The sequence below is a fragment of the Arachis hypogaea genome, chromosome 11, assembly GCF_003086295.3.
Source record: "Arachis hypogaea cultivar Tifrunner chromosome 11, arahy.Tifrunner.gnm2.J5K5, whole genome shotgun sequence".
Taxonomy (NCBI): domain Eukaryota; kingdom Viridiplantae; phylum Streptophyta; class Magnoliopsida; order Fabales; family Fabaceae; genus Arachis; species Arachis hypogaea.
The window spans coordinates 42,414,309-42,486,397 of record NC_092046.1 but is presented as its reverse complement, the minus strand read 5'-3'; the positions used below and the strand labels follow the sequence as shown (position 1 = coordinate 42,486,397).

General features: G+C 37.5%; 1 protein-coding gene and 2 non-coding genes across 4 annotated transcripts; 2 read left to right on the top strand and 1 right to left on the bottom strand.

Moving 5' to 3' along the window:
* Positions 1 to 8,913: 8,913 nt before the first annotated feature.
* Positions 8,914 to 9,020, top strand: LOC112725416 (small nucleolar RNA R71). The gene has a single exon (XR_003164527.1). It is a non-coding gene; the product is annotated as a small nucleolar RNA R71 (small nucleolar RNA).
* A 5,822-nt stretch (positions 9,021 to 14,842) lies between these two features.
* LOC112725386 (small nucleolar RNA R71) lies at positions 14,843 to 14,950 on the top strand. Its single transcript, XR_003164497.1, has one exon. It is a non-coding gene; the product is annotated as a small nucleolar RNA R71 (small nucleolar RNA).
* A 21,355-nt stretch (positions 14,951 to 36,305) lies between these two features.
* LOC112720759 (uncharacterized) lies at positions 36,306 to 40,325 on the bottom strand. Of its 2 annotated transcripts, none has more exons than XM_025771822.3 (3): positions 39,924 to 40,325; positions 39,207 to 39,385; positions 36,306 to 37,147 (listed from the first exon to the last, which is right to left on the bottom strand). In XM_025771822.3, the coding sequence occupies exons 2-3, from the start codon at positions 39,307 to 39,309 to the stop codon at positions 36,492 to 36,494; spliced, it is 759 nt and encodes a 252-aa protein (XP_025627607.1). In that variant the 5' UTR covers positions 39,310 to 39,385; positions 39,924 to 40,325; the 3' UTR covers positions 36,306 to 36,491. The 2 variants fall into 2 exon arrangements, with proteins under 2 accessions (XP_025627607.1, XP_025627608.1); XM_025771823.3 differs by having other exon boundaries at positions 39,207 to 39,375.
* Between the last annotated feature and the right edge of the window lie 31,764 nt (positions 40,326 to 72,089).

The following is a 72,089-nucleotide window of genomic DNA, read 5'->3' as shown; positions in this document are numbered from 1 at the left end:
TCTAGAATCATATCTTTTAGTTTCTTGTGTGCCAAGTCATCAACTTTAATTTCAAAAATTAAATCTTTTTAGTTTCCTTTTCAAATCTTTTTCAAATTAAATTTCAAATCATATCTTTTTCAAAATTTTAATTTCAAAAGCTTTTTTTTAACTTCTTATCTTTTCAAAATTTTCAAATCTTTTTCAATTAACTACTTGACTTTTTGTTTGATTTTAAAAAGTTTACTATTTCTTATCTTTTTCAAAACCACCTAACCACTTTTCTCTCTCTAATTTTCGAATACTAACCAATAATTAAAATAAAAACAAAAATATTTTTCTTTTCTTTTAATTAAAATTCGAATATCCTCTCTCTCATCTCTTTCTATTTATTTTATTTAGTTACTAACACTTCTCTTCTACTCATAATTCGAACCCTCTCCCTCTATCTATGTTCGAATTCTTCTTATTCTCTCTCTACCTCATTCTTCTATTCTTCTACTCACATCAAGGAATCTCTATACTGTGACATAGAGGATTTCTCTTCTTTTTTGTTCTCTTCTTTTTCATATGAGCAGGAATAAGGATAAGAACATTCTTGTTGAAGCTGATCCTGAACCTGAAAGGACTCTGAAGAGGAAGCTAAGAGAAGCTAAAGCACAACACTCTGGAGAGGACCTTACAGAAATTTTTGAAAAAGAAGAAGACATGGCAGCCGAACACAATAACAATGGTGGATATGAAAGGAAGATGCTTGGTGACTTTACTACCCCATCTTCTGACTGCCATGGAAGGAAGCCATGCGTGTTTGGAGAAGAAAACAGTAGGAAGACAGAGATTTAGATAATAGAGCATTTCCTGAACCTCAACCTGTTCCTCATTACTGAATCACAAGTATTATTTATTTTATGTTATTTACTTTTCATAAACAAAAATCATCTTTATCATTAATCTCCTGACTAAGATTTACAAGATAACCATAGCTTGCTTCAAGCTGACAATCTCCGTGGGATCGACCCTTACTCACGTAAGGAATTACTTGGACGACCCAGTGCACTTGCTGGTTAGTTGTGCGGAGTTGTGAAAAGTGTTATCACAATTTCGTGCACCAAGTTTTTGGCGCCGTTGCCGGGGATTGTACGAGTTCGAACAACTGACGGTTCATCTTGTTGCTTAGATTGGGTAATTTTATTTTGCAATCACACTTTTGCAACTCCGCACAACTAACCAGCAAGTGCACTGGGTCATCCAAGTAATACCTTACGTGAGTAAAGGTTGATCCCATGGAGATTGTCGGCTTGAAGCAAGCTATGGTCATCCTGTAAATCTTAGTCATGCGGATTCAAATGGTTATGAAGTTTTGATAATTAAAAGATAAATAAAACATAAAATAAAATAAAGATACTTATGTAATTCATTGGTGGGAATTTCAGATAGGTGTTGGAGATGCTTTGTTGCTTCTGAACCTCTGCTTTCCTATTGTCTTCTTCCAATCATGCGTGCCCCCTTCCATGGAAAGCTGTATGATCCTCTCGGATGAAAATTACCAGGTACGATCTCTGCACAGCTAATCAACTGTCGGATTTCTCGTCTCGGATGAAAAATACCAGGTACAGCTACCGCACGGCTAATCATCTGTCGGTTCTCACTAGCGTCGGAATAGGATCTCTCTATCCTTTTGCACACTATCACTGCGCCCAACATTCGCAAGTTTGAAGCTCTTCACAGTCATCCCTTTCCAGATCCTACTCAGAATACCACAGACAAGGTTTAGACTTTTCGGATCTCAGGAATACTGGCAATGGTTTTAGCCTATACCACGAAGATACTAATCTCATAGACTCGGTCCGTGTATTAGATACCCAATAGAATATACTCCGGCTGTCGTCCAATGACTACGTTGAATATCATGTAAACTGCTTGTGGTTGTCAGGCACGCGGATCTTGGCTAAGCGAGTAACGAAGATAGTGGGTGATTGTCACGGGTCACCCCTTCATTCTGACTTAACTGAATTAAGTACGAGAGTATATCTTGGAGAAGAAGTAGGCGTGAATTGAAAGAAAAATAATAGTACTTGCATTAATTCATGAAGAACAGCAGAGCTCCACACCTTAATCTATGAGGTGTAGAAACTCCACCGTAGAAAATACATAAGTGAAAAAGGTCTAGGCATGGCCGTGAGGCCAGCCTCCAAACGTCCAAAGTGTGATTCAAAAAGATGATCAAAAACTCTCTAATACAATAGTAAAAAGTGCTATTTATACTAAACTAGTTACTAGGGTTTACAGAAAATAAGTAACTAAGTGCAGATAGTGCAGAAATCCACTTCCGGGGCCTACTTGGTGTGTGCTTGGGCTGAGCATTGAAGCTTTCACATGCATAGGACATTCTAGGAGTTAAACGCCAGCTTGGGTGCCAGTTTGGGCGTTTAACTCCAGTTCTGGTGCCAGTTCTGGCGTTTTACGCCAAAAAAGGGGTCTCTAGATGGCGTTTAGACGCTAGTTTGGGCCATAAAATCTCGAGTAAAGTATAAACTATTATATATTGCTGGAAAGCCCAAGATGTCTACTTTCCAACGCAATTGAGAGTGCGCTAATTGGGCTTCTGTAGCTCCATAAAATTCACTTCGAGTGCAGGAGGGTCAGAATCCAACAGCATCTGCAGTCCTTTCTCAGCCTCTGAATCAGATTTTTGCTCAGGTCCTTCAATTTCAGCCAGAAAATACCTGAAATTATAGAATAACACACAAACTCATAGTAAAGTCCAGAAATGTGATTTTTGAATAAAAACTAAAATAAATATACTAAAAAGTAACTAAAACATACTAAAAACTATGTAAAAACAATGCCAAAAAGGGTATAAATTATCCGCTCAACACAACACCAAACTTAAATTGTTACTTATACCCAAGCAACCAAAAACAAAATAGGATAAAAAGAAGAGAATATACAATAAGTTTCAAAAATATCAATGAAGATTAGTTTCAATTAGATGAGCGGGACTAGTAGCTTTTTGCATCTAAACGATTTTGGCATCTCACTTTATCCTTTGAAGTTCAGAATGATTGGCATCCATAGGAACTCAGAATTCAGATAGTGTTATTGATTCTCCTAGTTCAGTATGTTAATTCTTGAACACAGCTACTTTTTGAGTCTTGGCTGTGACCCTAAGCATTTTGTTTTCTAGTATTACCACCGGATACATAAATACCACAGACACATAACTGGGTGAACCTTTTTAGATTGTGACTCAGCTTTGCTAGAGTCCCCAGTTAGAGGTGCCCAGAGCTCTTAAGCACACTCTTTTTTTTTGGACCATGACTTTAACCGATTAGTCTCAAGCTTTTCACTTGACACCTTCACGCCACAAGCACATGGTTAGGGACAGCTTGATTTAGCCGCTTAGGCCAGGATTTATTCCTTTGGGCCCTCTGGTGCGGTATTTTATAACCACACTTACTAACCGGCAAGTGCACCGGGTCGTACCAAGTAATACCTTACGTGAGTAAGGGTCGATCCCACGAGGATTGATGGATTAAGCAACAATAGTGTTAGTTAGACAAACAGAAAAGAGTATTTGAATATTCAATCGTGCAGAAATTAAAATAGTAAAGTAAATAAATTGGGAAGAAAATATGGAGAAAATAGTTAAGGTTTCAGAGATATCTATTTTTCCGGATTAACTTTTCTTACTAACTAATTTAATTATGCAGGATTTAATTTATGGCAAACTGTATGTGACTAGACCCTAATTCCTTAGACCTTCCTAGTCTCCTCTAAAATTCATTAACTGCCAATTCCTTGGTCAATTAATTCCAATTAGAGGGTGATAATCAATTTCTAGTTTATATGCCACAAAAACTCTAATTACCCAAAACTAAAAGGATTATATGTCACGTATCCCGTTAAATCCAGATAATTAAAATTTAGGAAAAATTGTTTTCAAGCTGTTGTTCAAATAAAGAGCTTTTCCAAGTTTTACAAGTACTCAAATAGAAATAGGGTCATACTTCTGTTCCACCCAAATTCATAAAATAAAGAGCGAAAACAATTCTTAAATATAAATTCATACATAAATTAAAATAGAAAAAGCAATAAAATCAATTCATACAAATAGACAGAGCTCCTAACCTTAACAATGAAGGATTAGTTGCTCATGGTAGAATGTTATGAAATACGGAATGTAAATTTGGAATAGGATGGGATCCTCCCCAGGACCTCTACAAAGGAAGGAAAGCTTCCTCCTTTTATAACTAATCCTAATAAATTTAAAAATCTAATATCTAAAACTAAAAATTAAAATAATATCTTTTCCTAATTTAAGATTTGAATTTAAATTTGAATTAATTAACAGATCTTCAGTTGATGGGTGGGGACCACTTGTTCTGTCCATTCTGCAGCTTCTAATCTGTGTTTTCTGGGCTGAAAATTGAGTTAAAACAGCCCAGAAATCGCCCCCAGCGTTTTTTTGTCAATTCTGCAAATCGCTCATGTGACGCGTCCGCGTCGTCCACGCATTCGCGTCATTTGTGCAGATTCCAGTCCACGCGATCGCGTTAGGCACGCGATCGCGTCATTGCGATTTTCTCCATTCCGCGCGGTCGCGTGAGCCATGCGTCCGCGTCGGTATTCGCTGGTCATCTCCTTGGCTTCTTCTCTTTCTCTGCAGAAACTTCATCAAATCCATCCGAATGCTACCTAAAATAAATAAAATTGCACAAAACTCAAAATAGCATCCATAGTGGCTAAAATATAATTAATTCTTAATTAAACTCAACAAATTAGATGCAAATTCACTAGGAAAAGATAGACAAGATACTCACGCATCACAACACCAAACTTAAACTGTTGCTTGTCCTCAAGCAACCAAAAACTAATATAAGCTTAGGATGTGAATTTGCATGAGAATTAGAGTTCGATTAAGCTCATGTCTCTTCTTATAGTGGGGTTTACAACTGCAATCATGAACAGTTTTGGCATCTCATTTTATCCTTTGAAGTTCAGAATAATTGGCATCCATAGGAACTCAGAATTCAGATAGTGTTATTGATTCTCCTAGTTTAGTATGTTGATTCTTGAACACAGCTACTTTATGAGTCTTGGCTATGACCCTAAGCATTTTGTTTTCCAGTATTACCACCGGATACATAAATGCCACAGACACATAACTGGGTGAACCTTTTCAGATTGTGACTCAGCTTTGCTGGAGTCCCCAGTTAGAGGTGCCCAGAGTTCTTAAGCACACTCTTTTTGCTTTGGATCACGACTTTAACCGCTCAATCTCAAGCTTTTCACTTGACACCTTCACGCCACAAGCACATGGTTAGGGACAGCTTGATTTAGCCACTTAGGCAAGGATTTTATTCCTTTGGGCCCTCCTATCCATTAATGCTCAAAGTCTTGGATCCTTTTTACCCTTTGCCTTTTAGTTTAAAGGGTTATTGGCTTTTTCTGCTTGCTTTTTTTTTTTTGCAAGCTTTGTGTTTTTCACTGCTTTTTCTTACTTCAAGAATCAAGTTTATGATTTTTCAGATTATCAATAACATTTCTCTTTTTCATCATTCTTTCAAGAGCCAACAATTTTAACATTCATAAACTTCATTATCAAAAATATGCACTGTTCAAGCATTCATTCAGAATCACAGAAAATACCACTACATTTAAGTAAATGAGACTACTCTAAAAATTAAACTCAAATTCTCATGCACTACATTTGTTCTTCTTTCTTTTTGATTTCAAGTTTAGTGGGCAATACATGAGACATCTTTCAGAATTAAAGCATTTAACAGAAAAATTAACTAGAATCTATGAATCTACTAATAAAGGATCATGCAATAAACAAAACAAAGTAGCAGGAAATCGGAACATACATAATGAAAGCGGGAGGGAATAAAAAATGAAAGGAACTCAACCACCTGGGTTATCTTAGCGGTCGTTTTATTCTTCAGGTTGTGCTCCTTTGTGAAGATGATTCGCCTCCCTTTGGTGCCATAAGAATAAACAGAAAACCCTTAAGTGAAGCGTTAACACCAAACATAAAGGTTTACTTGTCCTCAAGCAAAAAAGAACTGAAAATAGAAGAGACAAATATTAAGATGAAAGAAAAATAAAAGGATAAGAGAATAAGAGAGAATTAGGATTGGGAGAGAGAGAAAGAAAACCGGGCGGCGCAAGCGACGCGTTCGCGTACACCACGCAATCGCGTCGTTGCGCAGTCTTCATAATGACGCGTTAGCGTCAGGCACGTGATCGCGTGGATGGCCATATGTGTAACTGACGCGAACGCGTCAATCACGCGTCCGCGTGACCAAATTTGTGCGTTTAGCACACTTCTTGCCCCAAGCTGGCACAACTCTCTGCCCAAAACACTCTTTTACGTCGAATTTGCAGGTCACACGATCGCGTCAGTGACGCGACCACGTGAATGACGAAAATCACAAACGACGCGAACGCGTGGGCTACGCGTTCGCGTGGGATTGTTTGTGCGAAAGGCATGAGTCCAGCGCCACTCCCGCGCAACTCTCTGTCAATTTTCATTGTTCTCGCACACATGATTGACGCGTTCACGTCAATGACGCTGGCGCGTCGTGTGCCTTTTTTTTTTCAAATAGCTTGAGGTGTTCGGTTCCTGTGATAAAATAGCTGCATGATCAGAAAATTAGTGAGAACTTAATAAAAACCAACAAGTAAGAAAACTACTACTACGAAAAATAACTTAAGGATATGTAATTATCGGGTTGCCTCCCGACAAGCACTTCTTTATCGTCACTAGCTTGACGGTCAGCTCCTCTAAGGAGGAGGGTCATAGGGGCTCAGCTTTTCACCCCTTACTTTGAACTTCTTTCCTGTGTCTCCATAACGTAGCTCAATATGCTCTAGAGAGAGGATTTTGATTACTGTATAAACCCATGCTGGATTGCTGGTCAACACCACCTTCATTCCTGGGGAGAAACCTTCAGTGGGGATCTTTTTGTTTCTCCATCCTCTGTGTATTTTTTCTTTTTGGGGACCTTCTCCTTGGTGGATGATGCAGTTCCAACACCAAACTTAGGTTTGATGTCAGGCGGAATTTTATCGGTTGTCACCACAGGAGGTTTGAGTTGCAAATTCTGCTGTGCATCATCAGGGGGTTCTTGAAGGTTTGGATCAATAAGCTCAGCCTGCATGCACCTCTCTTCTTCACCTGTTGAATGTACATCTTTGAAGACATGAAAGACTAGTTGCTCATTATGCACTCTAAGCACTAATTCACCCACTTCTACATCAATCAGAGCTCTTCCAGTGGCTAGGAATGGTCTTCCTAGAATTATAGAGGCATTCTCATCCTCCCCTATATCAAGAATTACAAAATCTGCTGGGAGGAAGAACTTACCCACTTTGACCAAGATATTCTCCACTAATCCGTATGCAGGCTTCATAGATTTGTCCGCCATCTGTAATGCTATCTTTGTGGGTTGTGCCTCTTGGATCTTCAGCTTCTTCATCACAGACAAGGGCATTAAATTGATGCTTGCTCCCAGGTCACATAACGCTTTCTCAAAGGTTGTACTCTCGATGGTGCATGGAATTTGAAAGCTCCCTGGATCTGGCATCTTCTTTGGTAAGTTATTCTGAATGATGGCACTGCATTCTTTAGTCAGGACCACTGTCTCATCCCCCTTTAAAGGCTTCTTCTTTGACAACAGCTCCTTCATGAACTTGGCATAGAGAGGCATTTGTTCCAAAACCTCAGCAAAAGAAATATTGATTTGCAACTTTCTAAAGACTTCCAAGAACTTTGAAAACTGTTTGTCCTTGGTCTCCTTTTGAAGTCTCTGAGGATATGGCATTTTAGGCTTATACTCAGGAGCCTTTGGCAAAATAGGATAAGTGTCAAGAGAGTCTGGGAATGGGTTGTCCGCACGCTTTGGAGGGGCGTGTTCTACTTCTTCCTTCTTCTCCTCTGGAGATTCCTTTTCAACTAGCTCTTCATTGGCCTTGGTCTCAGAGCCAGCTACTTTACCACTTCTCAATTGAATGGCCTTGCAATCTTCTCCTGGGTTCACCACTGTATCCTCTTGAAATGTACTTGCAGACCTGTCAAGTATTTGCTTGCTCAGTTGGCCCACTAGCACCTCTAAGTTTCTAATAGATGCTCTGGTTTCCTGTATAACTTGTGCTTCCGTACTTGCCACTTGTTCACTTATTACGGTGATAGCCTTGCATTCCTCTCTTGGATTTGGAATTGTGTTACCAGGAAGGCTATTAGTGGTCCTCTGATCAATTTCATTAATCTTTGTGGCTAATTGACCCATTTGAATCTCCAGGTTCTTGATGGATGCTCTGGTTTCCTGTCTAAAACCTGTCAATATTGCTTCCAAATCATTGTTCTGCTGGAAACCGCCCTGAGAATTATTGTTGAAGTTCTGAGGTCTCTGAGGTTGATCTCTCCACCCAAAATTTGGGTGATTCCTCCACCCCTGATTGTATGTCTTAGAATATGGATCATTGTTGGGATTTCTGGGACCACTCCCCATATAATTCACCTGTTCAGAAGAGGGTTGAGCATAATCATAATTATCATTTTGCATAAAGTTACCTGTCATGTCATAGGAGGTATCTTAGGGTGGATTTTGAGTGTTTATAGCTGAGACTTGCATGCCACTCATCTGTTGAGTAAGTAGATTTATCTGCTGAGACATAAGCTTGTTCTGAGCAAGAAGAGCATTAATAGCTTCTACTTCCAACACGCCTCTCTTTTGAGAGGTCTCAAAGTTCACAGGATTCCTGTTAGATGAGTATAAATATTGGTTGCTTGCAACCAATTCAATAAGCTCAATAGTCTCCTCTGGTGTCTTCTTCTTGAGCAGTGAACCACCTGTAGAAGTGTCTAGGCTCATCTTGGACATCTCACCCAAGCCTTCATAAAAGATATCCAGTTGGGTCCATTTGGAGAACATGTTTGGAGGGCATTGCCTAGTCAGTAGCTTGTATCTCTCCCAAGCTTCATAAAGAGTTTCACCCTCCTTCTGTCTGAAAGTCTGAACCTCCAACCTAAGCTTAGTCAGCTTCTTTGGTGGGAAAAATTTAGTGAGAAATTCAGTAACGACCTTTTCCCAAGTATTCAGACTCTCCTTTGGTTGGGCATCTAGCCATAGCTTTGCTTTATCTCTTAGAGCAAACGGGAAGAGCATCAGTTTGTACACCTCTGGGTTCACTCCATTTGTCTTCACAGTATCACATATCTACAGAAAATCAGAAATAAACTGATTTGGAACTTCATGAGGAAGTCCGTGATACTGGCAGTTTTGTTGCACCAGGGTGACCAATTGTGGTTTCAACTCAAAGTTGTTTGCAGTTATAGGAGGCACCACAATGCTTTTTCCATAGAGATCCGTAGTAGGGGCAGAATAAGAGCCAAGCACTCTCCTCTGTTGATCATCCCCATTCGAATTTACCACATTGGCATTAGCATTATTATTTGCCATAGTGGATTCTGCAGCCTTGCAAAGCCTTGCTTGTTGTAAACGTCACCTGAAAGTTCTTTCAGGTTCATGATCAAAGTTTAAAAGATGTTCTTTGTCTCTATTTCTGCGCATACACAAGCAGAAAACAAGAAAAAATGGGACTCTCTACGCCAGAGTGCAGAGAAGTCCCTGTGAGGTAACCTGAATAAAGAGATAAAAATATTGAATAAAACAAACAAACACTAAAATTCAAAAATTACTAGAAAATTTATTACTAAAAATTTTCGAAATTATTAAGTAAATTAAATAAGAAAAATTAAAATAAGACTAACTAAGGGACACCAAACTTAATTTCAGAAATTAAGAAAAATTATTAGTATTAATTATTTATTAAAATTTTTTTTAAATAATAAAAATAATAAAAAAAAGAACGAAAAACGAAACAGGGGAGGGGGGATATAAACGAGAAGGAAAAGAAAGTAAATAACGTAAGGAAAAAAAAAGAAAAAATTAACGTAAAAGAAAAGAAAAAATTAACGTAAAAAAATGCAAAATCAAAATTAATAATAAAATAAAAATATAAAAAATTATCTAATATAAGCAATCAAACAACGAATAGTTGTTAATCACAATCAATCCCCGGCAACGGCGCCAAAAACTTGGTGCGGTATTTTATAACCACACTAACTAACCGACAAGTGCACCGGGTCGTACCAAGTAATACCTTACGTGAGTAAGGGTTGATCCCACGAGGATTGATGGATTAAGCAACAATAGTGTTTGATAGGATTAGTTAGACAAACAGAAAAGAGTATTTGAATATTCAATCGTGCAGAAATTAAAATAGTAAAGTAAATAAATTGGGAAGAAAATATGGAGAAAATAGTTAAGGTTTCAGAGATATCTATTTTTCCGGATTAACTTTTCTTACTAACTAATTTAATTATGCAGGATTTAATTTATGGCAAACTGTATGTGACTAGACCCTAATTCCTTAGACCTTCCTAGTCTCCTCTAAAATTCATTAACTGCCAATTCCTTGGTCAATTAATTCCAATTAGAGGTGATAATCAATTTCTAGTTTATATGCAACAAAAACTCTAATTACCCAAAACTAAAAGGATTATACGTCACGTATCCCATTTAAATCCAGATAACTAAAATTTAAAAAAATTATTTTCAAGCTGTTGTTCAAATAAAGAGCTTTTTCAAGTTTTACAAGAACTCAAATAGAAAGAGGGTCATACTTCCGTTCCACCCAAATTCATAAAATAAAGAGCGAAAATAATTCTTAAATATAAATTCATACATAAATTAAAATAGAAAAAGCAATAAAATCAATCCATACAAATAGACAGAGCTCCTAACCTTAACAATGAAGGATTAGTTGCTCATGGTAGAATGTTATGAAATACGGAATGTAAATTTGGAATAGGATGGGATCCTCCCCAGGACCTCTACAAAGGAAGGAAAGCTTCCTCCTTTTATAACTAATCCTAATAAATTTAAAAATCTAATATCTAAAACTAAAAATTAAAATAATATCTTTTCCTAATTTAAGATTTGAATTTAAATTTGAATTAATTAACAGATCTTCAGTTGATGGGTGGGGACCACTTGTTCTGTCCATTCTGCAGCTTCTAATCTGTGTTTTCTGGGCTGAAAATTGAGTTAAAACAGCCTAGAAATCGCCCCTAGCGTTTTTTTGTCAATTCTGCAGATCGCTCATGTGACGCGTCCGCGTCATCCACGCGTTCGCGTCATTTGTGCAGATTCCAGTCCACGTGATCGCGTCAGGCACGCGATCGCGTCATTGCGATTTCCTCTATTCCGCACGGTCGCATGAGCCATGCGTCTGCATCGGTATTCGCTGGTCATCTCCTTGGCTTCTTCTCTTTCTCTGCAGAAACTTCATCAAATCCATCCGAATGCTACCTAAAATAAATAAAATTGCACAAAACTCAAAATAGCATCCATAGTGGCTAAAATATAATTAATTCTTAATTAAACTCAACAAATTAGATGCAAATTCACTAGGAAAAGATAGACAAGATGCTCACGCATCACCCTCCTATCCATTAATGCTCAAAGCCTTGGATCCTTTTTACTCTTGTCTTTTAGTTTAAAGGGTTATTGGCTTTTTCTGCTTGCTTTTTCTTTTTCTTTCTTTTTTTTTTATTTTTCGCCATTTTTTTTCTTTTTTTTTCGCAAGCTTTGTTTTTTTTTTCACTGTTTTTTCTTGCTTTAAGAATCAATTTTATGATATTTCAGATTATCAATAACATGTCTCCTTTTTCATTATTCTTTCAAGAGACAACAATTTTAACATTCATAAACTTCACTATAAAAAATATGCACTGTTCAAGTATTCATTCAGAAAACAAAAAGTATTGCCACCACATCAAAATAATTAAGCTAATTTCCAGATAATTTTTGAAATTATGCACTTCTTGTTCTTTTGCAAATAAAAATATTTTTCATTTAAGAAAGATGAGGGATTCATGGAATCATTCATAGCTTTAAGACATAGACACTAAACGCTAATGATCATGTAATGAAGACACAAACATAGATAAAGCATAAAACCGAAAAATAGAAAAATAAGGACAAGGAAATTAAATAACGGGTCCACCTTAGTGACGGCGGCTAGTTCTTCCTCTTGAAGATCCTATGGAGTGCTTGAACTCCTCTATGTCCCTTCCTTGCCTTTGTTGCTCCTCTCTCATGGCCTTTTAGTCCTCTCTGATTTCATGGAGGATGATGGAGTGCTCTTGGTGCTCTACTCTTAGTTGCTCCATGTTGGAACTCAAATCTCCTAAAGAGGTGTTGAGTTGCTCCCAATAGTTGTGTGGAGGGAAATGCATCCCTTGAGGCATCTCAGGGATTTCTTGATGAGGAATTTTCTCATGCTCTTGTTGAGCTCCATGAGTGGGCTCTCTTGTTTGCTCCATCTTCTTCTTAGTGATGGGCTTTTGAGATGAATCTCTCCATCTCCCATAACTCGGAGGTGGAAGTAATTGCCTTCCCTTTCCTCTTTTTCTAGAGGTTTCTCTGGCCTTAGGTGCCATTAATGGTTATGAAAAAACAATAAGCAGAGCTTTTTCCCACACCAAACTTAAAAGGTTTGCTCGTCCTCGAGCAAAAGAAGAAAGAAAGGAGGAGAAGAAGAAATAGAAGAGATAGAGGGGTGTTTGGTGGAGGTTATTTTGGGAAAGAATGTTATGGAAAGGTGTGAAAAGGAGAGAAAAAGAGTTGGGGTAAGTGGGAATCCTGTGGGGTTCACAGATCCTGAGGTATCAAGGAATTCTGGTCCCTACACCTTTCTGGCGTTTAAACGCCCTCTGTGTGCCATTTTTGGCGTTTAACACCAACTATACTACCTTTTCTGGCGTTAAATGCCAGGCTGATGCCCTTTTCTGGAGTTTAACGCCAACCAGACACCAGACACCCTTTTCTGGCGTTAAACGCCAGTCTGTCTGCCAATTTTGGCGCTTAATGCCCAGAATGCTGCCAGACTGGGCGTTAAACGCCCATTCTGCTATCCTTACTGGCGTTTAAATTCCAGTAAGCCTGTCCTCCAGGGTGTGCTGTTTTTGATGCTGCTTTTCATTCTGCTTTAATTCTGCAGTTATTTTTGTAACTCCACATGATCATCTTCCTAAAGAAAACATGACATGACAATGGAAAACAAATGTCTATAAAAATAAATATAATTAAATAACATTGGATTGCCTCCTTCTAAGTGCTTCTTTAATATCAATAGCTTGACAGTGAGCTCTTAGAGAGCTTCACAGAGACTCAGAGCTTAATGGTGGCCGCCCAACACCAAACTTAGAAGTTGAGTGTGGGGGCTCTGTTTGACTCTGTATTGAGAGAAGCTTTTCATGCTTCCTCTTCATGGTTACAGAAGAAGATCATTGAGCCTTAAACACAAGGTAGTATTCATTCAATTGAAAGACTAACTCTCCTCTGTCCACATCAATCACAGCTCTTGCTGTGGCTAGGAAGGGTCTTCCAAGGATAATAGATTCATCCTCATCCTTCCCAGTGTCTAGGATTATGAAATCAGCAGGGATGTACAGGCCTTCAACCTTCACTAAGACATCCTGTACAAGTCCATAAGCTTGTTTCCTTGATTTGTCTGCCATCTCTAGTGAGATTCTTGTAGCTTGTACCTCAAAGATCCCTAGTTTCTCCATTACAGAGAGTGGCATGAGGTTTATTCTTGACCCCAGGTCACACAGAGCCTTCTCAAAGGTCATGGTGCCTATGATACAAGGTATTAAGAACTTTTCGGAATCCCGTTTCTTCTGAGGTAATTTTAGTTGAACCAAGGCATTCAGTTCATTGATGAGCAATGGAGGTTCATCCTCCCAAGTCTCATTACCAAATAGCTTGACATTTAGCTTCATGATTGCTCTTAGATACTGAGAAACTTGCTCTTTAATAACATCTTCATCCTCTTCAGAGGACGAATAATCTTTAGAGCTCATGAATGGCAACAGTAAGTTCAGTGGAATCTCTATGGTCTCTGTATGAGCCTCAGATTCCTTTGGTTCCTCATTAGGGAACTCTTTAGTAGTCAGTGGACGTCCATTGAGGTCTTCTGTAGTGGAAATCACTGTCTCTTCCTCCTCTATATGTTCGGCCATTTTGGACATATTGATGGCCTTGCACTCTCTCTTTGGATTCTCTTCTGTATTGCTTGGGAGAGTACTAGGAGGAGTTTCAGTAACTCTTTTACTCAGCTGACCCACTTGTGCCTCCAAATTTCTAATAGAGGACCTTGTTTCAGTCATGAAACTAAGAGTGGTCTTAGATAGATCAGAGACTATGGTTGCTAAGTCAGAGAGGCTCTGCTTAGAATTCTCTGTTTGTTTCTAAGAAGATGATGGAAAAGGCTTGCTATTGCCAAACCTATTTCTCCCACCATTATTATTGAAGCCTTGATTAGGCTTCTGCTGATCCTTCTATGAAAAATTAGGATGATTCCTCCATGAAGGGTTATAATTGTTTCCATAGGATTCTCCCATGTAATTCACTTCTTCCATTCTAGGATTCTCAGGGTCATAAGCTTCTCCTTTAGAGGAGGCTTCTTTAGTACTGCCGGATGCAGCTTGCAATCCAGTCAGATTCTAAGAAATCATATTGACTTGCTGAGTCAATATTTTGTTCTGAGCCAATATGGCATTCAGAGTATCAATCTCAAGAACTCCTTTCTTCTGAGTCATCCCATTATTCACAGAATTTCTTTCAGAAGTGTACATAAACTGGTTATTTGCAACCATTTCAATGAGTTCCTGGGCTTCTGCAGGTGTTTTCTTTAGATGAAGAGATCCACCAGCAGAGTGGTCCAATGACATCTTAGACAATTCAGACAGACCATCATAGAATATACATAAGATGCTCCATTCTGAAAGCATGTCAGAAAGACACATTCTGATCAATTACTTGTATCTTTCCCAAGCTTCATAGAGGGATTCACCTTCCTTCTGTCTAAAGGTTTGGACTTCCACTCTAAGCTTACTCAATTTTTGAGGTGGAAAGAATTTGGCCAAGAAAACATTGATCAACTTTTTCCAAGAGTTCAGGCTTTCTTTAGGTTGTGAGTCTAACAATGTCCTAGCTCTGTCTCTTACAGCAAAGGGGAAAAGCATAAGTCTGTAGACCTCAGGATTAACCCCATTGGTCTTAACAGTGTCACAGATTTGCAAGAATTCAGCTAAGAACTGATGAGGATCTTCCAATCGAAGTCCATGAAACTTGCAATTCTGGTGCATTAGAGAAACTAATTGAGGCTTAAGCTCAAATTTGCTCTAATTGTAGGAATTGAGACGCTTCTTCCATGGAAGTCAGAAGATGGGGTAGTAAAGTCACCAAGCATCTTCCTTGCATCTCCACCATTGTTATTGTGTTCGGCTGCCATGTCTTCTTCTTTTTTGAAAATTTCTGTAAGGTCCTCTCCAGAGTGTAGTGCTTTAGCTTCTCTTAGCTTCCTCTTCAGAGTCCTTCTAGGTTCATTATCAGCTTCAACAAGAATGTCCTTATCCTTATTCCTGCTCATATGAAAAAGAAGAGAACAGAAAAGAAGAGGAATCCTCTATGTCACAGTATAGAGATTCCTTTATGTGAGTAGAAGAATAGAAGAATGAGGTAGAGAGAGAATAAGAAGAATTCGAACACAGAGAGAGGGAGAGAGTTCGAATTATGAGTAGAAGAGAAGTGTTAATAAATAAATAAAATAAATAGAAAGAGATGAGAGAGGGAATTCGAATATTAATTAAAAGAAAAGAAAAATATTTTTGTTTTTATTTTAATTATTAGTTAGAATTTGAAATTTAAGAAAAGAAATAAAGGCAAATTGAAAACTAAATAAATTAATTAATTAAAAAATTTTTTTGAAAAACTTGTTAGTTAGTTTTCGAAATTAAGAAGTGAAAAAGTAGTTAGCTGATTTTGAAAAAGATAAGAAATAGTAAACTTTTTTAAAATTAAAACAAAAAGTCAAGTAGTTAATTGAAAAATATTTGAAAATAAATTTTAAAAAGATAAGAAGTTAGAAAAAGATTTTGAAATTAAATTTTTGAAAAAGATATGATTGAAATTTATTTTGAAAAAGATTTGAAAAGAAATAAAAAAGATTTGATTTTTAAAATTAAAGTTGATAACTTGACTAACAAGATACTAAAAGATATGATTCTAGAATTTAAAGATTGAACCTTTCTTAACAAGAAAGTAACAAACTTGAAATTTTTGAATCAAAACATTAAATGTTAGCAATAATTTCGAAAATATGAAATAAGAAATAAGAAAAAGATTTTGAAAAATTTTAAGAAAGAATTCGAAAATATTAAAAGAAAATTGAAAAAGATTTGATTTTGAAAAAGATTTGAAAAGATAGAATTTTTAAATTGAAATTTTGACTTGACTAATAAGAAACAACTAAATTTTAAAAATCTTTGACTAAATCAATCCAAAATTTCGAAATTTTTGAATAAAACAAGGGAAAGATGTTATTTTTGATTTTTTTGAATTAATAAAGAAAGAGAAAAATAACAAAATGACACAAGACATAAAAAATTAAGATCAAAACAAATAATGCATGCAAGAACACACTGAATGTCAAGATGAACACCAAGAACACTTTGAAGATCAAGATGAACATCAAGAACACATTTTTTTGAAGATTTTTAAGAAAAGAAACACATGCAAGACACCAAACTTAGAAATTTTTAATGTTTAAATACTATGACTTCGAAAATGCATATGAAAAACAACAAAAAACACAACAAGAAAATTTAAAGATCAAACAAGGACAATCATAAAGAAGAACTTGAAGATCATGAAGAACACAATGCATATATTTTCGAAAATTGAAGAAAAACTAAAACATGCAATTGACACCAAACTTAAAATTTAACACTAGGCTCAAACAAGAAACACAAAATTTTTTTGGTTTTTATGATTTTATTAATTTTTTTGTATATATTTTTTTTTTCGAAAAAATTTTTTGGAAAATGAAGATAAAGAAATTCAAAATTTTTAATAAGAATTCCAGGATTCATGCAATGTTGGTCTAAAAGAATTAGACATGGCCAAATGGCCAGCCAAGCTTTAGCACAGAATTATAAATGAGAATCCCAAGGCTGATGCAATGTTATTCTAAAGTTTCGGTCCAACAGAATTAGACATGGCCAAATGGCCAGCCAAGCTTTAATATTACAATTACATACAACAATCCAATGAATATGATAAGTTAAAGTTTCGGTCCAAAAGATTAGACATGGCTTAATAGTCAGCCAAGCTTTAACATACCATCATGAAGCTCGAAGGTGGAATTCATTCTTAAAAATTTTGATGAATTTTTAGAAAACTAAATATTTTTTTGAATGATTTTTCGAAAATAAAAATAAAAAGCTTAAACATAAAATAAAATTACCCAATCTAAGCAACAAGATGAACCGTCAGTTGTCCAAACTCGAACAATCCCCGGCAACGGTGTCAAAAACTTAGTGCACGAAATTGCAATCACACTTTTGCAACTCCGCACAACTAACCAGCAAGTGCACTGGGTCGTCCAAGTAATACCTTACGTGAGTAAGGGTCGATCCCACGGAGATTGTCGGCTTGAAGCAAGCTATAGTCATCCTATAAATCTTAGTCAGGCGGATTCAAATGGTTATGAAGTTTTGATAATTAAAACATAAAATAAAATAAAGATACTTATGTAACTCATTGGTGGGAATTTCAGATAAGTGTTTGGAGATGCTTTGTTGCTTCTGAACCTCTGCTTTCCTATTGTCTTCTTCTAATCATGCGTGCTCCCTTCCATGGCAAGCTGTATGATCCTCTCGGATGAAAAATACCAGGTACAGCTACCGCACGGCTAATCATCTGTCGGTTCTCACTAGCGTCGGAATAGGATCTCTCTATCCATTTGCACACTGTCACTGCACCCAACATTCGCAATTTTGAAGCTCTTCACAGTCATCCCTTCCCAGATCCTACTCGGAATACCACAGACAAGGTTTAGACTTTCTGGATCTCAGGAATGCTGCCAATTAGTTCTAGCCTATACCACGAAGATACTAATCTCACAGACTCGGTCTGTGTATTAGATACCCAAGAGAATATACTCTGGCTGTCGTCCAATGACTACGTTGAACATCATGTAGACCACTTGTGGTTGTCAGGCACGTGGATCTTGGCTAATCGAGTAACAAAGATAGTGGGTGATTGTCACGGGTCACCCCTTCATTCTGACTTAACTGAATTAAGTACGAGAGTATATCTTGGAGAAGAAGTAGGCGTGAATTGAAAGAAAAATAATAGTACTTGCATTAATTCATGAAGAACAGCAGAGCTCCACACCTTAATCTATGAGGTGTAGAAACTCCACCGTAGAAAATACATAAGTGAAAAGAGGTCTAGGCATGGCCGTGAGGCTAGCCTCCAAACGTCTAAAGTATGATTCAAAAAGATGATCAAAAGCTCTCTAATACAATAGTAAAAAGTGCTATTTATACTAAACTAGTTACTAGGGTTTACAGAAAATAAGTAACTAAGTGCAGATAGTGCAGAAATCCACTTCCGGAGCCCACTTGGTGTGTGCTTGGGCTGAGCATTGAAGCTTTCACGTGCATAGGCCATTCTTGGAGTTAAACGCCAGCTTGGGTGCCAGATTGGGCGTTTAACTCCAGTTCTGGTGCCAGTTCTGGCGTTTTACATAAGTGTGCACTTGCTGGTTAGTTGTGCGGAGTTGTGAAAAGTGTGATCACAATTTCGTGCACCAAGTTTTTGAAGAGGTGTTGAGTTGATTGGTCAAGGGTATTTGGGGAAGAGTGTTATGGAAAGTGTGAAGAGGAGAGAAAGAGAGGTGGGGTAGCTGGGGATCCTGTGGGGTCCACAGATCTTGAGGTGTCAAGGAATTCGGGTCCCTGCACCTTTCTGGTGTTTAAACGCCCACTGTGTGCCAATTCTGGCATTTAACACCAACTCTGCTACCTTTTCTGGCATTAAACGCCAGGCTGATGCCCTTTTCTGGTGTTAAACGCCAGCCTGATGCCCTTCTCTGGCGTTTAACGCCAACCATGTCCAAGCCACTGCTCAAAACCCCTCTGAGGATAGTGAGAGCCCAGAAAAGGGTGAAGAACTGGCGTTAAACGCCCAAAGGATGGCCAATTCTGGCATTCAAACGCCAGAAAAGGGTGGAAACCTGGCGTTAAACTTCCAAAAAACACCCAATGCTAGCGTTCAAACGCCATTAAGGGGTCAGACACCTGCAAGTGCTGATAACAACCCCCTTAAGCAGGCTTCTCCAACCACTTCTGTAGGAAGTAAACCTGCAGCAACTAAGGTTGAAGAATACAAAGCCAAGATGCATTATCCTCAAAAACTCCGCCAAGCGGAATAGGATAAACAATTTGTCTGCTTTGCAGACTATCTCAGGACTCTTGAAATAAAGATTCCGTTTGCAGAGGCACTTGAGCAAATACCCTCTTATGCTAAGTTCATGAAAGAGATCTTAAGTCATAAGAAGGATTGGAGAGAAATTGAAAAAGTTTTCCTCACTGAAGAATGCAGTGCAGTCATTCTGAAGAGCTTACCAGAAAGCTTAAAGATCCCGAAAGCTTTAGGATACCATGCACATTAGAGGATGCTTGTACCAAGACAGCTCTATGTGATCTTGGGGCAAGTATCAACCTAATACCTGCATCCACTATCAAAAAGCTTGGTTTGACCGATGAATTTAAACCAACCCGGATATGCCTCCAATTTGCTGATGGCTCTATTAAAATTCCATCAGGTATAATTGAGGACATGATTGTCAAGGTTGGGCCATTTACCTTTCCTACTAACTTTGTAGTGCTGGAAATGGAGGAGTACAAGAGTGCAACTCTCATTCTAGGAAGACCTTTTCTAGCAACTGGATGAACCCTCATTGACGTCCAAAAAGGGAAGATAACCCTGAGAGTCAATGAGGATGAGTTTAAGTTAAATGCTATCAAAGCTATGCAGCATCCAGACACATCAAAAGACTGCCTGAGCGTTGATATTATTGACTCCCTGGTGGAAGAGGTCAATATGACTGAGAGTCTTGAATCAGAGCTAGAGGACATTTTTAAAGATGTTCAACCTGATCTGGAGGAACCAGAGAAAACAGAAGAACCTCTGAAAACTCCTCAGGAAGAGGAGAAGCCTCCTAAACCCGAGCTCAAACCACTACCACCATTCCTGAAATATGTATTTCTGGGAGAAGATGACACTCTTCCCGTGATCATAAGCTCTACTCTAGAGCCACAGGAAGAGGAAGCACTAATTCAGGTGCTAAGGACACACAAGACAGCTATTGGGTGGTCCATAAGTGATCTTAAGGGCATTAGCCCAGCCAGATGCATGCACAAGATCCTATTGGAGGATGATGCTAAGCCAGTGGTTTAACCACAGAGGCGGCTGAATCCAGCCATGAAAGAGGTGGTGCAGAAAGAGGTCACTAAGTTACAAGAGGCTAGGATTATTTATCCTATTTCTGATAGCCCCTGGGTGAGCCCTGTCCAAGTTGTCCTCAAGAAGGGAGGAATGACAGTGGTTCATAATGAAAAGAATGAACTAGTTCCTACAAGAACAGTTACATGGTGGCGTATGTGTATTGACTACAGAAGGCTCAATACAGCCACCAGAAAGGATCATTTTCCTTTACCATTCATAGACCAGATGCTAGAGAGACTAACAGGCCATGAATACTACTGCTTTTTGGATGACTATTCAGGTTACAACCAAATTGCAGTAGATCCTCAGGACCAAGAGAAAACAGCATTCACATGTCCATCTGGAGTATTTGCCTACAGAAGGATGCCATTTGGTCTGTGTAATGCACCTGTAACCTTTCAGAAGTGCATGCTCTCTATCTTCTCTGAAATGGTAGAGAAATTTCTGGAAGTCTTCATGGATGACTTCTCAGTATTTGGAGACTCATTCAGCTCCTGTCTTGACCATCTAGCACTTGTTCTAAAAAGGTGCCTAGAGATTAACCTGGTTTTAAACTGGGAGAAATGTCACTTTATGGTGACTGAAGGAATTGTCCTTGGGCACAAAATTTCGAACAAGGGAATAAAGGTGGATCAAGCTAAGGTAGAGGTAATTGAAAAATTACCACCACCTACCAATGTTAAGGCAATCAGAAGTTTTCTGGGCCATGCAGGATTCTATAGGAGGTTTATAAAGGATTTTTCAAAAATTGCAAAACCTCTGAGCCATCTGCTAGCTGCTGACACGCCATTTGTCTTTGACACAGAGTGTCTGCAGGCGTTTGAAACTCTGAAAGCTAAGCTGGTCACAGCACCAGTCATTTCTGCACCAGACTGGACATTACCATTCGAACTAATGTGTGATGCCAGTGACCATGCCATTGCTGAAGTATTGGGACAGAGGCATGACAAGCTTCTACATGTCATTTATTATGCTAGCCATGTTTTAAATGACGCGCAGAAGAATTACACAACTACAGAAAAGGAGTTGCTTGCAGTGGTTTATGTCATTGACAAGTTCATATCTTATTTAGTAGGATCAAAAGTGATTGTGTACACTGACCATGCTGCTCTAAAATATCTCCTCACAAAGCAGGATTCAAAACCCAGACTCATAAGATGGGTGTTACTTCTGCAAGAGTTTGATATAGAAATAAGAGACAAAAAAGGGACAAAAAACCAAGTAGCTGATCACCTGTCCCGGATAGAACCAGTAGCAGGAGCGTTCCTCCCCCTACTGAGATCTCTAAAACCTTCCTGGATGAGCAACTCTTTGCCATTCAGGAAGTATCGTGGTTTGCAGACATTGTAAACTATAAAGCTGTGAGATTCATACCCAAAGAGTACAGTAAGCAGCAAACAAAAAAATTAATTTCTGATGCAAAATACTATTTGTGGGATGAACCATACCTCTTTAAGAGATGTGCAGATGGAATGATCCGTAGATGTGTGCCTAGAGAAGAGGCACAGAAGATCCTATGGCATTGCCATGGATCACAATATGGAGGATATTTCGGAGGTGAGCGAACAGCCACCAAGGTTCCCCAATGTGGCTTCTACTGGCCTACCCTCTATAGAGACTCCCGAGAGTTTGTACGTAACTGTGACAGTTGCCAGCGAGCTGGTAATCTGCCTCACGGTTATGCCATGCCTCAGCAAGGGATCTTAGAAATTGAGTTGTTTGATGTATGGGGTATTGACTTCATGGGGCCTTTCTCACCATCATATTCAAACACTTATATTCTGGTGGCAGTAGACTATGTATCTAAATGGGTAGAAGCAATTGCAACACCCACTAATGATACTAAGACAGTGATGAAGTTCCTTCAGAAGCATATCTTCAACAGGTTTGGTGTCCCTAGGATACTGATCAGTGATAGAGACACTCATTTCTGTAATAAACAGCTTGACTCTGCTCTGGTCCGATATGGAATTAACCATAAAGTGGCAACTCTATATCATCCATAGACAAATGAGCAGGCTGAAGTCTCGAATAGAGAACTAAAACAAATCCTGGAACGGATTGTAAGTACCCGTAAAAGGGATTGGGCAAGAAGTCTGGATGATGCTCTGTGGGCATACAGAACATCATTCAAGACTCCTATAGGGACCTTTCTGTAAGGCCCACATCGGTTGGAGAGGGGAACGAAGCATGCCTTATAAGGGTGTGGATACCTCTCCCTAGCATGACGCGTTTTGACGAGTGAGTGTGGGGGGGCTTCGGCTATCATCCCTATCGTCAAAAGCAAAACCGTGAGGCCTTGTGTGCCAAAGCGGACAATATCGTGCTAGCGGGTGGTCTGGGCTGTTACACTTTCCATACCAGCTTGTGTATGGAAAACCCTGTCATCTACCAGTGGAACTGGAACACAAAGCCTACTGGGCAACCAGGTTCCTAAACCTTGATGCTAAGATAGCTGGAGAGAAAAGATTACTCCAGTTGAATGAGCTAGAGGAGTTCAGACTCAATGCTTTCGAAAATGCTAAAATTTATAAAGAGAAAGCAAAAAGATAGCATGACAAAAGGCTGTCATCTAGAGTCTTTGAGCCAGGACAGAAGGTCCTGCTGTTTAACTCTAGGCTCAGATTGTTTCCTGGGAAATTGAAATCCCGGTGATTACAAGTGTGTCACCATATGGTGGTTATGTAGAGCTTCAAGATATTGATTCTGACAAAAAGTTCATTGTTAATGGATAGAGAATCAAACATTATCTTGAAGGCGATGTTGAGCAAGAGTGCTCAAAACTGAGACTAAATTAAAAAGCTCAGTAAAAAAGTCCAGCTAAAGACAGTAAAGAAACGCTTATTGGGAGGCAACCCATCTATTATAAAAAATTAGATATTTATAACAATTATATAAATTTATTTAATTTTGTTCCTAATGTTAGCTAATGATTTCAGTGAATAAGTCAGGAAAATAGAGGTTCAAGACATAAAGCAGAGAAATCACAGAGAAAAAGAGCTCACTAGCGTCAAAACGCCAGTAAAGGGGTATTTTGGGTGTTAAACGCCAGAATGGGCAGCATTCTGGGCGTTTAACGCCAGAAACAGCATCATACTGGGCGTTCAGAAAAAAGCCCAGTAACAAAGGATTTCTGGCGTTTAACGCCAGCCAGGGTACCTGGCTAGGCGTTAAACGCCCAAAATGGCCACCAGATGGGCGTTTAACGCCAGAACAGCAAGGAGAGAGGTAATTTCGTTTCCAATTCAATTTTTTTCGAATTTTCATGTTTTAATTAAAAATTTTCTGCATCCAAATATTACAAGCATTCATTTTTTAATTTCTATTCCCAAAAATTCATAATCTTATAAATTCTTTTTAATTCTTTTTCAATTTTTTTCAATTCTTTTCCAAAACTCATTCATCTTTCTAATTTCTTTTTAAATCTTTTTAAATCATTCATATTATCTTTTATTTCTTAGATGCATAAACAAAAATTCAGATTTAACTTCCTCATATCTTTTTCATATCTTTTAAATTTTGAAAAAAAAACCTTATCTTTTTCATATCATGTTTACCTTTTATCAATCATATCTTTCAATCATATCTTTTTCTAAAGAAATTCAAACCCATTCCCTCCCTCCCTTTTAAATCTACATTCAGCCATCCCCTTTAACCCATCATTCGAATCCTTCTCTCCGTCTATTCATCTTCTTTTTATTTTTTCTTGAGGACAACCAACTATCTAAGTTTGGTGTGATTTCTGTGATCCCTGAGCTAAAACAAACAAATCTCATGGCTCCCAAAGGAAGACAAACCGCTTCAAGAGGCAAGAAAGAAAGTAATCCAAAACTACCTTGGATGCATGAGAATTTCTGCACCAAAGAACATACAGACCATTACTTCAAAATTATGTGCAGAAGATCAGTGATCCCAGAAGTTAAGTTCAATCTAAAAGAAGATGAATACCCGGAGATCCAAGAGCAGATTCAAAACAGGGGCTGGAAAGTCCTGGTGAATCCTGAGATACATGTTGGAAGAAACATGATCCAGGAGTTCTATGCAAATCTGTGGATGACAGAAAAGCAAAGATTAGAAGGAACTGCTTTCTACTCCTTTCGGACTATGGTCAGAGGGAAGATTATTTACTTCCACTTTGACAAAGTGAGAGAAGTTCTCAAACTTCCTCAACTACAAGATGATCCAGAGTCCTTTAATAGGAGAATGGCCAAGGATAAAAGGCTAGATCAAGTTCTAGAGGACATATGCCTCCCTAGAACCAAGTGGATTACTAATTCAAAAGGTGTCCCAAACCAGCTAAAGAGAGGATATCTCAAACCAGTTGCTAGAGGTTGGCTGAATTTCATTGGGCGTTCTATACTCCCAACCAGCAACTGATCTGAAGTCACTGTCAAAAGGGCAGTGATGATTCACTGTATTATGCTGGTGAAAGAGGTAGAGATTCATCAGCTGATCCTGTTGAAATTTACATGTTTGCAAACAAGGAATCCACTGAGGCCAAATTGGCCTACCCAAGCTTGATTAGTCTGTTATGTAAAGATGCGGGGGTACAGATGGGCGTGGATGAATATATCCCAGTTGAATGCCCAATCACCAAAAAAGTGATGGATGGACCTCAAATTCAAGATAACCTCATTAAGAGGGGGGCGCATGAGCTCCTCCCAGAAATTCCTCAATTTGACTATTGGGCTCGCTTAGAAGCATCTTCACCAAGCTGCAAGAAGCTGTGAATCAACTCAAAGAAGAGCAACAGAATCAAAACAGCATGCTCTGCAAATTGCTCATAGAACAAAAGAAACAAGGGCGCGAGATACAGGAGCTAAAGCGCCAGAAGTTGTCCCTTGAAGAGCCAGACGTCCCACAAATTGAAGGAGCACTTACCTCTCAAAATGAAGGTTGTTGAGTCCTAACTCTGTGATAACTTTTATTATTAGAAACCTATTTTAAGAGTTACATAAGCATTATTATTAGAGTCATTTATTTTTATCTCTTTAATTTCTTTTCTTTTATTATTTGTCTGCTTTTATGTTTATTTTATGTCTTATTTTTATTACATGATCATTAAAGTTTAGAGTCTATGTCTTAAAGCTATGAATGATTCCATGAATCCCTCACTTTTCTTAAATGAAAAATGCTTTTATTTGCAAAAGAACAAGAAGTGCTTAATTTCGAAAGTTATCTTGAAATTAGTTTAATGTGGTGACAACACTTCTTGCCTTCTGAATGTATGCTTGAACAGTGCATATTTTTTATAGTGAAGTTTATGAATGTTAAAATTGTTGGCTCTTGAAAGAATAACGAAAAAAGAGAAATGTTATTGATAATCTGAAAAATCATAAAATTGATTCTTGAAGCAAGAAAAAGTAGTGAAAAACACAAAGCTTGCGAAAAAAATGGCGAAAAATAAAGAAAAAGAAAAAGCAAGCAGAAAAAACCAGTAGCTCTTTAAACCAAAAGGCAAGAGCAAAAAGCCAATAACCCTTTAAACTAAAAGGAAAGGGTAAAAAAGATCCAAGGCTTTGAGCATTAATGGATAGGACGGCCCAAAGGAATAAAATCCTAGCCTAAGCAGCTAAATCAAGCTGTCCCTAACCATGTGCTTGTGGCGTGAAGGTGTCAAGTGAAAAGCTTGAGACTGAGCGGTTAAAGTCGTGGTCCAAAGCAAAAAGAGTGTGCTTAAGAGCTCTGGGCACCTCTAACTGGGGACTCTAGCAAAGCTGAGTCACAATCTGAAAAGGTTCACCCAGTTATGTGTCTGTGGCATTTATGTATCCGGTGGTAATACTGGAAAATAAAATGCTTAGGGTCACGACCAAGACTCATAAAGTAGCTGTGTTCAAAAATCAACATACTGAACTAAGAGAATCAATAACACTATCTGTATTTCTGAGTTCCTATGGATGCCAATCATTCTGAACTTCAAAGGATAAAGTGAGATGCCAAAACTGTTCAGGAGCAAAAAGCTACTAGTCCCGCTCATCTAATTGAAACTAATCTTCATTGATATTTTTGAGATTTATTGCATATTCTCTTCTTTTTATCATATTTTGTTTTTGGTTGCTTGGGGACAAGCAACAATTTAAGTTTGGTGTTGTGATGAGCAGATAATTTATACCCTTTTTGGCATTGTTTTTACATAGTTTTTAGTATGTTTTAGTTACTTTTTATTATATTTTTATTAAGTTTTTATGAAAAAATCACATTTCTGGACTTTACTATGAGTTTGTGTGTTTTTCTATAATTTCGGGTATTTTCTGGCTGAAATTGAGGGACCTGAGCAAAAATCTAATTCAGAGGCTGAGAAAGGACTGCAGATGCTGTTGGATTCTGACCCTTCTGAAGTCGAAGTGAATTTGCTCGAGCTACAAAAGCCCAATTGGCACGTCCTCAATTGCGTTGGAAAGTAGACATCTTGGGCTTTCCAGAAATATATAATAGTCCATACTTTGCCCGATATTTGATGGCCTAAACTGGCGTTAAACGCCATCCAGAGACCTTTTTCTGGCATAAAACGCCAGAACTGGCACACTTCTTGGCGTTAAATGCCCATTTTGGCACCCAGGGTGGTGTTTAACTCCAACTTGAGGCATATGCACGTGAAAGCTTGAAAGCTCAGCCCAAACACTCACCAAGTGGGTCCTGGAAGTGGATTTCTGCACTATCTGCACTTAGTTACTCATTTTCTGTAAACCTAAGTTACTAATCTAGTATAAAAACTACTTTTAGAGATTCATTTGGCAACTCATGACATTTTACATTTAACATTGTATCTTCTACAACATGAGTCTCTAAACCCCATAGGCGGGGGTGAGGAGCTCTGCTGTGTCTCAATGGATTAATGCAATTACTATTTTTTTTTCTATTCAACTACGCTTGATTCTGTTCTAAGATATTCACTCGAACCTCAATCTGGAGAAGATGATGATCCGTGACACTCATCATTATTCTCACATCTATGAACACGTGCCTGACAACCACTCCCGTTCTACTTGTGCTGAACGTAGTCATTGGGTGGCAGCTTGAGTGTGTATCTCTTGGGTCTCTGATTCATGGACCGAGTCCATGAAATCAGAACCTTCGTGGTATAGGCTAGAACCAATTGGCAGCATTCCTGGGATCCGGAAAGTCTAAACCTTGTCTGTGGTATTCCGAGTAGGATCTGGGAAGGGAAGACTGTGACGAGCTTCAAACTCACGAATGTTGGGCGCAGTGACAGTGTGCAAAAGGATAGAGAGATCCTATTCCGACACTAGTGAGAATCGACAGATGATTAGCCATGCGGTAGCTGTGCCTGGTATTTTTCATCCGAGACGAGAAAGCAGACAGTTGATTAGTCGTGTAGAGACTGTACTTGGACCATTTTCACTGAGAGGATCATACAGCCTGCCATGGAAGGAAGCCATGCGTGTTTGGAGAATAAGACAGTAGGAAAGCAGAGATTCAGATGACAGAGCATCTCCTGAACCTCAACCTGTTCCTCATTACTAAATCATAAGTATTATTTATTTTATGTTATTTACTTTTCATAAACAAAAATCATCTTTATCATTAATCTCCTGACTAAGATTTACAAGATAACCATAGCTTGCTTCAAGCCAACAATCTCCGTGGGATCGACCCTTACTCACGTAAGGTATTACTTGGACGACCCAGTGCACTTGCTGGTTAGTTGTGCGGAGTTGTGAAAAGTGTTATCACAATTTCGTGCACCAACTCCCTACTGCATGAGTGTGCAGGGCACTATATCTCTGGTGTGGTAGAAAAGGCTACATCCGGAAGGATGTGTCGGGTTGGCATTTACGGACCGACAAGTGATATCACGAGCCAATAGGACATGCATTCATCATATGCATCTCTTATGTGCTTGTTTGCTTTGATTACTTGAGTTTGCCTAATTGTGTAATATGCCTACTTGCTTCTTGAATTACTTGTTATATATGAATACTACCTGTGTTTTACTTGCTTGCATTAGTTGTGATTGTCTGGTGTTAAGGAGGTTAGGTAGGTGGTGGTGATGGGATCGCACGGAGGGTAGGTTGGTGAAGGCTGTGGGACAGAGGTGATTAGTTTTAGTTAGAAATTCCCTAAGTTTAGATAACCCTGTATATTGTTTATGGTCTTTATTTATTTATTTTTGATAAGCGTGGATATCTGTATCGGCGTGAAGTTCTAGGATTGCCTTTGGCGTCCAGGAACCTTACATCTTACATATTGGGCACTATTACCATACTGAGAACCTCCGGTTCTCATACCATATGCTGTTGTTGATTTTTCAGATGCAGGTCGTAATTCACCTCGGTGAGTTTGCGGACATGGTGACAGAGCAGAGTATGGTTCCTTCCTTGTTTACTTTTGTTGTAGTATTCTCTCACCATTTGTATATTTAACTTTGTTGCCTTAGAGGCTTTGTTTTCTAAAAACTCTGAGAGATAGGCTGTTGCTGTTTTAAAACTCTAAAACTATGTTGTATTAAGTTTGACTAGCCATCCTAAACTCTGCAAGCTGTGATTAGTTCTCTTTTGTATATTATACTTATATATATCTTGTTTACTTTAATTATTACCTTGTGTACCCTGGAGCTATCTACAAGGTTTTATATATATTATGTCTTTTCTATTCGTATCTATACGTTTAGTCTTCGTGTGTGAATGCTTCGCGTTTCGTGAATTCTGCTTTACGCAAATTGAGCTTTTATTCTTTCATCGGGCTTCTAGTTATATAAACTTTTGGACATATATTATATATTATAAGCTTTAGAACTGTCGTGGCTCATTGTTATTCTTTGCCTTACGGCTAGAGGTAAGGCTTAGGGCAACCGGATGTTACATTTAGTGGTATCAGAGTGGTTCGTCCTCGTGAGCCTGAGGGATGGACCGATTGTGCTTTGTTGCACACTCTGGGTCATTTTTCTTTCATGCTATTTATGTTATCTACTTGATATGCATAGCATGCTTATTTGTGAGTGCCTTTGGAGATAATTGAAGCACTGAGCTTGGGATATTGAGACTGATCACCTCGATATCAATTGTTTAGTGTGGAAAGGCAACCCGAATGGCAACTCACAGACGAGGTCAATCATGTTCACGGAGAGATAGTGAGTATGACTAGCCTAGTCAATGTGTTTCGAGCTCAACATGTTCAAGAGGACCAGTTCGTGGAGTTTGCGACATATCAGTTGATGGGTGCGGCTCAGCACTAGTGGCAACGGAAGTAATGACAGATGCTTTTGTGGTTTTTAACTTTGATTTTCAGTTTCTAACTGGTATGGGTTTGAATCATGTTGAAAAATTTTTTGAGATTTAGAATCATTTTCAAATTTGGTTTGGAACTTTGGTTAAATGATTTGGTTTTGAAACTAGGTCGAAACTCTTTGGTTAAATGATATGATTTAAAAGGGAAAGTGAGTTCTATGATTTTGTTAACTTGTGAATTTGGTTTGTAATTTAACTTATCAAAAGGGATTCAAATTGGAAGGTTCTGATTTAAGGATTTTAATAAATTTAGAAAAATCATGCTTGAAGTGATTGATTTACAAATAAATTATTTTTGACTCTTTTGAGAAAGTTTTAACAATGAACTCATTTAGATTGAACTTGTTTTAAAGGAAAAGTATTACAAAATTGGTATTTGGTTTAAAGGAAAAATTCCGAATTCTTAACGACGATAATCAGAGTGACACAACGGAAGGTGAGAGGGAACATTGACACGGTAAGATGAACGAGGATATATCACGCGGTTCGAATTTTTGAGGGCGAAAATTTTATTAGGAGGGGAGAATGTAAGAACCAGCTTAACCAATTTAGTAAAATAATAAATTTTTAAGTGCCCGGAGTAGATTCAAAATTTAGAAGTTTTAATTTGAAAATTTAAAGGTGAAATTTGATTTCAATGAATTTTTCTGAGTTGGAAAATGTATCTTTTTCGAAAAGTTTTTGTAAAAATGCGTACTTGGACTTAAGCCGGTAGTATCGACTCTAGTCTGTCTAGTACCGCGTATTTTGGAAAATAAGATTTTGAAAATTGATTTATTGTTTTGAAAAGATAAAAATAATTTAGAATCGAAAAATAGACGCTAATCTTAAAGGTCTTGGCCTAAAGTGGACCATACGGGCTAAAAGCGCTAACGGGTTGGACCGGGCCCAAACTGAGCCCAAGGTCCAACATACATATATGTGTTTAATGAGCTTTAAGCTCATTTTGAAGGGAAGAGAGAGAGAGAGAGAGAGAGAGAGAGAGAGCTTGGATAGGTGATGGTGGGGGGTGAAACCCCATTGTCACTATTCATCATCACCTTCCGGGAGCCATAACTTGAGCTACGGAACTCCGATTTACAAGCCGTTTATAGCCACGTGAAACTCTCATTGAGCTCTTCAATTCTAGCTAGGCATTGTTGGTAAGATATCTCAACTCACACTATAGTTTCCAGCCCTAGATTTTTGCATGTTTGGGTTATAGTTTTGAGTAGATTTTGTGGTTTTGGTTATTTAGGTGATCTCTAGAAGCGGGTAATTATCGGGCTTTGTCCCAATCACCGTTGGATAAGGTAAGGAACCTCTATATCCTTGTGTTTTGGTGTAGTGTGAGTTTTAGTTGATAATGCATGGTTATGTTGTATGTATGAAGCTTGTTTTTGGAGTTGGTGGTGGCTTTTGGTTTGGCTTTGGTGGTTTAGAGCTTGGTGGAAGCTTGTTGGAATCAAGTTTGGTGTTTGAGCATTTTGGGAATCGGCCAAGGTATGGTTTCAGTTTCTTTTATATAATATGTAATGTTTCTGGACATTTAGGCTAGTGGCCCTAAGATAGGTTGAAAGTGAATGTATTGGCTGGTTAAATGTGTGTATGTGTATTATGTGTGGTGGAATTGCTTTGGAGGTTGGACTATGAGTTGGTAATGATAAATGAGAAAATCAATGAATGTGATGGTTTGGAATGGTGAGAATCTGGTAAAATTGGTGTATGGATTGATAATTATTAAGTTTGTTGTGGATGATATTGGTTGATGTTGATAGGCGTTTATGAGGATTGTGAAAAAGTGAATATTGATAATGATTGCTAATGTTGAGTTTAATTGAAGAGAAGTATGAATATTGATGTTAATGAGGATTTGTATTAGATGTTGATGTTAATAAAGGTTGGGGATGGTGAAGTGTAGGTATTGGATTATTAATTATTGAGATTTGAGTCTTATAAGTGGATTTTGGTGGTTGAAATTGATGAAAGTATATGTTGTAGGTTTTGAAATGAATAGAAAGATAAATGGATGTGATTTAGATACATTAGGACTGATTTGGATATAGAACAATTGGTTATGTATTGGGAGTTTTCATAAAGTTGAGTTTTTAGTGTTTTTGGTAAAAATGGATTTTAGGCCAACTTTGGCGGATCATATCTTGAGCTACCGTTTTTGAAATTTATTGATTTTTGTATCAAATTAAAGACAATTCAAAGAGCTTTTAAAGGGTATAGATTTTGTGGAAATCGGAATTTTGTGGTGAAAGATATGATCGTCAGAAGTTGGTATCAGAAATCTGAAATTCTGTGATATTGCAGAATTTGAGATTTCTGGTTTTTATGTGCGCACGCAAACTCTGGTGTGCACGCTCACCTTGCAAAATTTGCAAGCTATGCGTACGCACAAACTCGTGCGCGCGCACACGCTGGGATTGGTAGTCTGTTCAGGCGGATCACACGTATCTGTGCGCATGTTTAAAATGAAAGCTTTTATCTTCTGTGCGTATGCACACATCTATGCGTATGCACGCTTCTTGAAAATCCTTTTGTGCGTGCGTACGCACAACCCTATTCTTACGCACACTGCCCTGTTTTTAATAAAAATCTTGTTTTTAACCGTTCACCTTTCCGGCAAGCTTGCAAACTTCCATAACACTTGTTTAAAACCTTTTCCAGTTTTCGGATCTTGAATCAAAGAAGTAAATAATAGAGGAATAAAAATGGTATTTTTAGTTATGAGTTTAGAGCCGGTGATATAGGTATGGAAGGTTTGTGTATTTTTCTAGCTTGAATTGGTGAAAGTTGAGTTGTGAAGTTTATGGTTGAAGAGATTATTCAAAAAAGAGAATGCTTGTGATGAATTTGAAAAGTGGAAACCAGTGATGGGATTGTTATGATGAATTGAGAACTTGGAAAGGAATGATGAAATTATTGGATTATATGGGAGTGTGCGGAGCCTATATCTCCGGCGTCGCAGATTTTTCTACTGCATAACTAGTTGTTGTTGAGAGTGTGTGGAGTCTATATCTCCAGCGTGGCAGATTTTTGCTGCATAACTAGTTGTTGTTGAGAGTGTGCGGGGCCTATATCCCTGGCATGGCAGATTTTTCTGCTGCATGAGTAGTTGTGGTTATTTCCTTCTCTGCTGCATGAAGTGTGCGGGGCCTATATCCCTGGCGTAGTAGACTCCCTACTGCATGAGTGTGCAGGGCACTATATCTCTGGCGTAGCAAATCCGCTGCTGCATGAGTGTGTAGGGCACTATATCTCTGGCGTGGCAGAAAAAGCTACATCCGGAAGGATGTGTCGGGTTGGCATTTACGGACCGACAAGTGATATCACGAGCCAATAGGACATGCATTTATCATATGCATCTCTTATGTGCTTGTTTGCTTTGATTACTTGAGTTTGCCTAATTGTGTAATATGCCTACTTGCTTCTTGAATTACTAGTTATATATGAATACTACCTGTGTTTTACTTGCTTGCATTAACTGTGATTGTCTGGTGCTGACGAGGTTAGGTAGGCGGTGGCGATGGGATCGCACGGAGGGTAGGTTGGTGAAGGCTGTGGGACAGCGGTGATTAATTTTAGTTAGAAATCCCCTAAGTTTAGATAACCCTGTATATTGTTTATGGTCTTTATTTATTTATTTTTTATAAGCGTGGATATCTGTATCGGTGTGAAGTTCTAAGATTGCCTTTGGCGTCCAGGAGCCTTACATCTTACATATTGGGCACTATTACAATACTGAGAACATCCGGTTCTCATACCATATGCTATTGTTGATTTTTAGATACAGGTCGTAATTCACCTCGGTGAGTTTGCGGACATGGTAATAGAGTGGAGTATGGTTCCTTCCTTGTTTACTTTTGTTGTAGTATTCTCTCACCTTTTGTATATTTAACTTTGTTGCTTTAGATGCTTTGTTTTCTGAAAACTCTGAGAGATAGGTTGTTGCTGTTTTAAAACTCCAAAACTCTGTTGTATTAAGTTTGACTAGTCGACCTAAATTCCACAGGCTGTGATTAGTCCTCTTTTGTATATTATACTTATATATATCTTGTTTACTTTAATTATTACCTTGTGTACCCTGGAGCTATCTACAAGGTTTTATATATATTATGTATTGTCTGTTCGTATCTATACGTTTAGTCTTCGTGTGTGAATGCTTCGCGTTTCGTGAATTCTGCTTTACGCAAATTGAGCTTTTATTCTTTATCGGGCTTCTAGTTATATAAACTTTTGGACATATATTATATATTATAAGCTTTAGAACTGTCGTGACTTGTTGTTATTCTTTGCCTTACGGCTAGAGGTAAGGCTTAGGGTAACGGGGTGTTACATCATGTGGCTGAGAGCGACGTTTCGTTTTTTTGAGGAGGTAGGGGACAAATCGACCCCTGTCAATTCCTCCAAATCCAACATGGCACTTCACTCTGAAAAAATGTTCATATCAGAGCTGGTAACTGCCACATAGGACATTTTTGTCAACTTTGTTCAAGGGATACGATGGAGGGGCCGCGATGGCTCACTTTAAGGGTAGGTGTCTTTTTTTAGCAGGGGTCGCCTTATCCTAATTTGAAATAGACAAGAACCGAGTTGGGTGTTCACTCTAGATATTCTTGATACCTCTAGAAAATTAAAAGTCCATCCTAATGAACTCATTAGAAACATACACAACTCGAAGAATAGAGAATGAAGCATTTTTTGTAAATATATATAAAAAAGGTAATAGATTTGCTGATTGTCTAGTGCACAAGAATCTAGATTTAAATTTTAGATTCTACTTTTGGAACACACTTCCCAAAAAAGTTGAGTATATTGTATGATGATGAACAAGGGATCTTTACGCCCCTACTAATTTATAATTAGTTTCCCTTTTGTGTTCTTTAGGACTTAGCCCCGTTTCTATACCAAAAAACAAATTCGCAAGAACATAGCATACTGTCAAAAATAATTTAAAATGGTCGAAAATAATTTAAAATGGTTCAATTAAGACTAAAAAAAAATATAAGATATATTTCTAAGATAAGTTTTTTGTGCATCACATTGTCTACTCTAGCTGATCTCAATGTCCAATGTGTAGAAGCATCGAAGAAAAAACTACTCCTTATCATAGTTATCAGAAGTGAACCGGTAATCAATTCGATCATATGACCGGGTCACTAGTTCAACTAGTGAATCACTAATTCACCCAATTAACCCAGTCATAATTAAAAAATATAAAATTATATCAATAAAATTAAAATAATGTCTTAAAATGCAAGTCTTTACAAACATTAATAATCTAATATCAATTTTTAAACATAACTAATGATCTAAAAAAAGATAATGAAGTAGTCTCTAGTACAAAATAATCTTGAGCTTTCCTTTTTGCACTTCTCAACATCTCCTCCCTTTCCATCCAAATGATACTTAAATCGATTAAGCCCACCTCCCCTAATAAGTTTGTCACAATATATGCACATCATAGTGAATTTTCCTGATTTTTTCACAATTTGTTTACAATTTGTTTTCAGCAACCAAAAATTTATCTAAATGAGTTTTTAAGCAACATAGCAACAACCACTAAAGTATTCAATTCAAACGTTATCATCCAGTAACAAAATTCAAGTATTCAACTCAAACATTATCCAGCAAGTTGTCAACTCAAAGTCTCAAACATTATCCAGCAACAAAAAAATTATCCAGCAAGTATTCAACTCTGTTATCCAGCAAGTATTCAAAGTTTTGAAGTTCAACAACTCTAAAAACCAAATAAAACAACAACAATTCTAAGTTTCTAACTCAAATTCTCTCCAGTTCAATAACTCTAAAATCAAATACAACAGCAACAACCACCAGATTCAACAACAATTCTAGTGAAAGAACATAATAGAAAACTTGAAGGGAGCTAACCCGATTGACTGGTTCCAACACTGCGATTGGCGCAACACAAGATGACGACGACCACGACCCGAGGGAGCAGCTGCTGCTTGACTGGTTCTGTCTACTTCTGCCGCCGATGAATCGAACGCAGGGGCACGGGACCGCGACGACGACCGAGATGAGGGAACGAGGTGAGAGACTAAGAGAGCGATGAAGTAAGGCCGTGAGAGATTGAGAGTGACGACTGTCGAGGTGAGAGGAGAGACGAGAGAGTGACGAGGTCAGGCGACGACGACCGAGATGAGGGAACGAGGTGAGAGACTAAGAGAGCGATGAAGTAAGGCCGTGAGAGACTGAGAGTGACGACTGTCGAGGTGAGAGGAGAGACGAGAGAATGACGAGGTCAGGTGAGGCCATGAGCCAGTGAGTAAAATGGAGAGAGCACAAAGACGAGGCTGGCTAGATTGGGGGGTTCCACTTGCACTCAGAGTCTGAGAGACTGCTAGGTTAGGGCTTCATTGAAAGGGAAAAAAGGGAAGTGTCTTAAACAACACCGTTTCAGGTAATAGAAAAGAAAAAAAAACGCCCTGGACCGAGTTAAATAAACTAGCCGGGTCACTAGGTTTCATGAAAACCCGTCGAGTTGAACCGGGTTCGACCAGATCCGATGCACAACCGGTTCAATGAGTGGCTCGGCCAGCCAGGTGACCAAGTCGGGCCGGGTCTGATGACTATGCTCCTTACCACATCTATAACTCCATACAACATAATAATATAAAATTATTTCCAATTAGTAGCAAACATGCCTCCTCATATAACATAAATTGCCACACCAACTGTGCACATTATTTATCAAATCTAAGAGAGTTTATACCATCCGTACAAGAGATCAAATCTCAAGGGAGCATAATTCCAAGGCAGGGCTAAATACTCCTCACTTATCCAAAAGGTAAATTACTATAAAATATGTTTCAAATCACAAGTTTTTGAAAGCTGAGTCGTGATGAGTTTCTTTTCGTGGGGTGAGTCTGGCCAGAAGTGCCTTGTTATGACAGTGCTCTGCATCGACGAAGTAAAAGTTGTCGTTAGCCTTAAATGACACAAAAGGCCTATTGGTCTGAGGTGGACGAATATCAGCAAACTTAATAGTCTTCGGAGTATAAGTTGCGAGCCACGTCATCATATCCACCTCAAAGCTGTCTGAGCCAGGCTGCCACCTCAGTTTGTGAACGTAAGGGCTAACGAACCAGTGAAGGGCAAAAGTGGTTGAAGCACTAAAGAATATTACAGATGATGCCACTGCGCCTTTCAGGATGACATTCATATCAGGGGATGTCATGAAGGTTATCACTGGACCCAATGATACTGAAAGGCAGCAAGTTGAGAGAGACAGAAGCTTCACTTTCTTTATGGTATTTGAGATTGGACCATAATAAACAACTCCAGCTTCCTTGTCATCTTCCTGGGATTGTCCTCCACTTCGGGGTCCAATGCTAATCTTATTGTCTTCCTCTGTAGTTGCAGATTGAGATGCCCATCTTATTTGGGTAGCTGCAAGTTGGGAGGAAGTTTTGCAAGTAGGATTTGCGTTGATGGGCCATCCATGTGTTGAGGACCGAAAATGATGAAGTGCTGAAGAATGGAAGCATGCAAATAAAAACATTAATACAGATATAAATTCATATGAACCCATCAGAAATCAGAAAGCATCTGACAAGGACCGCTCCATACACTACTACTGCAGAACAACCTAACTGATTTAGTTTAGATAAATTAGATGAACACTAAGACAAGCATCAATAAAGTGGAAATCGAACTATACGACTTTTCCGAACATTTGAAGCATAATATAAAAGGCATATTTTAGTTAGAACTTAACAGGTGAGAAGTTATTAAATCCACTACATTAGCAATCACTAATTCATATAATACAATATTTTTCCCTCTGTTATGCATGAATTAGCAGTTCTACTTTCTGCGACATACTACATTGCATTTTAGTCTTTTGATGAATATTATATTTGCTAGTGATTGGAGTTGAGAGGGATAACAAAAAGGACTGCAGAATTTCAGAAGGCTAGTGAAAAACTTGAGGGAATTTATTTTTCAGTAATCACATTAACACACACCCCATCATAACCAAAATCCCTATTTTCTTTCCATTCATTCTCTATTTTCTGATTTTCCATCACCTATTACCAGATCTTGGAAATCTTGGGATTTCTTTTAATTTCTAAAAAAAACTTTTTGAAAGGATATACCCTTTATTGATTTTTGGTGGTCTTAAGTGGGAAAAATAAAGTCACTTTTAAAATGTTTGGGACAACAAATAGGACATTGATATTTATCCAAACATTTGCAACAAAAATAATACTACATTTGTAATAAAGGAAGCAAAAATCAAGTTCTCAGCTGAGCATATTATAAATTGAAATGTCCAGAGATTTTCTTTAATTTCACTTCCATTCCTTCTTCCTTCAATACAGCACACAGATTTACCCCTTTCAATATAAACATTGTGCCAGCAATACTATAATTATTTTGCATAGACCAAGTAGACACACAAATATTATAACATACTCTTCAGCATTTCTAAGTTCTTTATCCTACTTTATTACATCTATCTTGTGACTAGAATACTAGATGTGTTTAGAACCCATTCTAAAAGCAGGATCAGGCATACTTGTAGATCTTTAGGAATTATTAGTTCTCAAAATAGCAAACAAACATGCCTTTAAAAGGTTCTAATGGCATGTGATATAATGATGTAATTTGGGAATCACAATATTAAATCTGTAGCAGAGAGCAAGACAACAATATAGCTCAGCAGCTCACAATTAATAATGATGACTTCTGTAAATTATATAGTTACATCATCATTTTCAAACTTGATAATAAAGTAATACCTAACAAGACATTCACAATTCATGCCCCAAATATGCCAAAAGGAACCAAGTCTAAAACATGTCCAACATAAGCAGATCCAAGGATTTAGGGTTGTGCATGGAAACATTCCTGATTGGAACCAAAATGTAGGCAAACCAAAACCAAATTTAAAAGCCAGTTCCCTTTTTTTAAAAAAAAAATAAAAGCAACTTAATTTAATAAACTGTTTTTTTTCTGCTGCAGATCATAATTTGTTTAGCTTGGTGTAGTTATTTTTGTTACCGGTTTTACTTGATAGAAAGAGTGAGTGCTATTTGCCAGCCAAAATCAGCTCGTAAAGCCACACAGTCAATGCTATGAAAACCACATAAGACTTTAAAGCATCCGGCGGGGAGAGGCCGAGATACACACACAGACACAGAGGTTCGGGGGGCGAAGAGCTTTCTCATTCAGTAAGCATGTCTACAGTTTTAAACTGGTTCAAAAATATTGAGATGTCATAAATCAGTTTTAAATTTGGTTCTGCTTCTACATGAAAACTAAATCATGCCAAACTCTATAAGTACAATTTTTTTTGGGAGAAAGGGGGGGAGGGGGGAATCTATCCCTCAAAAGCATATTTGTTTAGCAACATTTACAGTCACACACTATCAGGATTAAAAACAAAAAGACTTTCACATGGCCAAACAGATTCACAAGCTCAATCAGAGACAAAATTAGAACCAAAACAAGAAAACATCCAAATAATGAGAAATATCAACTACTGATATCAGCAAAAAGAAAATATGGATAAAATCCAAAGTACCAGGAACCCGCCGTGTAGAAAGTCGTCTGAGCAAATGTGTTTGACGAAACTGCTTTATCGAAACAAAATTCAATGACCTACGTGCAACTGAAAGTATATTCATTGGTCTTTTGGCTGCTGCTGCTCCTCTTTTAACAAAATTTCAGCTTCAAAAGGAGGTCTGCTGTTACTTTGCAAACCTTCCCAGTTTACAGAGGGAAAAATGTTACAATACTAATCACATGAATAATGCTACGAAAGATTGAATAAAGACAAAAATTGGAGCTTTTCTTTATTCTTTAACACAAAGTTGCGAGAACTGAAAGATTCAGTGATTCAACCATGTTTGAACAGTGGTAGAATCAGTTTAATTAAATATAAAATAAATTTATTTAAAATATACCAATATAAATATCTAAATATATAAAGAAATTCACTGATTCAATGACAATAAAATTCAAAATTTTACTTCTCACATAATAATTTGCCTACTTTTCAACACATAAATTAAACATCAACTCGGAAATAAAATTTAGGATAAATTGCCAATCAAATTAAACCGCAAAAATCTCCATTTACTAATCAAATTAATGAAATGACGATAAACAAAAAAAATTCTCCAATTAAACAGCAAGTCAGCAACTCAACAAGAAGGCAGAAATTAGGATAAATCACTCATCAAATCCAAGAATCATGAAGCAAATTCAATGCAGAAATTGAGAATGCAAAATGTGATACCAGGGCCGCGAGGGTGGGCAGAGACGGGGCGAAGAGGCGAGCAAAGACGTAATCAGAGAGGAGAGCACAGAGGCGAGTAGAGACGCGAGATGAGAAGTTGAACGCAGTAGCGATGAAGGAGGAGAGGTCGAACGGAATAACGATATCGGCGGCAACTCTGGTGGAGTTCGAAGACAGAGAAGGAGCAGGAAGGATGATAGACTTCCTCTGTAGCGGCAACAATAGCCAAGGGTAGGGGAGTTGGGGTGAGTAATGATCTAGGGTTTTTTTAAAAGCAGTAAACACAAGGCTTTTCGAGCTTTACACTATAGCAAATTCGAGGAAAGAAAATGAATGAATAGAAAGAATGGAAAATTTTATTTTTTTTGGTTAAAAAAATGGAAAGGAAAAAAATTTTAGTGCGAGTCTCACTAAAAAAAAATTTATTATAAGTAAGCAAATAATAAAAAAATATTATTTTTTGTGTATTTATAATATTATCCATAGTTTTATTATTAGATTAAAAGACAAATAGGTCCCTGACCTTTTAAAACGGGAACATTTTCGTCCCTCAAGATTGGAAAATACATTTCGATCCCCTACGTTTTAAAATGGGAGACAATTATACCCTTCCGTCCGTTTTGGGCCAAAAACGGCAACGGACCCAGCTGACATGGAGGGGCACTGAATGACGTGGCCGTTACGCTCGCTGAGGTGGATTGGGACGAAATTTAAGTGGACAAATTAGTCCCTGAAGTGCCAAACGACGCCGTTGCCACCAGTGAGCCCTATTTCATCCAAACGCAAGGTGGAAGTCATGGCCGCTGCTTGTGCGATCGTCCATGATGAGCGAGGGGAGTTCTTCATGCACAAGACCTGGACGGGGATCTTCATCCACTGTTGCTGGAGCTTGTGATCGAGATGGGGTTGCGCCTTTATGCCATTCTTTACAAGTCAAGAACAGCATCCAATCCCAATAGAATATTTTTCGGGTGTCCATTCTTCAAGGTGAGCAATTATTTTTATAGTAGTTGGATGAGAGTGTTCTGTGTCTAATTATGGTGTTATCTGAAAAATTGCTCCAGGTTAAAGAACGGTGTTGCCGGTATTTTGTGTGGCTTGATGAACACTTGAAAAAAATTAGGGTCATGGAGTCTGAAGCATTGGGTGCTGTGGATGATGTTGGAGGTGTAGACATTGAAGATCATGTGGTGCGAAGTCAGGAATTGGAAGAAAAAATTCAACTGGTGCGAAGCCAGGAATTGGAGAAAAAAATGAAAGAGTTGGAGAGGAAACTGTTATGTATGGAGAAGGAGAAAAAAATGAGTATGTGGCACATTGCTTTGATTAGTGTAGTTTTTGTTGTTGCTGTATGTATCTTAAAGTGGTGAGGATGATGAGTTGATGTATAATGTTGATGATGTAATGAAAATTGTCATTGTTGGCTATTCAATGAAAATTGCCATTGTTGAACAAAAAATAAGGTAGTAATTCTGTGAATCAGCTATTATATAAGGTAGTAATTCTGCATATATTATGAGCAAAATATGAACAACAATATATCTGTCTTAATCCAAAACATAAAGAAGTTTGCCACAAAATAACAAAACATCTGGTTGGCATATAAACAAGTTTGCCAAACTACAATAAGTAGACAGTGTTGTTTAATTTATACTGAAGACTATGACAAAAAACAGAAATTCATTCAGTAGTGTTCAGTTCTTCTGATTCTTAGATCCAGGAGTTGGGATGAAATTCATTCCTATGGCCTCACTGCCAGCGACTTTGAAGGTCTCCTCTGATGTAGCGACACTGGCACTGGTGCTTTGAGTCTGGGTTGTATTTGGGGGTGGAGTTGCAGGTGGATTTGAAGGTGGATTTGCACTTGCTCGGGGCCTTCTGATTGTCTGCTTGGGTCTGAATTTGGAGGAAGTAGCTGGGGTTTTGGGTTGCCCCATTCTTGGCTGCTGGGATGGAGGCTTGAATGGAATTTGGACTGGAGCGGATGGTGTTGTTGCTGCAGCATTCTGGCTGATGACATGATTCTGCAAAAGTAACCAACTTATTCAGTTGTTCAAATGCATTGACATGAATAAAGTGATTGTGATTATGAGTGTATTATTTAGGGTGGGGGATGCTTACTGTAGACTTCTCTTGCACAGCATTATTTTCAGCCAAACTTTCAGTCTGTGTCTGGCTTTGATCCTATGCAACATAGATCAAACAAGGAAAGAACATGGACAAATTAGTCCTTAAAAAAAGTTAATAGGACATCGTAACCACTGACAAAATTTAAAATGTACAGATCGATCCTAAACAATAGCAGGGATACCTCTGGTTGAGGGGCTGATTGTGATAGGGGAAGCTGCTCCAAGGGTTCTGTGTTTGCATCAGTCTTCTTAGCTTTTTTCTTTTTTGGTTTCCAGTTTGGGTTGCTTGGTGCTCCCTTACATGTCTTGTAGTTGTGGCCTTTCTTATTGCACTTGCTGCATGTCACTTGAAAGCTTCTCTTAAGCTTGTCACCCTGAATATGAGCCTCAACAGGATCCTTGTTGCGATTGTGTACTTTAGGCCTCCCAATAGGTCGCTTGATGGGTGGTGGAGCAGGCCTCAGCTGGTCAGTGGTTACCCAAAATTCCTCACTTGGAACTGATTTTATGCAATGTGCATATGTTTTGTGAATAGATTCCATACATAACCAGGAATGCACATAATCATCTACCTGGTCATGCCTCTTTCTAATTGCAGCAATACCGTGAATGCATGGCATGCCTGAATCAAAACCACATACCATATTACCTATCATTATATTAGATCAGCTCTAAAATCATTCAGAACATATTGTATAGCAATATATTACATCATCACTAAAAGCATTCAAAACATATATATTACCTAGCACTATATTAGATCAGCCCTGAAATCATTCAAAACATATTACCTAGCATTATAGTAGATCAGCCTTAAAGAAAATCACTCAAAATTAAAGATATACCGGTCAGTTGCCAAACATTGCATGAACAAGTGTGTTTGATCAAATCCACATCTACTTTGGTTTGCTTTATGCTAACTTGAAATCTCTTTCTTTCGTTATCTCCCACCCATTCGGCAATCCACCTGCTGCTGGGTTTTATCAGCCTCTGCAACCTTTTCTCCTGAACAGGTGCAAGCTTTCCACTATGGTGCTCTAACAGCCTAATATGCTTGGTCATTCTCCGCATTAGGTAGCACCTAATTTCCTCACACATAGTCAAAACTGGCTTCATTCTATATTTAACGACTTTTGAATTAAATACCTCGCACATGTTGTTAGTTAGGTTATCCACCTTGGGGCCATGACTGAAGAAAGCCTTAACCCAAGTGGCTGGTTCAAACCTCATTAGATACTCCCATGCTGCCTTATTCACCCCCTTCAGCTTCTCCATGGTCTCTTTGAACTCTGGTTCAGTGGTGCACCTAGCACAGTCCCATACGATGTCTCTAATGTGCATATCTTTGAACCTATTTATGAAGTTTTTCCACATGTGCATCACACAGTTCCGATGATGTGCTCTCGGGCATTACCTCCTTTAAGGCTGGTAGCAGACCCTGCCAACACATAATATTGCATACACATATATGTAGCAGTTTAAATTGCATTCAGTAATTTACAATAACTTCAATTACAAACACATATTTGCAGTATTCAAAATATCATTCACACCTATGCACTAATATCCATTGCAAACACATATATGCACTAAATTCCATTTCTACCACATACATGCATTATATTAATATCCTACACTAATATGCAGTAATTTAACATGATACACTAATATGCAGTGATGTAGAAGTCTGACCTTTTGTTGGTCGGACATAAAGTTCCAACCAAATTGATGTGCATCACCCAGATCTTCCTGAAGCAGTGTGAGGAACCATTTCCAGGATTCCTTCGTCTCCGATCTTGCAACTCCATATGCTACTACGTAGAATTGGTTATTGGCATCCTGTGCCACCGCTGACAGTAGTTGGCCTCCATGATATGTCTTCAAAAATGCTCCATCTAGATGGATGAAAGGCCTACACCCAGACTTAAAGCCTTGCTTACAACCCTCAAAGGAGATATAGATTTTGTCAAAGACAGGTAGGGATTGAGGGATTGGGATCACGTCAACTCTTGCAGTCGATCCCGGATTACTCTTAATGATCTCCATGGCATAGTCCCTAAGCTTCCCATACTGTTCCTTTTCATTTCCCATAATCCTCTCTTTGGCCTCTTTCACTGCCCTGTAGACCATCTTCGGATGCAACACTAGATTAAAGTCTTCTCTAAGAAACTCAATTGCCTCATTAGTAGTCATATGAGGTTGACTAGCCATTCTCTTCTTCACTTTCTTGCTGACCCAGTGTTGATCAGCTGCATTGCTGCCCAGGTCTCTAGCACATGTATGCTCTGCCTTGTAAGTCTTTACCTGATAACATAACAATGTTTTATTGTAGGATAGATGTGCTAGCCATGGACATTCTTCACCTCTGCAGCCAATCCTCACCCTTTCTTTATCATTTTTGATCCACAGCAGTTCCCTCCCTTCAGAAATGAACATGTCTTTTACCACTTCCTTGAACCCATCAATTGTTGCAAACTTTGTTCCTATCTCGAACCTACCCTCCCCGAACCCATACTTTTCATTGAAAACTGGAAACTCATGCTTTTCTCCCTCATCCTCTGAAGACACTGGTGTGTGGAGTTCCTCTGATGCATACTCATAAATCGGATCATCATCATCTGAAACCTCCTCACTCACATAGAGTCCAATTGGAGGCAGATTCCTGGGTTGCACATTAGGAAGAGGTTCTTCAGCATCTACAGCAGGCCTACTTCTTTGTTGATTTGCATTAGGCCCATTCCTTCTAGGCTTTGGAGCAGGCCTGGTCTTTTTGGGCTTTTCTCTTGGCCCAGTTTTCTTGGGCTTGGCTGTTCCTCTGGTCTTCACAGTAGGCCCATCACCTTTGGCAGCACTACCCCTTGCACTCCTTACTCTACCTCTATTTTTAACTCCACTTGACTCTGCCCCTGTCCCTTCTTTCACACTGCTATTTGTCTTTGGCAGAACCTTCTCCTTTCCTTTCACACTTCTTTTTTTCCTCATCCTATCATCGTCTTCATCAACACTGGAACAGTCCTCATCCGAAACAGTCTCTGAGTCACTCGGAGGAGGTTTATACATTTCATCCTCCTCACTTTCTTGCCCATCAGCTTCTGTGGATGGTGATGGTTGGAGCTTTCTCATGATGCTGTCCACATCAATTGGGTCATCAAACTCTTCCACCCCTGCTTCTGCCGTAGTAGCTTCATCCACTATCTCTGGCTCATCAACTGGATGGTCGAAGTAAATGTAGAATTCATCCGTCGTTGAATTCTTCATCTTATTCTCTCGGAGTTCATTGATGCCTGCATCTCCTCTCAGAATGTGCAGTCCACCCTCAAGATCACTGCTAGTTGGGTCAAACCAATATACTGTCCTATATGATGCATACCCCAAACCCTTGAACAATGTCACCAAATCCCCAAAATTCACAAAGTCTAAGTCTATCTTCGGAAATTTTTCAACTTTCCCACCAATATACTCAAGAGTTCCACTGGGTTTTCTAGCAAAACGGCCTCCGTGGTGAAAAACAGGTACCACATACATATCATCCATCTGCATTGTCCACAGGTAGATAAACCAGAGATTAAACTCTACCTAATCAAAATTTCTAAATCAGTTAACTTCACATACATTTTCCTCATTCTTTTACCCCAAAACAAAAAAAAAAAAACCTGCAGTCCCCCCATAACCCAACCCCATGCATTCTCAGTTAAACAACACACAAACTCTTCATTATCACCGTTACCTCTGTAGATGATGGCAGCTTCCTCTCCACGCAAAGCTTGCCGTAACCTTCAACACCAACCACCTCGACTGACCACACCACCGCTTTCAACTGTAGGAAGTCGTTCTTTTTTTGGAGGGAGAAGGGCGTTTCTATTCTGGTAGGGTTTTCTGTAATATATGGAGTAAGGGTTGGGTGTTATAGGGAATGCGAAGCTTCAAATATGGGGGATGGTGGCAACGGCGTCGTTTGGCACTTCAGGGACTAATTTGTCCACTTAAATTTCGTCCCAATCCACCTCAGCGAGCGTAACGGCCACGTCATTCAGTGCCCCTCCATGTCAGCTGGGTCCGTTGCCGTTTTTGGCCCAAAACGAACGGAAGGGTATAATTGTCTCCCGTTTTAAAACGTGGGGGATCGAAATGTATTTTTCAATCTTGAGGGACGAAAATGTCCCCGTTTTAAAAGGTCAGGGACTTATTTGTCTTTTAGTCTTATTATTATTAATAATTAGAGTATATACCCATTTTGGTACTCAAAGAATTTCAAACCAGACATTTTAGTCCTTAACTAAAATTAATTACTCGATTGGTCCCTAACAATTAATTCCGTCAGTCACTTAGGTCCTTGGCTCCGTCAACTCTAACGGAAGATAAAATGGTCCCTAAAAACTCTAACATGGGACAAAATGATCCCTGACAACTCTAACAAGGGACAAAATGATCTCTTACCCCTTTATTCGAAAACGACACCGTTCTTCCCCAATTTTTGTCATATCTCGCATAACCCTAACGTTCATACTCTCCTTCTTCACCTTCACAGTCTTCTTTTCCATCGTTTCCTTCCTCCTCTTTAGCTCCAAAATTAAGCCATGGTGTAATTGTCACACGTGTCGCACCTACCTCAACATGTCATGGACCGCACACTTCCTAAATCTTTGTGACTTGTACATCTACCTTCTCTGCACTTCACCCACCAAAAGCATCCACTTCCATGTCTTTGATAACATCACCTCCAACCCCCGACAACGTCCACGACTTCCTCAAGACCAAGTTCCACAACTACTCCAAGGGCACGCCTTTCTCTACTTTCCGGCAAGCAATATAGATTATTGGACATTAGGACATTATGAGAAGATTCTCGTTCGATATCATATACAAATTCTCATTTGAAATAGACACTGAGTGCTTCATTCCTTCTTTTCCGGAGTCCAAGTTGGCAGACAGCTTCGACCTTGCATCCAAGCTATTACAACGAGCAATGTCGCCGTTGCTGCTCATATGGAAACTGAAGCGATTACTGAACATTGGTTCGGAGAAGAAGCTGAAGGAAGCGATCAGAGTAGTGGACAATGTGGTTATGAAGATGTTAGGGCAGAGGAGGAGGGAGATGATAACGATGATAACGAGTCTTAACAAATCAGACTTGCTGTCTAGATTCATGGGATCCATCGAAGACGACAACTAGTTGAGAGACATAGGCATTAGTTTCCTGAGTATGAATTGGTTGCGAACAAGTTGAGGTTTTTTTTCTTGTGAACATTAAATTTATAGAGTGTTCATTGTATAGTTTGAAGTTACAGTGTTAGACTGTCAGTGTTATGCGAGATATGATGAAAATTGGGAGAGAACAGTGTCGTTTCCTAATAGAGGAGATCAGGGACCAGTTTGTCCCCTGTTAGAGTTGTCAGGGACTATTTTGTCCTCCGTTAGAATTAACGGAGTAAAGGACTTAAGTGACTGACGGAGTTAATTGTTAGGGACCAATCGAGTAATTAATTTTAGTTGGGGACTAAAGTGTCCAGTCTGAAATTCTTTGAGGACCAAAATGGATATATACTCTAATTATTAATATAAATTTAATTTTAACAATTTTAATATATTATTATAATAGAAATTCACATTTAAACGTTATATATGTATTAAATAAATAATTTAAATCAAATATATAAAATTATAATATTTTATTTTATTATAAGGATATTAATGTAATTTTATATATTATGATTTTTTTATTTTTTTATTTATTTTTTCTTCATCCAAATAATACACAAATAACTCTATTTTTCTTTTTATTTTCTCTCCTCTCATTTTTTTCTTTTATTTTCTTTCATTCTATTTTCTTTCCTATATCCAAACAAAGCCTTAAAAAAGAAAGAAAGAAAAAAAATGTTTAGCTGGCCGAATCACTACTTGTTCATGCGATTCACTAGTTTTGCCGGTTTTTTTATTAAATTCTCATTTTAATTCCTGAGATTTACTCAATTACCTATTATTTTGGTCTCCAAATTTAATTTATTATAATGGTCCTCTAGATTTAAGTCCGGACATCAATGTGGTCCCTTGACTCTTTTCGATGATGACTAGGCAAACGGAGTGCTGAGATGGCTCCCTCCCTGCCACGTTCTGGACACTGCAATGACTAGCTGATGTAGCGAGAGTTGTATTTGTACCCAATTTAATCCCTGAAACCCTAATTGTCTCAATATTTATCTGAGTTAAGTTCTTCTTCAACCTCTTCCTCTTTCCTCTTGTCTTCTTATTCCTCTTTATGTTCTTGTTGTTGCTCTTCTCCTTGTTAAAGGTTTATCTATCGTTGCTATCAGTTGAGGCACGATGATAGGTGGTCAAAGCACCGTACCTGGAAGCTTGGTTCACTCTCCTTCGAGTGGTAATTGAGTCAGGTCGCAAAGTTGGAACAGAAATGCAAAGGTGTCGGAATGGCGTGGGTGCGATAGTCGTCTAGTTCTGCGATGGTCTGGAAAAGAATCAAATCCAAACAAGCTATTTTTTGGATGTTCTAATTATAATGTAAGTTAAACATATGATCATTTTGTTTGTTTGTTCTTATCTGCTGCATTTCATCTTTGGTTGGTTCATTTTAGACAAGGAAAAAGACTTGGTGTGGTATGTTTGTTTGGGCTGATATTGGACAAGATGAAGGGCTTGGAATAGCAGATTCTAATAGAGTCAATGGTAAAATGAAGATGAACCTAGCATGGAGGGTTAGGAGTTTGAAAGTTGATGTAAGGAGTCAAAAATTTATAATCCATTTATTGATGGTAGTTGTGTTCATGATGGTGGTGTTTTTGTTATTGATTTGTTTCTAATTTTGAAGTAAAAGTTATGGAGAGATTCATGTGTAATGTAATGTAATAAAAGGTGTATTGTGTGATGAATATTTGAAGTAAATGAATAGTTTAATTTATACAATTCCTGTGACTCACACATAATTTAACAACATTGCGAAAAAGATGCATAAACTAATAAAGCTAACTTATATTTAAATAGAATTGCATAAAGCAACTTAAACGAACAACCTTGACTTATATTAAAGTAATTATTATAGTTGAACAAAAAAAATACATAAACAAGCCTCATGAGTATTAGCATCAAAAGATCCAGTGTGATAACAAAACAACCATGTTTTAAGAGGACTGATCTAAGTAGCCATTGTCTAAATTATCTAAATTTTAACAAAATATTAAAGGCCTAGTGCCACATACTAATGTTCATAACTTTTCTAAATACATTTAATTAATTTCTTCAAATCTTTTTCCTTGGTGCCTTGAAACCGAGAGTAGGCACGAACTTCATGATACTTGGCATTTTTTATGTTGTTCTTGAGCTTTTATTTTGTTCCTTGTTTCATTTGTTTGTCTTCTATTTGTCTGTTTATGTTCTATTTGCCTGTTTGTGTTTTGTACTATTTAATTTGCTTGTGTATGCATTTACTTTTATATTAAAGGTTATTATTAATTAGAAATATTTTAAGAAAAAATAATTTGAAGCTAATATTCAATTATTCCAACATAATTTCAAATAATTTTATGAAATTAATGAAAATGAATATTGTTGAACTAAATTAACTATTTGCGTTTTATTCTTTACTTTCACGGCATTCTCGACCTCTACTAAAAACTTGTGGTTTGGTTCTCACCCCAAAATTTTTCACCCTTTCATTGACACAGGTTTGAAGACTCAATATGAAGCTGTGAGCGATTAGTATGCTTTATTTATGATTTTAATAACTTTCAAAAATTCCGTCGCTCTTGTCCCTTAAGATTTTATTTTATATAAAGGGGTAGGCATGTTGTTTCAAATGTATTTATGTGATTATTATTACTTGTAAATCTATATATGTATTTAAAGAATAAAAATAAAATTTTCTAGCATTTTCTTAAAACTGGAACTCGATATCGATATAAAGGCTCAGTAATTAAGTAGTTAATATTAGAAAAGGTTACGTGATGTTCTTTCTAGTAGAAATACCGTGACTTAAGCAAGGTATTTTGCTGAAAGGGACGTTACAATATGGTATCATAGCAGTCATTCCTCTAGAGTCTTAGGAGTGGACTGACTATGCTTCACTACATACTTTGAGTGTCTATCATGCTTTATGACTTGTTCTGATAACAAGAGTTTATGTTTTATATGCATGACTGTCTGTTGATTGACGCTATTAGTTACCATTGCATACCTCATGGTATTAAGTTTGGCCAACTTAACACTAATGATTTATGTATATGGGAACACTAACAAGTTATCATAGATGAAATAGAAGTAGTAGATAATGCGAGTCATGGGGTTTGGGTGAGTTAGAGGTTACTTTTTAAGGTTTATTCTGTTTCGAAGTATAATCTTTGTTCGTGCCGTGTAACTTAGTACACCGTTTTCTCTTTATCGCTTGCGTTAGGATTCCTTGTTTTAGATTTCTCTTTTAGGATATGATCCGACTCTTTTTTGACCATACTTCATTGTTCTTGTATATTTCTGCTTGATTGTGATCCTAACTACTCATTTGAATCATTTGAAATGTTTATCTTGATACTGCTTATATTCCTCCTCATGAATCTCGTGTTTCTTGATTTAACCTTGGAAACTGTTTTGGTACGACACCGATCCTTAAATCTTTGGGAACGTTAGGTATCCTCCTTCGGTTGGTTTGTGTTGACGTATGCGTATTAATTATGCTGCATGATTTACTAAATCGTATATTCTTCTAACTCTTATCTTGAAATTCCTTGTTTTAATTCTTTTACTTTACATTTTATGTCTTACACATACCCTAATCGATCACACTTTTGATTATGTTAAGATCCTTGCAACACAGTTATTGATTTCACATTTCTCTACTTGAATTATATAAACTCTTGAGGTAATTTGAACCTGCCCTGCTGTGACACATCATATTTTATAGTATCCTTTCAGAGTTTTGTTTTTGATTTCCTTCAAGAAGATTTGATTTAATTCCTATACAAGATTTTCTTCGATTTGTGTTTCTCTACATGGATGACATAATCTCTTGATAAATTTTGGACTTGTTTGTGCAATATATCTTTTCTTGTAATTTTCTTCTGAAGTTCCTGTTTTGGATCCTCTTTGAATGAAATTTTGATTTAATTCTTTTCTTAATTGACTATATCCATAGCCATTGCTTGAATTTTGATAGGATTGTTTTTAATTCAGCATATACTTTCTTACATAAACTTCTTTATATAGTTTAATCTTGTTTATTTGTAATACACCACATATCTTTTATTGATTTATAGAAAAAATTTATTTTGGAATTTATTCTTTAAATAGAACTTGATTTTCTTCTACCTCACCACAATTTTATGCCTTCCCTTATTTAATTATATACTTAAGTACCTTCCAAGATTCTTAAAGAAAATATCTTGCCCTTAGCACCAAATAAGCTTTAATTTACAAACCTCACATGATTTATTTTAATTTGAAATTAATTTAGCATAACATATCATTTATACTTTGTTTAGTTCTTTTGAAAAATGTTGAATCATTATATATTTTCTTTTGAAAAGATAAACCAATTCTCTTTGGTTCAATTTGAAGTTGTTCTAAATTGGTATACTGTTTTTCTTATTTATTGTTCATATTGAAACTCTTTGATTCAAAATTCCTTCTTAGGATTTCAATTTGATTCTCCTTCCAGTACATTTTATTGCTTATATACATCCTTGTTTATTGATGATTTCAAGCATTCCTTCAAGTCCTTGAGAAATATCATCCTTGTCACCTGCCCTTCCTTTCCAATATTTTGTATCTTTGAATAAACTCAGACTTGTTTGGATGCTACATGCGATACTTAGATTAGCAAGCCATGTTCAAGTTCTTAGGGACGCGATTGTGTGCACAGAAAGTGAAACTAAAAAGTGTATGAGGTTACAAGGAGTTGTGAAATTTTGAGGTGACGAGAGAAGGTGATCATGCTTCGTTGAGAATTCTAAGCAAACATTGTGCCTATTTGATTTTTGATTTTAAAATTTAGTTTGCATTAAGTTATTTTATCAACTCTTGCATTACCTTATATATTTTTCTTCTATACTTATTTGATATGATCATCATGGTTTCTTTAAATTGTTTAAAAGGGATATGAATCTAAACCTTTCCTCCATCTTATATCAATTTTCGAGGATGAAAAGTTTTGTAAGGTGGATAGAATATAACATTCCGCATTTTTAAAAATCTAAATATAAATAAATTATGATTTTATCCTATTAAATTTAAACTTTATAATTATTCTGTTAGAAATAATTAAATAGATTAGGAGATAATTTCATTTTAAGTTAATTAAAGCTCTTCTATAATTTTATTATAATTGAATATTTTGCATAATTTTAGTAATTGAAAAATAAGAAAGAATTGTATAATTTAATTTAAGTAATTTTTATTATGAATAAGTTATGACTTATTATTAATATGAAGTCTTTTATTTTTAGAAATTAATCAATTAAGAGTAATTAATTTAGTTTCATTAATATTTAGAGTTAAGTTAATTAATATTCTTGTGTAATTTTTATAATTGGTTATTTCATATAATTTGAAATTAAAATTTAGTAATGGAAGTATTATATAATTTAATTTAAGAAATTTTTATTATGAATAAATTATGATTTGTTTTATTAATTTGAGCTCTTAGAAATTAATTTATTAAGAATGATTAAATTAATTTCCATAAATACTTTAAGTTTAAGACAATTAATATTTATGTACAATTTTTATTACAATTAATTATTTTTTATAAATTGAAATTAAAGTTGTGATAAAAAATAATAAAAGGTCGTATAATTTAATCTAGGTAATTGATAATTCGGGTTTAAGCATATTTTATAAAATGTGATTAGTATGTTCATTTTATAATTTAAATTAGAGAAAATTATTTGAACTCAATGATATATTACTAAATGAAAGTTTATGTGTTCCGAAAATAATTTTTACAATATTATATTTGAATCTTAAATTGTTATTCTATCTTAAATATTTTATAAAATTATTATATTAGTTGTATCCTGTCCAAACTCTAAATTCCCAAATTAAAACCTAATTTTAACCTAATTCAATTTCACTAAACACCACACACGCAAAAAAGGAAAGAAAAGGAGAAGGGGGAGCTCGAGGGGGGAAACGGAGAACAGAGGAGGAAGGAGAGTGCAAAGGAGAACCAGAGCGCGAGGGAGAAGAAGAAGAGAGGGGAAGGAATGGCGCCGCGGGGCTTGATACCGCCGCTACCGTCGTGTCGCCTGGAGAGGGAGGAAGACGCTGCGACAATCAATAAGGCTTCAATTTCGTCATCCTCGTGCATCCGTCGCTGCTACCATCATCAATCAAAGCTGCTGCACGTGGAGAGAAGGGAAGAATGATGAACGGGGAGGAGAGGAAGACTGCTTCCATCGTCACCGCAGCTGGAATTGTGATCGTCAGAGGAGAAGGGAGGGAGTCGTTTTGCCCTGTGCCGCTGCTACACGTAGAGAGAAAAGGAGACGACGCCGTTGGCTCTGTCTGAGATTGCCGCCGCCGTTCAAGCCACTACAAGAGGAAAATGCCACTATGTGAAGGGAGGTGATGAGTGAAGCAGAACGTGTACAGGGAGAAGGAGGAACAGGGCGACTAGAAGGAGGCAGCGCCGCTGCCGTTGCTGCTAGGGCTTATCGTCGAAATTCCTAGTCACCGCTGTCCTTACAGGTGAGTCAATTGTGCCCTATCTACTAGAGTTACCATTTCTGAACCATTGTTGCTTTGAAATGATCCTATCATTGCCTCTAATACTCCTGATTATACTGTATTCATTGGAGTCGCCATAGTTGGAGCTTGTCACCGGAGAAGACAAGCTACTATGCCATCCTCTTCATTTTGACACTGAACCTTCATTCATAACCCTGTAATGCTTCCCCTCTTGTTCTATTTTAGCATTTTGTTTCTCTTTTATATTTTTATTTTAATTATGGTAGCCGATATCTTTGTTTTAGTATCGTTGAGTTCTGCCGGGATTGTTGCTGTTGCGAGCAAAATTAGAGTTAGTGCTGCTACTGCCGTCCTGGTTACGTTGGAATCACTGTTGCTGCCATGAATTGGGAATAAAGGGGATTATTGTGTTAATTTCCGCAATTGCGACATTGAGGTATAGGTTTCATTTAAACGATTTTAATTTAAGAATGCCCACAAAATTTATTGAATAACTGCAAGTAGGTTTAATTATTGTGAGTAATTAATTGGTTATATAAGTGTTGACTTGTGGCTGTGAAAGTGATTGGAATTGTTATTTTTTTTTTTTGGTGACTGATTGGAATTGTTGATTTGGTGATATTGATTGATTATGTATGGATTATGAATTGTCTGATGAGTGATTGTTGAGAATTTTGAATTTTGATGGATTACATTAGATTGGATGCCGTTGAGCTGGTTATTTGATAAGGCTTCGGCTCGGGAATAGGAGGCGAGAGGGGAACTGTTTGATTACCAGAACCGTAAGGCAGAGGAGTAGTGTCAGGAATAATCTTAACTGATGCTAAAGCACCTGAATCTGACTTAGAAGGAGAAGGGAGGTCGCTCGTTACACCGTCCTCTTTTAATTGTATATTCTGGGCAATGACATTTTTCTTAGTAGTACGGAGAGTTTTCATGGCAGCCGACTTCGTAGCCATTTTTTTTACGGGTCGGGTTATATCAGCCAACAAAACAATCAATAAAATTGTATCTACTAAATGAAAAAAGAATGCTTAACTCGGATTGGATTTGTCTTGGATTTTCTAAATATTTCTTGGTGTCCAGATTAGGAGTACAGTCAACACTCTTCGAATAAGGCAACTACACTCTCCTCAACCTCATCCAAGTTATCCAAGTTATACTTAACAATTATAGGATTTTCTTCCTAATACAAGCTAAAAAGGGGCTCATCCTTCCCATCCGAAAAGAAAGGTCAAACACTCTCAACAGATCGGACTTTAAAGAAGTAATTTTTAAAGTCGTGGAAAAAGTCATCAAAAATGGCAAAGACCTTCCTCCCTTGGACAACTCAAAAGGAGACCCAACCTTGCTTCTTAGAGCTAAAGGGTTTTGTAAGAACAAAAAGATAAAAGAAAACTTTAATAGAAGGAAGGACATCGAGCTCACGGCAGAGGAGTTGATACAGTTTTAGAAAACCCCAAAAGATGGGGTGAAGCTACGAAGAGGCGACTTTACAGAGCCTAAGGACCTCAGACTCAAAGCCGGTGAAAGGAAGGCTAACCCCCAACTTTGTAAAAAAAGCATTTATACACATATATGAAATGGCATTCCAACTTGTCAAGTTGGGGAAAGCAAACCCTCTCTTTAGGATCAGCAACTATGACCTCATATCTACGCTCATCCTCCTGATTTTCACACAACCTATGATGCCTATGAAGGGTCTCAGCATACTCATCGTCAATAATGGGAACGACAGAAAGAACAGATACATCTTTCCAAGTTGAGTCAGACGGGACTTTAGATGACTTGTTGAGAATTATTGAATGTGACATAAAAGCTACACCTATAATACAACAAAAGAAGATCATCACAATAAGTCGAAAAGTCGGGTACAACAACATAAGCATTCAATAGGTCGGGTCGTCTTCAACAACTGCAAAGAATGTTATATTTCTTACAACCTCTTGTACACAAAACAAATGCACAACATTTCTAGACATGGAAATGGCATCACCTTCAATAGATAAAAGGGAACCTTTTAGGGCAACATAGAGAAAAATCCCATACTCAAATTCACAACGGCACAACAATAAAAGTTCAGGCAAAGAAAGCAAATTCTTGAAAATAATTTTTGACATATAAAGAAAAACGCAGAACTCCCAAACATACAAAGAATCATTGTCATCCTTCCAGTGATAACAGTAAAAATGATTCGAAACAAAGGTATATCACCAAGAATAACAATACAGAGAAGGAAGACCAACCTTGATTGAAAAGCGAAACGAAGCGCACACAAGAAGCAAAACCATGAACATTCCTCTCAAAGAAAAGCATGAGCCAAGCCCTCAAAGTCTCAAGATAAGAAAATATTGAACGAAAGAATGGTTGCAATAAAGAAGTTGAAAAGGGTGAAAAAGGGAGAATGATGAGTGCAAATGTTTCAGCAAAAAAGCAAAAAACACAAAAGAGAAAGGAGTTGGATATTTATAAGATACTAGGAGCAAAAGAGTAACGTCACACCCCTCATTTATGGTGCACGATTACCAAGGTAACCGTGGGGTAATGTGCATAAAACTACGAAAAGATGTAACGCCTCAAATTTCAAAATATGTTAAGTACCCGACCTGGCCCCAAGGAAGGCGGTTTGCTCGATCTGATGTTCTAATCTATAAGAAACCAGTCCGATCTACAAATGTTCGAGTCCGATCTCGTAAAGCTCGGACTCAAGTAAGGGCACCATTCATACCTTGGCCCCAAAAACATAGCCAAACCCAAAATGAATAAAAGTCCACCCAAGAGGGCTGATCTCATTGATGAGTCCATATTTGATGATAAATTTTGGCTTGAATTGAATGGATTTCATCATATAAACTCACATTTATTCATTTGAATAGCATAATTTTGTGATTTCTCTCTAAATTGCACCTAAATGTGAAAATATGTTTTTTGTGATTTAATTGATCAATTTAATTCCACTTTTATTTCATTCGATGCCGTGATATATTTTGTTGAGTGATTTTAGTTCCAATAGGCAAGGATGGCTTGGTAGAAGTGGAAGGAAAGCATACAAAGTGGGAGATTTCGTAAAGAAACATAGGAGAAGAAGACACTATTGTGTGCGTATGCACACCTTCCTGTGCGTACGCACAAGATAGACTTTAGCCAATGTGCGTATGCACAAGTCCTAACGCGTGACTCACTTAAAAAGTCATGTGGCTTGAGATTTTGGGGGCCTTTTTGGCCCAAACTTGAAGTGTTGAAGCTCTATGAAGGGGGACAACATTCCAAGACACACACACACACATCATTTTTAGTTTATTTTTTAGCATGTTTTAGGTTAGAATTTTAGAGAGAGACGCTCTCTCTTTGCTCTAGAATTTAGGGTTTTAGATCTAGTTCTCTTAGTTTAGAATTTAATTATTACTTTAATTTAGTTTCATTTACAATTTCTTATTCTAGCATCATAGTTCTTGTAGTTTTACTTGTTACTCTCTTTATTTTGTTATTTTTATATTTATGAACACTTGTTAATTTTGATTCCTCTTAATGCAATTTGGTGTTTTATGTTCCTTTGATGTTTGTTTGAGTTGTTATTATTGTTTTCTTGCAATTGGTAGTTTTATAGATTTTATTATTCAAGAAATTTATGATATTTTTTCTTTTATGCACACCAAGTGTTTGATAAAATGCTTGGCTTAGTTTTAGTGTAGTTTTTCACACTCTTGGTTTGGAATTGAGGACTTAGGTGACCTTGAGTCATTGATGTCCAATATTGATTGTGACTAGGATTGTTAGTTGGTTTGCTTTCCACTAACGCTAGTCTTTCACTAAGTTAATTAGTGAGTTGGCTAGGATTTGTCGATTGAGATCAATTATGCCTATTTGACTTATCCTCGATGTAGAGTTGATGAAATGAGATTAATTCTTCACAATTGCTATGTTTGTGGTCAATGACTAGAATAGAAACACTTAAATCTCAACCATTGCCAAGAGATCCTTTTTGCCACCTAGATTCCATTTCCACTGCTTTACTTTCTTTTCATTTAATTCCTTTCATGCTTCTTTTACTTTCTTGCCATTTACATTTCTTGCTTATTGTGATCCCAAACCCCCTTTTCTCATAGCCAATGATGTGCACCCTCATTGCAATTTCTAAGGAGAACGACCTGAGATTTAATACTTTCAATTTTTATTGGTTTGCATTGTGACAAACAAAACTAAACTTTGATTGTAAGAGTTAATCATCGCTATAAACTATGCTTGCAACAAAGTTCTTTTCTATTGAGAAATTCTAGACCAGCATTAACCTCTCCATCAAGTTTTTGGTTCTTTTCTTGTTTTTGTTAGTAGCAAGGATTGTGTCTTCCTTATTTCTTGATAGCTTTTGTTTTTATTTTCTATCTTTTCTATGAACTCTTACCCTTTTGACTTGGAGTTTGGTTGTTACTATGTTGTAGGGAATGCTAACTTCAATGTCGGTTCACATTATGGGATGAAAAATCAATTGAAGGAGGAGTCGCATGCTTATGCACAACCTTCATGGCAACAACCTCCTCCACTTCACTATGAGCACAATCCTCCCTATGGTGCGTACCGATTCAATGGATATGGTGGATCTTCTCATGGTTATCAACCACCACCATATGCCTATGAGCTATACCCTCAATATAGCCTTCAACCACAAAATTTTCAAGTCTATTCTACCACCAAACACCTCTATATGAACCTAACCCATATCTACTATGCCACAAACCCTATGTGACTCATGAACAACCTTATGAACCACACTTAGAACCATCACCCTTCCAAAACCAATATCGTTGATGTGAGGTTACCGTCGGTTTAGAATTTTCTTCTCGATAAGAGAATCGCTTCGTTGCTAGTATAATTTCAAACCAACAATCGACTCGGACCAAAGTTTAGTTTTGGTTGTCACGAGTTCAACCCAATAAAAATAACTGAGAGTATTACTCCCGGATCGTTCTCCCTAGAAATTACAATCAAGTGCTCAATTATTGATTATGAGATTCACGGGGTGGCTTGATGATAAAAAGACAATAATCTAAATGACAAGAAAGTAAAGCAAACAACTAAAGATAACAACTACTAAAGAGGCATTCATGGCAAGGATTGAGAATCAATGTTTTCTATTTTAATCATTAATTATAATACAATAATTACCAAGAGTTAAGCCTATTACGTTATCTATCTTCGCATTGGAAGAAAGTCAAATATGCACTACAAAAAAAGGCCTATGGTCACGGTAAAAAACCGTAACCATAGCTAGTAAAAAGGGTGACCATAGATCTATGGTCACGGTTTTTTACCGTGGCCTATTCTCTCGTGGCCATAGGTCTATGGTCACAGTTTTTTTATCTATGGTCACGGTTACAAATTTCAAATTCTGACACTTTAAGCCACGTTTTTTCACCGTGACCATAGCCTTATTTATGGTCACAGTTTTCACCGTGGCCATAGCTCTATAGTCACCCCTCCTTAAACTGTGACCATAGCCTCTATGGTCACCCCTACTTAAAACCGTGATCATAGCCTTATCTATGGTCACCCCTCTTTAAAACCGTGACCATAGCCTTATCTATGGTCACGGTTTTCACCGTGGCCATAGCTCTATGGTAACTCCTCCTTAAACTGTGACCATAGCTTTATCTATGGTCACCCTTCCTTAAAACCGTGACCATAACCTTATCTATGGTCACGATTTTTTACCATGACCATAGCCTCTATGGTCACCCCTCTTTAAAACCGTGACCATAGCCTTATCTATTATCACGGTAAAAAATCATGACCATAACCTCTATGGTCACCCCACCTTAAAACTGTGACCATAGCCTATTTTGTTTTATGAGATTTAATTTTCTTTTAAAGCATAATCACATCCCAAAATGATGATAATTACAAAATAAATCTAAAAATGAAAAATGATAATCAACAATTAAGATAAGTTGTGATTAAAGTAACCAACGAAGATATCAATATAGTTGAGTGGATACACTTGTCTCAATCTCAGTTTTATACAGTGATATACACATTAACACTATGTAGAAACTATTAACAGAATTGTTCCACAGACGTGAGAGTAATACAATTCAGACTCTGTCAGGATAGATTGTTTCTGGTATTGCTATTCTTCCTTCTCAACGCTCGAAAACTTTTGTTTCAATCACTTTACCATATGAAAGCTCATCACCTGCTTCATTAACATGCAAAGCAAAGTCACATTAGACATAAACACTTACATTTATTTTTCTTCAACTTAGGAAAAAAAAAACATATCATCAAAACATATATACATTACACATATACTAAAAATTAAAAACTTTTGAAAGTTTAGACAAGTATTTAAAAATTAAAAAAATTTTCTTGTAAAATTTTATAATTCTTTTGAAAGTTTAGATATCCTTTAAGCTAAGAATTACTCTAAATTAGTATTTGGAAAAATAAAAACTCAAAACACAAAATTCGTTATTAAACCGTAAACTCAACTACAGTTTTCTTTTCTTTCATGGTCATAATATATAAAGTAATAATACTTATGTATTCTTTTTTGTCTTGTATGATTCACAACACATTTTAAACTCTAGATGAAGTATCACAAGAATAAGACCTAATATAAAAGAAAAACAAAGAGAGTTTGAAATGAATTACCATATCAACAGTTGAAGGATGGTGGGAGTGCCGAAAATGGTAAAGCAAATATAAAACCCAAACTAGAATAACTAATTCACATGTTAATATTCAAAGCACAAGGTTCCTTCTTTCCCTTTAACACAAAAAGTGCAGAAGAAAGCCAAAAGCCACTCATAATAACACACAAATGGTTCCAAACCCAACCTTAGTTTCATGACAACATAAAAATAAAAAGAAAAATCAAAAGGAAGCAGAGAAGTTAAGCTAACCTGTGAAGGGAAAGCTTGTTTATTGCAAATTAGGAACATATGGCACTAAAACAATTGTGAAAGAGAGCCAGCTCCATTTGCTACAAAAAGTCCTGTTTTACTGTAATTGGAATACATAAACAGAACAAGTCAACGTATAGATAAAGTTGACTTTTATTAAGTTAATTCTTATTATACTAAATTCCTCGTATTAAGTTAACTCTTATTAGTTTAATGTACTTTTTTTTACACTTATTCTCTTTATTTAATATAAAATCAATTCTACAAAAACTGAAATTTATATGACCAAAAATGATATAAGACCAATAATCAACAGAAAAGAATTTGCTGCTGATTTAGTAGTTACTTTTTCAATCATGTGTACTGGTGCGGTATTTTACAACCACACTTACTAACCGGCAAGTGCACCAGGTCGTACCAAGTAATACCTTACGTGAGTAAGGGTCGATCCCACGAGGATTGATGGACTAAGCAACAATAGTGTTTGATAGGTTTAGTTAGACAAACAAAAATTGGTGTTGAGATGCAGTATAAAAGAGATTAAACAATATAAAAAATATTGAAGAAGGGCAAGTAATTAAGTTGGGAATAATATATGGAGAAGGCAGTTAAGGCTTCAGAGTTATCTATTTTCTGGATTGACTTTTCTTATTAACTATTTTAATTATGCAAGATTTAATTCATGGTAAACTATTTATGACTAGACCCTAATTCCTTAGACCTTCCTAGTCTCCTCTAAAATTCATCAACTGCCAATTCCTTGGTCAATTAATTCCAATTAGAGGGTGATGATCGAATCCTAGTTTATATGTCACAAGAATCCTAATTATTCAAAGATAAAGGGATTATATGTCACGTATCCCGTTAAATACAAACAATTAGAAATTCAGGATAATATGTTTTCAAGCTATTGTTCAAGTAAAGAGATTTTCTAAGTTTTACAAGAACTCAAATAGAACATGGGTCATACTTCCGTTCCACCCAAATTCATAAAATAAAGAACGAAAACAATTATTGAAATATAAATCAAAACATGAATTAAAATAGAAAAATAATATTATCAATCCATACAATAGATAGAGCTCCTAACCTTAACAGTGGAGGTTTAGTTGCTCATGGAAAAGAGAAAATAAGGATTCAGGTAAAAATGTACCGAGAGCCAATCTGATGGCATCAGATCCCTTTTTATAACTAATCCTAATAAATTTAAAATCTAATATTTAAAATTAAACTTAAAATTATATCTTTTCCTAATTTAAGATATGAATTTAAATTTGAATTAATTAACAAGTCTTCTACTGATGGGTGGGGACCACTTGATTTGTCCATTCTGCAGCTTCTAATCTGTGATTTCTGGGCTAAGAACTGGGTTAAAACGGCCCAAAAATCGCCCCCAGCGTTTTTCTATATTTTCTGCACGTGGCGCATGTGACGCGTCCGCGTCGTCCACGCGTTCGCGTCATTTGTGCAGATTCCAGTCCACGCGTTCGCGTCAGGCACGCGATCGCGTCATTGTGATTTCCTCCATTCCGCGTGGTCGCGTGAGCCATGCGTCCGCGTCGGTATTCGCTGGTAATCTCCTTGGCTTTTTCTCTTTCTCTGCAGAAACTCCATCAAATTCCGCCAAATGCTACCTAAAATAAATAGTATTGTACAAAACTCAAAATAACATCCATAGTGGCTAAAATATAATTAATTCTTAATTAAATTCAACAATTAGATGCAAATTCACTAGGAAAAGATAGATAAGATGCTCACGCATCACAACACCAAACTTAAATTGTTGCTTGTCCTCAAGCAACTAAAACTAATATAAGCTTAGGATGTGAATTTGCATGAGAATGAGAGTTCGATTAAGCTCATGTCTCTTCTTATAGTGGGGTTTACAACTGCAATCCTGAACAGTTTTGGCATTTCACTTTATCCTTTGAAGTTCAGAATGATTGGCATCCATAGGAACTCAGAATTCAGATAGTGTTATTGATTCTCCTAGTTCAGTATATTGATTCTTGAACACAGCTATTTTATGAGTCTTGACTGTGACCCTAAGCATTTTATTTTCCAGTATTACCACCGGATACATAAATGCCACAGACACATAGCTGGGTGAACCTTTTCAGATTGTGACTCAGCTTTGCTAGAGTCCCCAGTTAGAGGTGCCCAGAGTTCTTAAGCACACTCTTTTTGCTTTGGATCACGACTTTAACCGTTCAGTCTCAAGCTTTTCACTTGACACCTTCACGCCACAAGCACATGGTTAGGGACAGCTTGATTTAGCCGCTTAGGCCAGGATTTTATTCCTTAGGGCCCTCCTATCCATTAATGCTCAAAGCCTTGGATCCTTTTTACCCTTTGCCTTTTAGTTTAAAGGGTTATTGGCTTTTTCTGCTTGCTGTTTTTTTTTTTATAATTTTTTTTTTCGCAAGCCTTGTGTTTTCACTGCTTTTTCTTGCTTCGAGAATCAATTTTATAAATTTTTAGATTATCAATAACATTTTTCTTTTTCATCATTCTTTCAAGAGCCAACAATTTTAACATTCATAAACTTCACTATCAAAAACTATGCACTGTTCATGCATGCATTCAAAATCACAGAAAATACCACCACATTTAAGTAAACCAGACTATTTTTAAAATTAACTCAATTTCTCATGCAATACATCACTTCTTTTTCTTTTATTTTTAGATTCAAGTTCAGTGAGTGGTACATGAAACATCTTTTCAGCATTAAAGCAATTAAATGAAAACTAAACTAGTCCTAGGATTCTAACTAATAAAGGATCATGCAACAAACAAAGAAAAAGTAACAGGAAACCGGAACATAATATAGAAAAGAGGGAAGGAATAAAAATGAAAGGAACTCAACCGCCTTAATTATCCTAGCGGTCGTTTTATTCTTCAGGTTGTGTTCCTCCGTGAAGATGATTCGCCTCCCTTTTGTACTAGAAAACCTATAAACGCAGCGTCAACACCAAACTTAAAAGTTTGCTTGTCCTCAAGCAAAGAAGAACTGAAAATAGAAGAGACAAATATTTAAATGAAAGAAAAAATAAAAGGATAAGAGAATAAAAGAGAATTAGGATTGGGAGAGAGAGAAAACTGGGTGGCGCAAGCGACGCGGCCGCGTGGGGCACGCGGTCGCGCGCATTGCTCTTATACTGATTGACGCGATCGCGTCACTCACGCGGTCGCGTGACCCAGTTTGTGCTTTTGGCGCGAGTGCAGCCTCGCGCCAGCACAACTCTCTGTTCAAATTGATATGATTGCCAAAATTGGGGTGACGCGATCGCATGGGGCATGCGATCGCGCGAGTGGGCAGTTAATGGGTACGACGCGGCCGCGTGGGGCATGCGATCGCGTAAAGGGAATTGCGCGTCCAGCGCCAGTCCAGCACCACTCTAGCACAACTTTCAGCTGTGCATCCGTTTTACGTCGAAAATCAGGGCACGCGGCCGCGTGGGTCACGCGGTCGCGTGGGAGGCCATTACGCCCATACGACGCAGACGCGTCGGCGACGCGGTCGCGTGGGACAAATTGTGCCATTGGCACGCCTCCAGCCACGCTCCAGCGTGACTTTCTGTTCGTTTTTATTTTTCTCTCCTCCCCTTGCGACGCGGACGTGTCGCAGAGGCGGTCGCGTCGCGTAGCATTCTCTTTTTTTTTTTTTTTAGCTTGAGGTGGTCGGTTCTTGGAAGAACATAGCTGCATGATCAGAGAATTAGTAAGAACTCAATAAAAACAAAATAACTAAGAAAAACTACTACGAAAAATGGTGAAGGATACGAAATTATCAGGTTGCCTCCCGACAAGCGCTTTTTTAACGTCACTAGCTTGACGGTCAGTTCTGCTAGTTCAGCAGATGAGTGGACCTCTGGCGATCAATCTCGCCTCCAAGATAGTGCTTCAACCTCTGGCCATTCACTGTAAATTTCCTGTCAGAATTTTCTTCCTGTATTTCCACATGACCATATGGTGAGGCTCTGGTAACCACAAACGGTCCTGACCACCGAGATTTCAGCTTCCCGGGAAAGAATTTGAGCCTTGAATTATACAGAAGCACTCTTTGTCCTGGCTCAAAGATTCTGATGGCAATCTTCTTATCATGCAGTAGCTTGGTTCTCTCCTTATAGAGCTTGGCATTCTCATAGGCTGAATATCTGAATTCATCAAGCTCATTCAACTGAAGCATCCGCTTAATTCCTGCAGCTTCTGAATCAAGATTCAGGTACCTGATTGCCCAATAAGCCTTGTGCTCCAGCTCCACTGGCAAGTGACAGGCTTTGCCATAGACCAACTGATATGGGGACATGCCAATTGGAGTCTTGTATGCTGTCCGGTATGCCCAGAGAGCATCATCAAGCTTCCTAGACCAGTCCTTTCTTGAAACACTGACGGTCTTCTCCAGAATCCTCTTAAGCTCCCTGTTGGAAACTTCAACCTGTCCACTTGTCTGAGGGTGATAGGAGGTTGCCACCTTATGACGGACTCCATATCTATGCAGAAGAGAGTCCAACTGTCTGTTACAGAGGTGACTTCCCCCATCACTAATGAGTGTCCTTGGGACGCCAAACCGGCTAAAGATATACCTCTGAAGAAAGCTCATTACCACCTTGGCATCATTGGTGGGCAAAGCCACAGCTTCCACCCATTTGGACACATAGTCGACTGCCACTAGGATATAGTTATTTGAATGTGAGGGTGGAAAAGGTCCCATGAAATCAATACCCCACACATCAAACAACTCAACCTCAAGAATCCCCTGTTGTGGCATTTCATGGTTGGCAGGGAGATTCATTGCTTTTTCACATCTGTCACAGTGCTTTACAAATGCTCTTGAGTCTCTGAAGAGAGTCGGCCAGTAAAACCCACTCTGAAGGACCTTTGTAGCTGTCCTTTCACCACCAAAGTGGCCTCCAAACTCAGAACCATGACAATGCCAAAGAATCTGCTGTTTTTCTTCATCTGGGACACACCTCCGGATAATTCCATCTGAACACCTTTTAAAAAGGTATGGTTCCTCCCAAATGTAGTACTTTGCATCAGTCAATAGCTTCTTCACTTGTTGCCTACTGTACTCCCTTGGGATAAAATTCATGGCCTTATAATTTGCAATGTCTGCAAACCATGGAGCCTGCTGAATGAGGAATAATTGCTCATCCGGAAATGTCTCAGTTACAGCTGTGGGTGGTTGCATTCCTGCTTCAGGCTCAATTCTGGAGAGATGGTCAGCTACTTGATTTTCTGACCCTTTCCTATCTTTTATTTCAATATCAAACTCCTGAAGGAGCAACACCCATCTGATTAATCTTGGTTTAGAATCCTGCTTGGTTAGAAGGTACTTCAAAGCAGCATGGTCAGTATAAACAATAACCTTAGAACCAAGTAAATAAGACATAAACTTATCAACAGCATACACAACAGTTAATAATTCCTTTTCTGTAGTTGTGTAATTCTTTTGAGCATCATTTAACACACGACTGGCATAATAAATGACATGTACAAGCTTACCATGCCTCTGTCCTAAAACAGATCCTATAGCAAAATCACTAGCATCACACATTAATTCAAATGGTAAATCCCAGTCAGGGGGAGCTATAATGGAGCAGAGGTAAGGTTTGCTTTCAGAGTTTCAAAAGCATGCAGACAATCAGAATCAAAGACAAAAGGAACATCAATAACCAACAGGTTGCTCAATGGTTTAGAAATTTTAGAAAAATCCTTTATAAATCTTCTATAAAATCCTGCATGTCCCAAGAAACTCCTAATTGCCTTAACATTAGTTGGTGGTGATAATTTTTCAATTACCTCCACCTTTGCTCTGTCAACCTCAATTCCCTTACTTGAAATCCGGTGTCCAAGAACAATGCCTTCTGTAACCATAAAATGGCATTTTTCTCAATTTAAAACAAGGTTTGATTCTTGACACCATTTCAAGACAAGAGATAAATGTTTAAGGCATGATGCAAAAGAATTACCAAAAACAGAAAAGTCATCCATAAATATTTCAATAAACTTTTCAGCCATATCAGAAAAAATTGAAAGCATACACCTCTGAAAAGTTGCTGGAGCATTGCAAAGTCCAAATGGCATTCTCCTGTAAGCAAATACTCCAAAGGGGCATGTGAATGTTGTCTTCTCTTGATCTTGAGGGTCCACTGCAATTTGATTATATCCAGAATATCCATCTAGAAAACAATAAAAAGCATGACCAGCTAACCTCTCAAGCATCTGATCAATGAAGGGGAGGGGGAAATGATCCTTCCTTGTAGCAGTGTTGAGCCTCCTGTAATCTATGCACATTCTCCATCTTGTAACTGTTCTTGTAGGAATAAGCTCATTCTTTTCATTCTGGATCACTGTCATCCCTCCTTTCTTGGGAACTACCTGCACAGGACTTACCCAAGGGCTGTCAGAAATAGGGTAAATAATACCTGCTTCCCATAATTTCATTACCTCTTTTTGGACCACCTCTTTCATAGTTGGATTGAGTCTCCCTTGTGGTTGCACAACTGGTTTAGCATCATCTTCAAGAAGGATCTTGTGCATACACCTGGTTGGACTAATCCCTTTTAAGTCACTAATGGTCCACCCAAGAGCTGTTTTATGGCTCTTGAGCACTGAAAAAAGTGCCTCTTCTTCTTCAGGTTTCAGAGAAGAGCTAATAATCACTGGGTATGAATCATTTCCACCGAAGAACACATATTTCAGAGAAGGAGGTAAAGGTTTGAGCTCAAGCTTGGGGGCTTCCTTCTCCTTTATAGGCGTGTTCATCAGCTCCTTTTGGGGTGGTGAATCATCAACTTCAACTAATTCACACTCAGAAATAGGATCCAGAACATAATCAAGTACCTCAGTTTCCAGTACTTCTTGAACAAGTGGTTCAATAACATCTATTTTCATACACCCCTCAGAATCATTGGGGTGTTTGAGGGCTTCAAAAACATTTAGGACCACCTGTTCTTCATTGACCCTCAGGGTTAATTCACCCTTTTGCACATCAATCAGGGCTCTACCTGTAGCTAAAAATGGTCTACCAAGTATAATAGAGGGTTTTACCTCCTCTTCCATGTCTAATATCACAAAATCAACAGAAAAAATAAATGGTCCTACTTTAACAAGTAAATCTTCAACCACACCTACAGGTAATTTAATAGAAAGATCAGCAAGTTGAAGAGAAATACGAGTGGGTTTTACCTCCTCAATTTGAAGCTTTTTCATTACTGAAAGTGGCATGAGGTTGATGCTAGCTCCAAGATCACATAAAGCTCTCCGAATGCCGACTTCTCCAATGGTGCAAGGAATGACAAAGCTCCCTGGGTCTGGCATCTTCTCAGGAAGGGTGTGTTGAATAATAGCACTGCATTCCTTGGTTAGCACCACGGTTTCTTGCTCCTTCCAATTCCTCTTGTGTGTCAACAACTCTTTCATAAATTTAGCATAGAGAGGCATTTGCTCCAGGGCCTCTGCAAAATGGATGTTGATCTGCAGCTTCTTGAAGACATCTAAAAATTTAGAGAATTGCTTTTCTTTGGATGCCTTCTGAAGCCTCTGAGGATATGGCATTTTCGGCTTGTATTCAGGGGCCTTTGGTAAGGTGGGACAAGTGTCAAGAGAGTCAGGAAACGGGTTGTCTGCACGTTTAGGTGGGGCGTGCTCCACCTCTTCCTTCTTCTCTTCTGGAGCTTCCTTTTCAACTGGATCTTCATTGACCTTATTCTCAGAACCAGCTACCTTACCACTTCTCAATTGAATAGCCTTGCAATCTTCTCTTGGGTTCACCACTGTATCACCAGGGAATATATTTGAAGACCTTTCAGGTAATTGCTTGCTCATTTGACCCATTTGCACCTCCAAGTTTCTAATGGAAGCTTTGGTTTCTTGTATGAAACTCATCATCATCTCCCATTTAGAATCTTCTTGGGATTTAGAATTTGCCTGCTGAGGTGGTTGTTGTTGCTGAGACTGAAATTGGCGGTTATTGTGGTTGTTCTGTTGAAAACCACCCTGAGAACTATTGTTGAAGTTTTGAGGTTTCTGAGGTTTATCTCTCCACCCAAAATTTGGGTGATTCCTCCATCCTTGATTGTATGTCTTAAAATATGGATCATTGTTGGGATTTCTAGGACCACTCCCCATGTAATTCACCTGTTCAGAAGAGGGTTGAGCATAATCGTAATTATCATTTTGCATAAAGTTACCTGTCATGTCATAGGAGGTATCTTGGGGTGGATTTTGAGTGTTGATAGCTGAGACTTACATGCCACCCATCTGTTGAGTAAGTAGATTTATCTGCTGAGACATAAACTTGTTCTGAGCAAGAAGAGCATTAACAGCTTCTACTTCCAACACGCCTCTCTTTTGAGCGGCCTCAGAGTTCACAGGATTCCTGTTAGATGTGTATAAATATTGGTTGCTTGCAACCAATTCAATAAGCTCAATAGTCTCCTCTGGTGTCTTCTTCTTGTGCAATGAACCGCCTGCAGAAGTGTCTAGGCTCATTTTTGACATCTCTCCTAAGCCTTCATAAAAAATATCTAGTTGAGTCCACTTGGAGAACATGTCCGGAGGGCATTGCCTAGTCAGAAGGTTGTACCTTTCCCAAGCTTCATAAAGAGTTTCACCCTCCTTTTGCTTGAAAGTCTGAACCTCCAACCTAAGCTTAGTCAGCTTCTTTGGTGGGAAAAATTTAGTGAGAAATTCCGTGACAACCTTTTCCCACGTATTCAGACTCTCCTTTGGTTGGGAATCTAGTCATAGCTTTGCTTTATCCCTCAGAGCAAACGGGAAAAGAATGAGTTTGTACACCTCTGGGTTCACTCCATTTGTCTTCACAGTATCACATATCTGCAGAAAATCAGATATAAACTGATTTGGATCTTCATGAGGAAGTCCATGATACTAGCAATTTTGCTGCACCAGAGTGACCAGTTGTGGCTTCAACTCAAAGTTGTTTGCAGTTATAGGAGGCACCACAATACTTTTCCCATAGAGATCTGCAGTAGGGGCAGAATAAGAGCCAAGCACTCTCCTCTGTTGATCATCCCCATTCGGATTTACCATATTGGCATTAGCATTATTTGCCATAGTAGATTCTGCAGCCTTGCAAAATCTTGCTTGTTGTAAACGTCGCCTGAAAGTTCTTTCAGGTTCAGGATCAAAGTCTAAGAGATGTCCTTTGTTTCTGTTCCTACGCATACACAAGCAGAAAACAAGAAAAAAATGGGACTCTCTACGTCAGAGTGTAGAGAAGTCCCTGTGAGGTAACCTGTATAAAATAATAAAATAAAAAATACTAAATAAATAAATAAATATTTTGAAAATTTTTTTTAATATAAAGATAAAAATAAAACAAACTAATGTAATAACAAAATAATGAAAGGAAACCAAAATTGAAAATAAAAATAAAAATAAAATAAAAATGAAAATAATAATAAAAAAATTAAAAACGGACGAAAGAAGGAAAAGAAAAATTAAAAAAAAAAGTAAAAGAAAATCGAAAGCAAAAAGGAAGTAAAAAGAAAACAGGGGAGGGGTGTTTAAACGAAAAGTAAAAGAAAGTAAATGACTTAAAGGAAAAACAAGAGAAAAAATTAACGTAAAAGAAAAGAAAAAATTAACGTAAAAAATGCAAAATAAAAATTAATAATAAAATAAAAAAAATATAATAAAAAAAATTATCTAATCTAAGTAATCAAACAACGAATAGTTGTTAATCACAGTCAATCCCTGGCAATGGCGCCAAAAACTTGGTGCGGTATTTTACAACCACACTTACTAACCGGCAAGTGCACCAGGTCGTACCAAGTAATACCTTACGTGAGTAAGGGTCGATCCCACGAGGATTGATGGACTAAGCAACAATAGTGTTTGATAGGCTTAGTTAGACAAATAAAAATTGGTGTTGAGATGCAGTATAAAAGAGATTAAACAATATAAAAAATATTGAAGAAGGGCAAGTAATTAAGTTGGGAATAATATATGGAGAAGGCAATTAAGGCTTCAGAGTTATCTATTTTCTGGATTGACTTTTCTTATTAACTATTTTAATTATGCAAGATTTAATTCATGGCAAACTATTTATGACTAGACCCTAATTCCTTAGACCTTCCTAGTCTCCTCTAAAATTCATCAACTGCCAATTCCTTAGTCAATTAATTCTAATTAGAGGGTGATGATCGAATCCTAGTTTATATGCCACAAGAATTCTAATTATTCAAAGATAAAGGGATTATATGTCACGTATCCCGTTAAATACAAACAATTAGAAATTCAGGATAATATGTTTTCAAGCTATTGTTCAAGTAAAGAGATTTTCCAAGTTTTACAAGAACTCAAATAGAACATGGGTCATACTTCCGTTCCACCCAAATTCATAAAATAAAGAACAAAAACAATTATTGAAATATAAATCAAAACATGAATTAAAATAGAAAAATAATATTATCAATCCATACAATAGACAGAGCTCCTAACCTTAACAGTGGAGGTTTAGTTGCTCATGGAAAAGAGAAAATAAGGATTCAGGTAAAAATGTACCGAGAGCCAATCTGATGGCATCAGATCCCTTTTTATAACTAATCCTAATAAATTTAAAATCTAATATTTAAAATTAAACTTAAAATAATATCTTTTCCTAATTTAAGATATGAATTTAAATTTGAATTAATTAACAAGTCTTCTACTGATAGGTGGGGAGAACTTGATTTGTCCATTCTGCAGCTTCTAATATGTGATTTCTGGGCTAAGAACTGGGTTAAAACGGCCCAAAAATCGCCCCCAGCGTTTTTCTATATTTTCTGCACGTGGCGCATGTGACGCGTCCGCGTCGTCCACGCGTTCGCGTCATTTGTGCAGATTCCAGTCCACGCGTTCGCGTCAGGCACGCGATCGCGTCATTGTGATTACCTCCATTCCGCGCGGTCGCGTGAGCCGTGCGTCCGCGTCGGTATTCGCTGGTCATCTCCTTGGCTTCTTCTCTTTCTCTGCAGAAACTCCATCAAATTCCGCCAAATGCTACCTAAAATAAATAGTATTGTACAAAACTCAAAATAGCATCCATAGTGGCTAAAATATAATTAATTCTTAATTAAATTCAACAATTAGATGCAAATTCACTAGGAAAAGATAGATAAGATGCTCACGCATCATGTACTTGAAAAAAATTATTTCTATTCAAAACAATATGAAATTACAGCACCAAAAAAATTATTTCAATCGTGCTTACGACTTATGAATGAGATAAGTTAACTACACACAATATGTAACCACTAACACCAATGTACATGTGGTAGAGGGTTAATAAGAGTATAAGACATCGCACCTATACATTCAAAAATAAAATTAGTTGTGGTAAAGGGTTAATAAGAGTATAAGACATCTTGCCATAAAATACCAATAATCATCAAAATCCACCAAAACTTGCTGCAGATTTGCTTTTTTAAGATCATCAC

What these genes read in the sequence shown, in the direction of transcription:
- LOC112720759 (XM_025771822.3), bottom strand. Translation starts at nt 39,309, where the DNA reads ATGAATATACTTTCAGTTGCACGTAGGTCATTGAATTTTGTTTCGATA. An exon ending in TTCTACACGGCGGGTTCCTG is followed by an intron (nt 37,148 to 39,206) that starts GTACTTTGGATT and finishes TCCATTCTTCAG; the next exon opens with CACTTCATCATTTTCGGTCC.